The sequence below is a fragment of the Lactuca serriola genome, chromosome 7 (genome assembly GCF_051521515.1).
Source record: "Lactuca serriola cultivar US96UC23 chromosome 7, Lser_US96UC23_V15, whole genome shotgun sequence".
Taxonomy (NCBI): Eukaryota; Viridiplantae; Streptophyta; class Magnoliopsida; order Asterales; family Asteraceae; genus Lactuca; species Lactuca serriola.
This window is the reverse complement of record NC_136414.1, coordinates 96,505,236-96,577,324: the sequence shown is the minus strand read 5'-3', so window position 1 is coordinate 96,577,324 and position 72,089 is coordinate 96,505,236. Positions and strand designations below refer to the sequence as shown.

At 40.0% G+C, this 72,089-nt stretch overlaps 1 protein-coding gene across 2 annotated transcripts; it reads left to right on the top strand.

Moving 5' to 3' along the window:
* The first annotated feature begins 41,605 nt into the window (after nucleotides 1–41,605).
* Nucleotides 41,606–46,140, top strand: LOC145061396 (VAN3-binding protein-like). 2 transcript variants are annotated; one of them, XM_079008849.1, is made up of 7 exons: nucleotides 41,606–42,090; nucleotides 42,165–42,272; nucleotides 43,602–44,025; nucleotides 44,717–44,941; nucleotides 45,032–45,081; nucleotides 45,597–45,654; nucleotides 45,788–46,140. In XM_079008849.1, the coding sequence occupies exons 1-7, from the start codon at nucleotides 41,845–41,847 to the stop codon at nucleotides 45,994–45,996; spliced, it is 1,320 nt and encodes a 439-aa protein (XP_078864975.1). In that variant the 5' UTR covers nucleotides 41,606–41,844; the 3' UTR covers nucleotides 45,997–46,140. The 2 variants fall into 2 exon arrangements, with proteins under 2 accessions (XP_078864975.1, XP_078864974.1); XM_079008848.1 differs by having other exon boundaries at nucleotides 41,611–42,090; nucleotides 42,162–42,272.
* Nucleotides 46,141–72,089: the final 25,949 nt, after the last annotated feature.

Sequence of the window (72,089 nt, the reverse complement as noted above, 5' to 3'; positions counted from 1 at the left end):
CGAGGTGAGTCTTCTCACTATACTTTACCTAGAGTGGTAACTATGTGTGACCGGAAGGTCTTATTTGTTATGCAGAGTATGTGATATGTGTTACTATGTGATATGTATGTGCTATGTTATGTTATGAGTACCATGATATGGAACAGAAGGTCAACAGAGTGTTGACCGGAAGGTCAAGATGATGAGGACCAGAAGGTCATACGGGTAGGGCCGGAAGGTCTACCAGAGTTGGGATGGAAGTCCCTTGAGACACATGGATCGTAAGATCCCATAGAGTTATGGCCATGAGTGGCATATGTGTTGTATGTGGTATTTTGGGGAACTCACTAAACATTTATGCTTACAGTGCTATGTGTTATGTGTTTTAGGTACTAGCGAGGACCGTGGGAAGGCGCCGACATGACCCGTACACACTGGCAGAGGATTTTATTTTATGATCTTGGGATATGTTTTATCATGATGAAAATTGTTGAACATGAGATTTGTGAATAGTAAATGATTTTTATGTTGTTTGAAAAATGAAAAATTGTTTTAAAATTTTACATTGTTACAAGTACTCTAAGTGTACTAGGAGTACAGCGGGCGTACTCCAGATTCATGTAAACCCTATTTTAGGGATTTGGACCCTATTTAAGATCATTTTCTCTTCAACAAACCTTAATACCTTTAGTCTCCACTTATTTTTAAACCCAGAACCGAACCCTTAATGCAATTTGGTGATTTTGAGCTTGGTATGTGTTTGATGGGTGTCTTGAGAAGAAGAAGAAGAGAATCATTTGGAGGTGTGGCTTGAGCTTCTAGATCCAGGAGTATCTTTCTATTTGCAAGCTTCCAAAGGTAAAAAGCTTTGACCTTGATGATCTTTGTGGTTGGATCTATTTTATGGAGTTCTTTGGCATTGTTAAGTCCCTTGATGAAAAAGTGAGCTTTTGATCTACTCCAAAAGTAGTGGATGTTAGATCTAAGCTTCAATAAGGTCCTTTGTTCATAAAAATGGAAACTTTATGAAAGACTTTGGTTCACGTATGTATTAAGCTCTTATTTAGTTCTTTCTTTAAGTGTTGAGTCCCATTAAGTCGTGCTTGAGAGTAAAGTTGGAAACTTTATTGGTTAAGACCTTGGATAGGGACCAGATCTATGTTTTGGACATCTTGACTTAACCCATTAAGAGAAAAATATGGGTTTTGGACTCCTGACTAGTACGCTAGGTGTACGAGGAGGTACGCTCAGCGTAATGCGAGGATTGTGTATCATGCTGTTGTACGTCGTGCTTCGTGGTCGAGTACGCGGGGCGTACGTCTCTAGTACGTTGGGCGTACTTCCCAAAGAGTCGTTTTGGGATTTTGAGGTTTGGGTCATTCTTGGGTTATTGTAGTTTGGTCCTTGTTGGGCTAATAGACTGGCTTCTAGGCTTGCCTTTTGGGCTCATTTGGATTTTAGGCCAATAAAGGATTTTTGGGGCCCAATTTGAAAAATTGGGCCATATTTGGGCCTTGGGTGTTTATATGGAAGTTCGGCCTTTGGATTACTGGTTTGGGCTTGGGCCTTGGGCAAAGCATATGGAAGGGTAAAAAGGACTTTTACCCTAGTTTGGACTTTTAATGTGAGTCGTGACCCAGTTATTAATTTGATGTTATTTTGGGTAATTGATTAGCATGGGTTTGTTAGCGGATCTACAATTAGAGAGTATTTGTGGGTTTCAACTGTCTGAGGTGAATCCTCACACCAATTAGAGTAAGTTAGGAAAATGTGGAACAAGGTGGTGTGAGCTCTACACGAAGCTTATTAAAACAAAAGTACCTAAAATATAAACTTAAAACCGTAAGCACAAAGCTTAGTGAGTTCCCCAAAATACCACACACAACACAATACAATTAAACAACTATGGGTTATCAACAACCCTGGGGACTACCAGTAGTCCCAGTGGGCTAACAGCATGCCCGATGGGCTATCAGCAACCCTGGAGACTATCAGCAGTCTCAGTCACATACAAACAACATAACACAATAATAACAGCTAGACCCAGCTGGTCGTTGCAGATACAACTATTCTACCACACAAGCTCAAACAACCATGCAAGAGTCACAGTGACAACTAGCATCCTACATATATAATTTAGTGAGTCGGTATTGGTGCCTTCTACTCACGAGCACCGGGAGAAGACTCACCTCGCACTGCCGAATCACACAGACGATCCTTGGCTATTAGCTAACAAATCCCCAAACTGTCAATGTCAAAACAATACCCAACTAACAATTGGGCCCCAATCCCCAACCACAATTCCATACTTGGGGTAAAAAGACCATTTTACCCTAATCTAGCTTGGTCCAAGACTAAGGCCCAAACTCACAATCTAAAAGGCCCAAAAGACAAATAATCAACCAAGGCCCAATTATGGCCCAATTTTCCAAATTGGGCCCAAACCCCGTACATGGGCCTTATTCTAAAGCCCACCCATTCTTCCTAGTCCATAACACTTGTACACAGATGACCCATTAATAACTCCAACACAAGCCCAAAAGAAAGCCCAAACTTGAAGCCCAAAATGCAAATTCTCCTTTGACTGAGTGCCCCCCACGTACTCAGTGGGTGCGCTAAGCGTACACACAAGAAACTCAGTATGCCCTGCGGATGAGGAGGTACGCCCAACGTACTGACCTAACCCATAACCAACCTAGAAAACATCTTAATCCCTTAGTCCAAAATGTCCAATGCTCATATCTAGACCCAAAACACGCCTTAATCCATAAAGTTGTGAACTTTGAGCTTTTGCATGGCTAAATGGGTCCCAAATCTAAGTTCTTACTTTCCAACTTCATCAAAAAGGCTAAACCACATGCATGAGTTAATATAAACTATCAAGATCACATTTTTATGCATTAGGGACACCTAAAATGTCCAGATCTAGTATCCACACTTTTGGGGCAAGCTCAGATTCATAAACACAAACCAAAGAGACCAAAAACCACCCCAAACAAGGTCTAACCAAAGAGATGCCAAGATGGGAGCTTTTTACCTTCAATAGATGGCAAAGGATGAGAAACTTCTGGATCTACAAGCCCCACTCTAAAAGATTATCCTTCAACAATCTTCAACCTCCTCAAATGCTCAAGAATACTCCAAAATCACTCACAAAAGGTTGAGAACTCCAAAACGTGGCTGAAGGTTGAATATTAAGGTTTAGGAGGCTTGGAGGCTGGTAAGGGTCAAGACTCACAAAGATAAGATGCTTAAATAAGGGTAAAACCCTAAAAATGAGGGTCTTTAGCTGAAGGGAGTACACCCCGCGTACCCGTTAGTATGCTTGGTGTACTCAAAGAAGATCGAAGATCATTTAACCCATTACGCCCCGCATATTTGGTGAGTACGCCCCGCGTACTCGACCAAGCTCCAATTCCTGTGATCTTCAAATGGCCATAACTCCTTCATCTTAAGTCCGTTTCCAACAAAATTTATATCAATGGAAAGGTGAAGAGAAGCCCTACACTTCTATCACCTCATCTTTGCCTAAGAACTTTCCGAACCAAAAACCCAAAATTCATAAAGGGTCGAGTTGTCAAATTATGATTATGCACTTGGGCTCCGAAACACAAACGAACACCCGAATCACTTAGACTATAACACCCGCATCCAAAAGGGGCCAAATCCTTTCTTTCCTAAGGCCCTAAGCCTTGTGATAACCGATGATCAGGTTACGACCCCGAATAATGAAGTGATTCAAAACTGAGTGTTACAACTCTCCCCTACTTAAATTCGATTTCATCCTCAAAATCATTCCTTATCATTCCCGGCATGCCTAAAAGCCTGAGGGACACAATCACAACCTTGAGCATACAATGGCCTTGCCAAGGCAACTGAAACCAAACAAGCAGAACTTTCCAACCCGAAGAAGACAAATCCATAATCCCATGCATAAACAACCCTACTTTTCCCGAAATCTGAAATCTCGAATTAGTCTGACTCCCCGATAGACTGCCAATACTGTACCACTACCAGGACAAAACCTCGTTGAAGCCCAGACTTAAACAAAATGCTTCCAACCCTTGATTGACTTGATGCTTCTAATCAAAACAAAATCACTGACCATTATTGATGCAGATCACTCATACTTGAGAAAAGGCTTAGATAATCCTTTGAGTAGAAGACTCATCCCTACAACGGTTAGAATCAGACGAGAACTGCGCAACAGGGTCAAATCATTTACTTTGAGATTATTTAACCCAAACCGCAAGTGACCTAACATATTTTTCGAATAACAAGTGACTCCACACCCGAGTTCCAAATCAATAATACCGCCTTGACTTATCTTGATGCCCCCCACGAATAGAACCAACCTAAGACACAATCACAATGACTTGATCTATCATCAAAACCGAATCTATTCCTATTGGGACATGATTTGTGGTTTATACTTTAATTTACATACCTTTTAGAGTTCTCGGTCTAGGACCGAAAACACCATGAATTCAGTGATGTTTGGACCCAAATCATTAAGTGATTTCGGTTGGGCTTTGGGTTGGGCCTTTTTAATTAGGTCTAGCTATATCGTGTTGAGTGTTAGTCATTCTAATTGTTGATTTCAAGATTTGAGAGAGAGAAAGAGAACCGAGAGACATATAGAGTCTTATGTACTAGACTATTGATTAATATAGTGTTCATTGAAGATTCAACATTGTGTTCTTATTTCATATTTACGATTTGTGTCATTCACTTGATTGGGATTCCACACCAATATAGTGATTTGGATTGATACCTAGATCGGGGTTATATAATTGGTATCAGAGCTTGAAAATGACTTAAAGTTGTTTTGGTATCAATCAATTTTCAGAAGTTTTTGGTGTTTTTGGGTTGTTTTAGGAAAAGGATTTTGCTGTTCATTGTGTTCTTCGTTTATTTGGAAATTGAGATCAGAATCATCAATTTTGGTTTAGCCTGGGTGATTTCGGCGGCACACTTGGGTTCTCGGCTAGGTCAAAGTGATTTCGGCGGCTATTAGAGTTCTCGGTCAACAACTAGGTCAAATATCTAGTTTTTCGGTCAGACAGGGTTTCAGATCAGATTTTTCGGTCTGACATTGTGTTCGGTCAACGATCTCGGTCAAACAAAGTTCTCGGTCAATGGGATTTCAGTCAATAATCTTGACTTTTTGGTCAATCCTAGTAGTTTTCGGTTAAATCATATACCTTTCGGGTTACAATGGACTCATACAACACCTATCTTACCACAATACAAAGTGATCTTGATACAGTTATCAGGACAACAAGTCGAATTCCCCGGTTGCTAACTACTGATGGATTTCCGTAGTGGAAATTCAGATTTGAGAAGTACGTTAAGATGAAGGATATCAAAGTGTGGAGAAGCTTCCTGAGAGGTCCAGTCAAGATCACAACCACTGTGGTTGATGAAGCTAAAACCGTGGTTGATAAGCCAATCGAGGACTACACTAATGAGGATTTCGACAAGATTGAAGATGATGAGAAAGCTCTAGCTATTCTTACCATGGCTTTGTCCCCTGACATTGCTCAACGTTTTCAGGAATATAAATCTGATAAGGCTTTGTGGGAAACCTTGATTGAGGTGTATGAAGGGAATGAAGATATGAAGCAAAGCAGACAAGATTTGCCTCTTCAAAGATTCAACATGTTTAATCATGTTCTTGGGGAGGCTCTGGAAGTCCATTTGTAGCGTTTTATTTCTCAAAACACATAAATGAGCACTGCTAGAATTGTGATGTCTCGCTCTAAGATAAATAAGAAGCTGCTCAATTCACTTCCCATGAATTAGGATATGAAGGTGTCTGTGATCAAGAAGACAAAGAACCTAAGCAAACTCTCTCTTGCCAAAGTGATGACTATCATCAAGGCATGTGACAGCAGAGAGAAATTAATCATGTCAATTCCTACTCAACTGCAAGCTTAGGAGCATCCACTAACAGTGCATTTTCAGCTGTACCATCGCATCACGCTTCTCCATATTTTGGTCTACCAATGGATTCTCCCAACTCTTCTGCATCCAGTTCCACCACCAAATCCATCTTCCAGACTCCAGCCGCTGCCAAAGGAGCTGAAGAAAACATGGCTATGATGGTTGGATTCATGAACTGCTACAATGACTTTGTTGCTGGTGAATTAGTCCCTCTAGTTATGATTGGAGAACTCGATCAAATTCACCCTGAGGATGTTAAAGAGATGGATATATCATGGCAAATTGCTATGGCGTCATTCAGGGAGAAGAAGTTCACTTAGCGAACTGGAAAGAATAACTGGGGAGTGAATGTGGATAAGAAAGTGGGCTTCAAAAAGAGTAAGTTGAGGTGTTACAACTGGCACGAGGCATGTCATTTTGCTCGTGAGTGCACCAAGCCAACAGTGGAGAATAATGTCGAGAGGAATTTGGTTCCAGCTGGAAACAATAGAGAAGCGCCTCTGAATAATGAGAATGCTATGGTGGCATAGCAGTTTTCGTGGGAGGATCAGATGCAGGCTCTTAATCTTACCGAAGATGAAAGAGCTAATCTAGCCCATATTGAAGATGGTGAGGATGCAGATTTGGCTGAGGAGAAGATGATGGAGTTGCAGTTCGCTTTCATGGCCTCCACCACTCCTACCACCAAATAGGTTAGTGAATTTTCATGCTCTAAATCTTGCATGGATAAAGTTAATAAATATCGTGAGCGAAATGAGTTATTAGTTAGAGAAGTTTTTTATCTTAAAAATGAAATCTATGAAATTAAGAAAGTAAACAAGCCTCTTAAAGAAAAACTAGATGCTCAAAATAAAGATCTAATTAGGATTAAGGAGAAAAGGGAAAGATCACTCAGATGGGGACCATTACAAATGGTGTGTTGAATTTTGAAAACGTCAACTTCGTTCCTGAATTGAAACATAGTTTGTTGAGTGTCTCTCAAATCTGCGATAGAGACTTCTCAACTCATTTCACCAAGAAGGAGTGCTTAATTCTAAAGCCTGGTATTGTCATACCAAAAGAATGGATCTTGGTGAGATTAGAACGTCAAAACAACGCCTATATCATCGACATGAATCACAACATCCCAGAGAATGTTACCTGCTCGTTCTCAAAGACTTATGAGCAAAATGCTATACTTTGGCATCGTCGCCTCGGTCATGCAAATGCAAAGAATCTAAATCTTCTTTCCAAAAATGATCTTGTTCGAGGGTTGCCTATCAAAGATTTTGTCACCTTCGAGAAGTGTGTGGCATGTGCACAGGGAAAGCATCATCGAAAATCGCACAAGCCCAAACTGGTCAACTCAATCGACACACTTCTTCAATTGCTTCACATGGATCTCTTTGGACCAGTCAATGTTCTTAGCATCAACAAAAGCTCGTACTGTCTGGTTATAATAGATGATTACTCACGTTTTACCTAGGTATTCTTTCTGAAGAATAAGAGTGAGACCGTAGAGCTGATCAAGAGGTTCATCGTCCTGATTAGGAATTAGACCAACGAAAAGGTGAAAGGCATCCGGTGCGACAATGGGACATAATTCAAGAATGCTATTTTGGACCATTTTTGTGTTGAAAAGGGGGTGCAACAACAATACAGTGCTACTCGCACACCACAACAAAACGATGTTGTTGAGAGAAGGAACAGAACCCTAATCGACGCTGCTAGAACGATGCTTTGTGACTCAAAATTACTGATGTTCTTCTGGGTTGAAGCTATCAATACGACATGTTATGTTCAAAATCGGATCGTAATCAACAAACATCACATGAAGACTCCGTATGAAATCCTCTACGGTCACAAACCAACTGTTGCACATTTTCGCACTTTTGGATGCCCATGCACTCTTCTTCATCTCGAAGCCACTGCAAAGTTCAATTAAAAGGCTAACGACTGCTACTTGGTCGGGTATGCTGGACGCACTGCTTATCGGGTCTACAATAAAGTTACCAAGCAGATCGTGGAGTACTTTGATGTCCATTGGCTAGAAGAAAATGAGACAAATGCTCAAGTTGGCCCTGATTGGTTATTTTATTATGCTGAACTATTTAAACCATTTTATGTGTGTTTCTGATCATGTTTCAGGTACCCATTCAAACACGTGTGGATCAAGTAGGGACGATTAAGAAGAAACGGTCATTGTTGAACCTATCAAGCCATTGATATTGCAGGATGAAACTACAAGCTTGAATGATGACACTCCGGATTCCCTACCAGTAGATGATGACACACCTACTGAATCTCCGAAAAGGCTGACGATTCACTGGTTCTGGAAGAAAATGTCACCTCTACTGAAAAATGTCATCTCTGAATCTGCAGAAACTTTTGATTATACTTTTATGGATTTTCTCTTTCTTGAGAGAATTCCTAATTAGTATGTGGCGAGTACTTCATACGACTTCCGATCATCGGATAGAAGTGATTCATCCATAGGCAAGATAAAGAACATCACAAATCTTCCAGTCTCTTCTCAAGTGGTGGATCATGAGATTTCTTCAAGGGTTAAGCACGACCATCCCATCGAAAATGTTATAGGTTCTATGGAGGAAGGAATCAAAACCAAAAGCCAGAGCGGATATGTTAACGAATGTCTATATTCGTGCTTCATATCCAAAATCGAGCCAAAGAATGTTGATATGGCTCTTAATGAACCAAGTTAGGTGGATGCCATGCATGAAGAGCTGAATCAGTTTGAGAAGCTGAAGGTTTGGCAACTGGTAGAACTTCCTGAAGGAAAGAAGTCTCTTGACACAAGATTGGTTTTTCACAACAAGCAAGATGATAACGGAGTGATTGTGCGAAACAAAGCGCGTTTGGTTGTTCGTGGTTTCAGGCAAATAAAATGTCTTGATTACACAGAGGTATATGCTCCTGTGGCTCGACTAGAAGCAATTCGTATCTTCTTAGCATATGCCTTCTACATGGGTTTCACACTATATTAGATGCATGTCAAAACTACCTTCTTGAACAAAGAAGTAAAAGTGGAATTCTACGTTGATCAACCACCAAGTTTTGTCAACTCAAAATTTCCAAATTATGTGTAGAAGTTGGACAAGGCACTTTACGGTCTTCATCAAGCCCCTGGAGCTTGATACGCCACTTTGACCGAGCATTTATTAACTCATGGGGTACACAAGAGGCACGATTGATCAGACGTTGTTCTTCAAAAGAGTGAAGAAATACCTCATTGTTGTTCAGATCTACGTTGATGATATCATTTTTGGGTCAACAAATGATGAACTATGAAAAGATTTTGAAAATGTCATGAAGATGAGGTTTGAGATGAGTTCTCTAGGCGAAATGGCGATGTTTCTAGGATTGCAAGTGCGTCAGGATTCTTTGGGCATTCTACCGCATCAAGGCAAATATGTTGATGACATTTTGGAGAAATTCGGGTTCAAGGATGCTAAAATTGCTTTTACTCCCATAGCTGAATGAACTCTGTTGACATCAGATCTGGATGGAGAATCAGTTGATCAAACTCTATATCGATCCATGATTGGTTCTCTAATGTATCTGAACGCTAGCAGACCATATATACTCTTTGCATTCTGTCAATGCGTGTGCCATCAGGCAAATCCTAAAATTTCTCATTTAGTTGCTGTCAAACGAATTTTTAGGCACCTTAAAAAAGACCTAAATTAGGTCTCTGGTATCCTAAAAATCATGAATTTAATCTTTATGCTTTTTGTGACAACTATGGAGGTTGTGACATTGACAGAAAATCTTGAAGTGTTGGATGTCAATTCTTAGGAGACAAACTGGTCTCATGGTAGTGCAAGAAACAACAAACTGTGTCCATTTCTACAGCTGAGGTTGAATACGTTGTTACATCTGCTTGCTATACTTAGGTCATATGGATGCAATATCAACTGTTGGATTATGGTTTGAACTTTCTTGACATTCCTATTTTCTGTGATAATGATGCTGCTATTTAAATTGTTAAAAATCCAGTTCAACATTCTAAAACCAAACACATAGATATTAAAGTTCATTTTATACGAGATTGTTTTGAGCGTAAACTTGTTCATTTGGAACAAATCTACACTGATAATAATGTGGCAAATTTGTTTACAAAACCTTTTGGAAAAGCTCGTTTTGATGTGCTTGTGAGTTTTCTTAAAATGCTTCGTTTTGAAGACTAAATTTTTTTTTGTACATTTTGTATTTTATTTTTGTTTTTGTTAAATTTGTTCATATTTTTTTCTCCTCTATGCACAAATTTAGGGGGAGAATTAAAACCAAACAAAAATCATAAAATTCAAAAATTCCAAAAATATGTTTATTTTTGTTATTATTTCTTTTTTAGAAAATAAAAAATCCAAAAATAATGTATTTGAGCGTATTTTAATTTTATTTTTATTTTTAGTTATTTTTTTTGTTTTGTGTGTGCTAATTTTATTTTATTTTTATTTTTATTTTTATTTCTGAAATTACTTTGTCTTGAAACGTGGATGAGTAAGGAGAAAAGACTTGTAAAGAAATTGACGGACATTACACTTCACACTACTTTCACAAGGAATTGACGCCTTACGGATCTAAAATGTTTAAGTTTCTTGATCTCGTTGTTACAAATTGCTCTGGATGTCCGAGCTTAGTTGTCTTGGTTAATCGAAGACAGCCGAAAGGCACACACTCACTCTCAATAAGCGAGAGAAGATGGGAACTTTTTATGTTCAAGTCACTTAGGCAATATCTCTCTAAGAACTGTCGTATTCAAGGAATTGAAGGCATGAAACTGTACAAACCGTCAGTTAGGCAGTATCTTTCTAAGAACTGTTGTATTTAAGGAATTGAAAGTTTGAAACTGTACAGATTGTCAAAATTGGTCTTGTCGGTTATCTTTACCTAAGAACTCTCATAACACCATGCCGATTCACCCAACCGGGAAATAGATATCGTTGAACATCCTACCCAAGGTCTTGGCATTCTTTTTGTCTTGCAAAACTGAAAAGACTCAAATGTACTCTCGGATACATTCTCCGCAAATAAGTAATTATCGATTATTGGCACTACGGCGATGCACCTCGCAAGGCATGATTATCGTTGAATGTCCCACCAAAGGGCTTTGACCTCATGTCATGCTAAACTGTGGAATATATCCTAGGATACTTTTTTCACATGATGGTTTTGTGAGTTATTCCTAATTAACTCTCATTGGCACTAGAATGGTACACTCAACAGAGATTCAGAAATCATTGAATGTCTCGCCAAGGGCCAAGTTAACTAGTTAACTTGAAAAATTGTATTGAGATCTTTGATCGAGGATATGAATGGGCTAACATCAAAAATAACCACGAGTAGTTCTCCGATACTCAACAAATCGCAGTGCGTTCCTCCATGCTCACACAGATACTGTGTGTAGTCTCTATCTGAGCCAAAGTTGGGTCCTTGTGTTGGATTAGGTGTCTAAGCCCATAACTATAATTGGTATGTACTTTAATTGATAGTAGCAATGTCCTTTTGGGTTGCCTTCAAACCTCACAATTGAATAGGATAACTGTTGGAGAGAGAATAATGATTTATTAATTTATTACTTGGTTAATAAATTAATTTGAAATCAAGATAAATGATTTATTAATGTATTATGGATATAATATATTAATTAGAAATCATATTGTTTAATTAATATTTAATCAGAAATTAATTTTGCGATTAAAGGAATTAATTGAAACTGCAGGGACTAAAGGTGACAATGTTCAACATTTGAGCATTCAAGCATTCTAGAACCCCCCCCCCCCTTAGAGGTAGGGAACGAAATCTAGAGTGTCCTAGGGTTTACTTGGGCTCTAAGGGTGCCTTGGAAGCCCTAGGGAGGAAGTTAAGGGATTAGGGTTATCCAAGATACACCTGCCTTATCCTAAACCTTCCTTATCACCTATATAAACCCCTATAGGGTTGGATTTCGTCCCATGCACTCCAAGAAAGGCTAAGGGCCGAAATTCTACTCTACTTCTCTCTCTCCATAGTCATCCTTGGTTGCTAGGTTTCTTTGTGAGCCATTAGAGGCGCGACGCTTGTGGCGCTTGCTACCAAAGTTCAAGATCTTCAAGGATTTAATTGTTATTACAATATAACAATAAAGGTATGTATCCTAACCCTAATTATATGTTAATTTCGAAAATTACATGTGCCTCCTAGGGTTTCTAGTTTTTGTGTTCAATGCTTGTATGTCTAATAGTGAAAACATAGATCCTCAAATTAGGGTTGCATGCACACATAGGATTGTTTGCTATGTATAAAACCCATCAGTGGTATCAGAGCTTTTGGTTGTTGTTTTCAATTAGATTTGATACAAAAGTATAAGCTTGACAAATTAGGGTTTATGGAAAATAAACCTTAGGGCTTGGATTTTCGAAATTAGGGTTTCTAAACCCTGGTTTTTGAAAGTTGTTAAGGTTTCTTGAACCCTTTTCCTTTGGCCCCATATTTTCGATTTTAGGGTTGGTAAAACCTAGGGTTTTCGAAAAATACCTCCTCCCCAAGATTAGATTTCAAAATTTTAGGGATTAGGATAATGTTATCTTTGGTAATTGTCTTATTAATTGTTAAATGGATAATTAAAGATTTTGAAATATCCCTTCCCAAATTTTCGAAATCTAGGGGATAAAGGGATTAGGTTAAATTAATTATTTAATTTAATGGATAATCCTTTAAGATTTAATAATTTAAATTAATTGTTTAATTTTGGATAATCATTAAATCAAAGTTTTAATATTTAAGATTTTAAAATTAAAAGGTATTAATTTTTCGAAAATTTTAAATTTGATTAAAAACCCTAGTATTTTGAAATGTTTAAAATACACCCTTATATCCATGAAATATTCTTGTATGATTGAACAATTTTTTTTTTGTAAACTTTAAATTTAATTATCATCGTACAACAAGTGAGATGACAACGGGCAACAAGCTGCGCCGCTAAGCCTTTTTGTATAGCAAAGCTCAATCTTTTAAAGACTACATTAGGACATTAATAAGTATAATGAACAATATAAAGTAACTAAATGCTTTTACAAAATTCCCAAATCTTAGTTACATTAGGAAAAATGTGAATTTGGTGCTAATCCATGAAATTGCACATTGCACCTTGTTGGTCGTTAGTGGAGCATGTGTGGTTAACCGGCACACTAATATGGGACTAATAAAAGGATGACAATGGGTAGCTCGTAGATTATCATAGATCAATGGAGCATGTGTGGTTAACCGACACACTGATTAGGTGATATACGTCTTTGAGAGTACCAAACTAATTTGCATGGTTATTCACACCTTGTTTGTGATCCTCGGCATCCCAGTCACAAACTTGAAGGTCATAATCGAGATTAAACATGTCATTGAAAAGTTCAATGAATCTCAAAAGATCTAGGAGTTTCAATTCATTTAAAACCTAATTTACAATTTTTCGTTTTTCATGGTGGAAATTGGTAAATCGTCATTTACCTACCTTCAAATATTCTGCAACTGGATTACGGCATCCCTCTTCCGAGTTGTAGAATATTGTGCTGGGTCCTAGCCTTAATATTTCATTTGGGTGTTATATTAAGGATTGAATCAACTAACTTGAATTTCTCCCGTTTTGTAGATGTCAAAATCAACAACTATGGTCTTCCCGAATCCTTTGGAAAAAGCTTTCCACGTGAAGATGATGTTCCACGAATGGATCATGGAAACAGAAATCATTCTTCACTTCCTCCACCTCCTCCAATAATTCTCTGTAGCCCACGTGTTCGAAGACTTGAAAAGTTCAAGGTCACTCAAGCCCTATTGGGAAGCAAACACGAAGATGGAAAGTCTATATGTGCTCATGTCTTGGATATGAAGTTGCATATTGACAAGTTAGGGATGTTGGGTGTCGATGTCTCAAGGAAGTTGGCTGTTGACTTGGTTCTTCAATCACTTCTCGAATCATATAGTGATTTCGTTAAAGATTACTATATGATGGACCACGACGTGACCCTCATTGATCTTACCTATTTGCTTATTGCTGCTGAATCAACAATGATTTGGCACACTGGTAAAGCAAATTTGATTGGTAGATCAACCTCCCAAACATCCATGGACAATGAAAATGGCAACATTGGAAGTCCAGAAAAGTCTTCTCTTCCCAATGGAAAGGGATTGGCCATAGTCAAACCGTTTGACCGGATGGTAAAGAGAAAGGCTGAATCTGAGATTGTCCCGTGTGAGGTTCCAAAAGAGTCCATTCATTTCTACTGCCAAGAGAAAGGGCATTGAATGCGAAGCTACCGTATCTACATGTAGGATCGCGAAGATAGGAGAGTCAAGATGTATGACTCTGCTTCATGTAAATCCACTATCTAACTCTGTTAAGTTCCTATTTATAGATTCTTAATACATGATGTGATAAGATTGCATTTTGATGTTTTGTAGGATCGAAGAAAAAAGGGAAACTTAAAGGAAGAGTGAGTTGAGTCTGATCACGAAGAAATGGATTTCGATCGCATGGTTCGTAGATCGGATTTTTGAGCTGCTGTTTGAGAGTTAGGATAAATTGCTTAGAAATGTTTAGTAACATAGTTTTCATTTGTAATTGCATTGTAACGACAAGTTTTTCCGCACTTTTATAAATAAAATTGCTTATTTATCTATATATCCTTGAATTGGCTTTTGTGAAAATTGTTGTTTGTGTGTTTCTATTGTTAGCAATATTGAAAATGGATGTGATTCTTAGTTATGTTATTTGTGGCAGTGTCAGAAACTTACAAATAAGGAAGATTCTCATCACCCAAGTTTCAATTGAACATAAACTTGGAATCATACGAATTGTATTGTATAATGAATGAGAACCTTCATATTTAGGAAATTAAGACTAATTCTTTGTTCACATAAGTATGTGAGTCAAGTGAAGGAATAAAGGATCTAGTACGCATTGTTGTGCACTAGTTCAAGTCTACCACAAAGAACGATAAGAGTATTCGTCATGATTTGCTAAAGATTTAGTAAATATGGTTATGCTTACAAGATTAAGTGTGATTCTGAATCGTTGAAAAGGTTTCAATGTATAGCAGAACGAATAGAAAGAATCAATTATGCAAAAAGATAAAAGTTTCTCCAATCTGAAAAGAAGGGAGAGTACTTAATTATCGTGTTTTATGATTAACCTAGTGATTATGAAACCGTGTCACAATTGATCATCTAAGGATACCTTAGTGCACTAGTATGGCTAAGAATAGGTATGGACAATTATTGAAATGGTTAAATCAAAAGGTAAATCATATTTCGTTCCAAAATCAAGTCTTAGAGTCATACTCCAAGATTGTGACTTGAGTGACATCATTTTAAGAAGGTTTATAGCACTCATCAAATATTGAGTACAAAAGTTTCTTACTCTTGCACATTTGAAATTGGTAAGTTGTGATGTCTTGGATAAGACAAAGACCAAGTAAGACCAATCGTGTGTTATGGGTTTGTCTTGATAGGAACCCACACTAACTCTTGAATATTTTTTTTTGTCAAGGAATGTTTCTTGACAAGAGAATATTATATGTCAAGAGGTCAGTGGGAGTATTAATGATCTTGAAAAGTTTCAAGAACAAATCAAGAATAAACCTAGTTGTTCATCACTAGCACACGACTTGAGGTTTGTAACCTATCATGTTGACATAGTATTGGTTCTATGCCATTCCAATAAATTTGAATATGCATGTGAGTTCTAAGAGTTCTCAATTGATTACATAAAGAAAAGCATCTTGATTGGTGAAAGTTCATTGATCTGTATGGGTGAGTTGCTTGACTACTTGGAAGACATGGTAGGCCCTTGTGCTGCCAGATGGCAAGAAATAAAGATTGAACAAGTTCAGTCCATATGAGTTTGGATTTGTCACAAACCTTGTCTTATGATTATGGTTATGACAAATTCACATGGATAGGAACACATACATCATAAAATCGAAGTGTCATAAGGTTTCTCTCCTTCATGAAAATGATTGTGAGGAAACGCTTTCACTAGGAAGATTTTAAGGAGATAGCGATTGTGTAAATTGCATTCTCAAATCCGATCATGATTACGACATCACTCTTCATGGTTCGAATTGTGAGAATTGGCAATAAGTCTGAACATTTGGAACTTACTGATATAAGTTCTGAAATAGTTTAGACACACATATGAGCTTTCTAATAAAAGGTGTATAAGCTTAGATAAAGTCTTATCGAAGCATCACGTATCAAAATTTTGAACTTTGGTAAGAATGTCAATAATCATTGATTTCTAGAAGTTCATTTGTTTTCTGAATACATGTCAAAGCTAGTGGGAGCATAAGTGTTATGCAGGTAAAGATATAATTATCATGTTAGTGGGAGCATGATTATTATGTTGCAAGTTAGCAATATTAATTATAGAAAAAAAAGTTTCAATTTGCAAAGTTGCAGGGGTTGAAATGTTGTTTTTTCTATAATTAAGGGAGAGGAACTTGTACTTCATTTCAAAATCTAAAAGCTTAGATCAAGAAATCTTAATTAAATTTAGTCAAAGGACATCTATGAATGTTATGTTGAAAAGATTCAACATAAGGGAATTCTATATATAGCAATATTGTAGCAGGAGACTGGTAAAGTATCATGTCTTTATGTAAGATATTATGTATCGTATCCCATACGCTTCGGGTATAGGATCAATTGCATATGCTATAATAGTCGACCGTTTTGTTTATTCCAAATGCCTAGGGCATTAAGAGGGAAAAGGGAATTGGAACCAGATATGACTAAAGTACGTTAAACAACTGTCAAGGACAATCTAAGGTTCACTAAAGATTGGTCACTTATGGGCAGTTAGAAGTATAGTATTAGATGGACCATATTGACATTATTATGATAAGATTCTATTTATTATGTGTTGTCATATTGAAAATATAGAAATGTTTCCATAATGGGAGTTGGATATTAAGAATTTATGTAGATTAGAAACTTTTATGCAAGAAGGATGTTCAAAGGAATGTACTTTGAATGTGAGACTTCATATCTGTGGAGTTGTCTTGTAACAATCTCCAATAAATCACTTTGTAATTTCATTGGCAAAGTCTTTGTGACTTTGGTGCTATGTCATTACAAAAGGATCATTGCATAAAATGTTAGAATCTAACACATATCAAGAATTTGATATTCTTACACCTATAATAAGGATTAGGAATTTTGAAATGAGCATCATTGGAAATGTGTTCAATTGATCTATTTCATAAAGTAAGGACCATAGGTAAACATAGTGTGCATGGTTGGAGCATGGGATGACTATTGTTTCAATTCAAGTATTAAGTTGATTACTCGAAACATTATACAATGAATAATGTGTAATCAATATGGTTATTAAATAAAAGGTGTTTTATTTATACTCACAAGTTTTGAGGCCATATTGGATTCGATTATTCTTGTGTTTCACTTCGCATGTTTTAACTTCCAGAATAACTAGGTTATTCAAAATCCACAGTCAATCATACTTTGGAAGTAGGTAATGAGGTAAGACTGTCATGAACTTGACTGTAGATTGTCTAAAGCATTTAGACATAGCAAAAGTTTGATGCAATGTTCATGAGTGCTCCTGAAATAAGATTTGAGTATTGGATTAAACCCACGCTCACGTGAATCACTTCATGGATTTTATCACGAGTGATTGTGAGATGACAATATCTTATATTCTTGAAATGGATACATATATTTGCAGTTTACGAGTCGGTTGCTCATTGATAATATGTAAACGCACCAGTAACTTGGTGTTATAAAGCATATTGTTGTGTGTGATTTGATGAGTAAATAGAGCAAGCATATGAGTCGAAGTTTATCCGTTCCTTTTACCCAGTGTGAGATAAAAGCGATATATGTGGTCCCCTCGATGATTTAGTGATGACACCCTTAAGCGCTTGGCCAAGCCTGGACTGATTTGATTTGTTCAATTAGCCAGTCGTCATAAATCGGAAATCGGGAAAAAGCTATTGGACAGAGATTGATTATAATCCATGTCTCATGTCCATATGATATCTTGTAGAATGGAGGAATATTTGATCCCTTATCTAAGGACACGTCACAGACTAGGTTAGAGTTCGACAACGACTTTTGGTAGCTAAAATTTGCTAGTTAAAATTTGAAGTTATACTTGCAACTATAGTTATTAGACTTATCCAAGTGGGAGACTGTTGAATTAGGTGTATAAGCCCATAACTATAATTGGTATGTACTTGAATTGATAGTAGCAATGTACTTTTGGGTTGCCTTCAAACCTTGCAATTGAATAGGATAACTGTTGGAGAGAGAATAATGATTTATTAATTTATTACTTAGTTAATAAATTAATTTGAAATCAAGATAAATGATTTATTAATGTATTATGGATATAATATATTAATTAGAAATCATATTTTTTAATTAATATTTAATCAGAAATTAATTTGGAATTAATTTTGGGATTAAAGGATTTAATTGAAACTGTAGGGACTAAAGGTGACAATGTTCAAAAATTGAACATTGAAGCATTCTAGAACTCCCTTTAGAGGTAAGGAACGAAATCTAGAGTGTCCTAGGGTTTCCTTGGGCTCTAGGGGTGCCTTGGAAGCCTTAGGGAGGAAGTTAAGGGATTATTGTTATCTAAGATACACATGCCTTATCCTAAACCTTCCCTATCACATATATAAACCCCTATAGGGTTGGATTTCATCCCATGCACTCCAAGAAAGGCTAAGGGCCGAAATTCTACTCTACTTCTCTCTCTCCATAGTAATCCTTGGTTGCTAGGTTTGTTAGTGAGCCATTAGAGGTGCGATGCTTGTGGCGCTTGCTACCAAAGTTCAAGATCTTCAAGGATTTGATTGTTATTACAATATAACAATAAAGGTATGTATCCTAACCCTAACTATATGTTAATTTCGAAAATTACATGTGCCTCCTAGGGTTTTTAGTTTTTGTGTTCAATGCTACTATGGCGAATAGTGAAAACATAGATTCTTAAATTAGGATTGCATGCACAAATAGGATTGTTTGCTATGTATAAAACACATCACCTTGAATAATTGTGGTGAGAAGGGATATTATGACTCTGTGATTCACAGGGACTTTTATTCATGGTTACTTTTCAAGACGCATTTGTGATCGATGAAGAATATTCATTTGAAGGAACAAGAAGTGAAGATTAGTCTTCAACACACAACCTTTCAACCCCAGAAGCAAGGTGAAGTTGTATATGAAGTTATGTGATGAATTTCATTGAAACCTCGTCAATCAATTTGCTGCTATTTATGAACCTACTGAAGTGATCCACAAGAATCAGTCTCTCTGTAATTATCTCTGAAGTATTTCAAAGCTGAAAGTGCGGATTTTCGAGAACCTATACAAGAAGCCTCTATACCCAATGTGCGTTCAAAGTCAAATTTTAAAGGAATTCTAACTATTCAAGATGAAGTCATTCATGTATAAATTCATATGTTCATCTTGAAGTCATGAAGAAATCAAAGATAAAAGCTGAAGTCATAAAATAAAGAGAAGATTGAAAAGAAAAGAAAGCTATAAACCAAGGGGGAGATTGTTGGGACATGATTTGTGGTTTATACTTTCTCTACATAGCTTTTAGAGTTCTCAGTCTAGGACCAAAAACACCATGAATTCGGTGGTGTTTGAACCGAAATCATTGAGTGATTTCGGTTGGGCTTTGGGTTGGGCCTTTGTAATTAGGTCTAGGTATATATATATATATATATATATATATATATATATATATATTGTATTGATTCAGTCGTGTTGAGAGTTAGTTATTCTAATTGTTGATTTTGAGATTTGAGAGAGACAACGAGAACCAAGAGACATATAGAGTCTTATGTACTAGACTATTGATTAATATAGTGTGCATTGAAGATTCAACAATGCCCCGCGTACTCAGTGGGTACGCTAAGCATACACACAAGAAACTCAGTACGCCCCACGTACGAGGAGGTACGCCCCACGTACTGACCCAACCCATAACCAACATGGAAAACATCTTAATCCCTTAAGCCAAGACGTCCAATGCTCAAATTTAGACCCAAAAACGCATTAATCCATAAAGGTGTGAACTTTGAGCTTTTGCATGGCTCAATGGGTCCCAAATCTAAGTTCTTACTTTCCAACTTCATCTAAAAGGCTAAACCACATGCATGAGTTAATATCAACTATCAAGATCACATTTTTATGCATTAGGGACACCTAAAACGTCCAAATCTAGTGTCCAAACTTTTGGGGCAAGCTCAAACTCATAAACACAAACCAAAGGGACCAAAAACCACCCCAAACAAGGTCTAACCAAAGAGATGCCAATATGGGAGCTTTTTACCTTCAACAAATGGCAAAGGATGAGAAACTTCTAGATCTATAAGCCCCACTCCAAAAGATGATCCTTCAACAATCTTCAACCTCCTTAAATGCTCAAGAATATTCCAAAATCACACACACAAGCTTGAGAACTCCAAAATGGTGGCTAAAGGTCGAATATTAGGGTTTAGGAGGCTTGGAGGCTGATAAGGGTCAAGACTCACAAAGATAAGATGCTTAAATAGGGGTAAAACCCTAAAAATGAGGGTTTTTAGCTGAAGGGAGTACACCCCGCGTACCCCTTTTTACACTTGGTGTACTCGAAGAAGACCCATAATTATTTAACCAATTATGCCCCGCGTACTCGACCAAGCTCCAATTTTTGCGATCTTCAAATGGCCATAACTCCTTCATCTTAAGTCCGTTTCCAACAAACTTTATATCCACAGAAAGGTGACGAGAAGTCCTATACTTCCATCAACTCACCTTCGCCTAAGAACTTTCTGAACCAAAAACCCAAAATGCGTAAAGGGCCGAGTAGTCAAATTATGATTATACCCTTAGGCTCCGAAACACAAACGAACACCCGAATCACGTAGACTATAGCACCCACATCCAAATAGGGCCAAATCCTTTCTTCCCCAAGGCCCTAAGCCTTGTGATAACTGATGATCAGGTCACGGCCCCGAATAATGAAGCGATTCGAAACTGAGTGTTACAAGATGATTGTCGAGCACACACTACCTCGTTCCTCATTTTCTTGACTTACTCTGATCTGATATGATGATTGATACATTTGTTTCATTTGGATTTTTATGATGATGTTTATGGAATACTGTTTTTTACTAATTCAAAAATGAAATTTTTGGTTCTTATTTTTGGGATGTTACATGTATTGATCTCATAAAAGGTCAAATGATGAAAAAAAGGAACCATACTCACATGAATGCCATCAAAACTCTGTCAAACCTTAGATCCATTAAATACAACCTTCAAGGGACCATGAAGACCCATAAAGTTTCCAATTTTATTGAATCCTCCCATCCAAACTTCTACAATATGAAGAAAAAGTAACAATAAGCCTAAATCTACAAGCTAACATCATAAAGTTTGGATCTTGAATACTTACAATTCTCTAAAAATGGCTCAAACTCAAACTGCAAGCTTGTTAAGAGGTTTTCAACTCCACAAGGGTCTTCGTTTTCCTTCCAAGGACACCAAAACTCCAAGAATAAGCTCACAAAAGAAGAGGAGGCTACTAGGGTTTAATCAAAGCTCTAAAGGGTGATGGAGGCTGGAAATGAAACCCTAAATCCGATATTAGGGGCTTAAATTTGAGGAAAACCCTAAAAGATCATGGGCTTGGGTTGCAGCCCTTGTCATGTCGTGACCAAGCACATGTCACGTCGTGACTAGCCTCTAGATATGCGTTCTCATTCTTGACTTGTCACATTATGACCTCATTATGGTCACGTCGTGATTCATGTTATCCCTAAAAACCATGCCTTTGATTCCTTAACGCCCTACAATGATCCATTTTGGAAAGCGGTTGTTATAATCCCCACATTGTCCTAACCAAACATTCTATTATAGCCCCCTCTGAATCCCCTCGAGGGATCTTCCAAACCAATTAGTTCTTGCCCGAGCCATCGCCACACCGGATGCCCGAAATTACGACTAAAATCCTAAAGATTTCAAAACTAGGCGTGTTTGCCAGATTTGAGTGAACACTCCACGAAGGTCAGAATCATGTTTGTTATAGAACCAGGACAACGCTTTATATGGACACTTTCCAAAAGCCGGTTAAATCATAAGCGAGAAATATTTGACCTAACAGGGAAAAAAGATCATCACATCACAACTAACTGAATCGAGAAGAGCTGACTCCTTCAACCATAACTTAAAACTCCATGAACATGTATGTCTTCTAGGCAGACAATGCCTCCATCATACATCCACCTCGCTGACCAAAATGCAAAGGTATGACCCCAAAAGAAACCTCCCCGACCTTACGCCGTCTCGATGATAATGGTAGATAGGAATCCACTACTAACTGTAGAAACTAACAACCTCGCTTAGTGGCATCATAGCGAAAGATAACAAGTGGGGGCTAAACTAATCCACACATACCCTTGGTTCAAAACCATGCATCTAGACATGGTGATAATCAAACTAACACAACAACGTTTCAGATCATCCTGTCCCAAAATCATATATCATGATTGGGGTCCTCAATTGTAAACCCAACTTATTGACAAGTCGTAACTAATCAACTGCAACCATGGGAAATATCAAAACTCGTTTCACTCAGGCTCCCAGAACAATATAGGTGCACAATCATCTTCCAAAACTCCCAAGAGACTTATAACCACCCATATCACTGGCCTCCTGAAATTCCAATCAGTATACCACTATCCCTATGTTAATCTAAACATCTACGGGTTATCAGCAGCCCTGGGACTATCAACAGTCTTAAGGACTATCAACAGTCCTGGAGTTACCAGCAACTAAAAAATATACTCTTAACAACCATCAGCTACTAAGACTCGGCTAGTCTAGCATGCACACCATTATGACATACATAAAATAGGGAGAGAACTTATACAAAACCTCATCATGAAATGAACATGAGTTTAATAGAAAGAATCCCAGTAATGAGCTGCCAATATATCACCATGACTTTCCCAGCAAGTCAACACCCTACAACTGCCCGACTCAACCTTACTATCACTAAGACACTAGTGACAACACTAAACTACTCAACCTCTCACCAATGCCATGCGGTTAACAAACCAACACACCGGTCTCTGCTACACAACTGCCAACCCCACTCACAAAAGTGAAATCCATGATGGCTCACGACATGCCATGTCGCCATCCAACGATTGGGATGAGAAGCTCACAACTCCTCACCGTTCAAGCCATAATACAACCATAAGCATGAAGACTATCGACCAGCATCCACAAGCCTAAAGGCACACTATCATTGTCCTACTGACTAATAGGAACCCAATTAACATCCCACTCTGCACTTGCCCAACTACATGAGCCATACCATTCTGGAACATGCACTTTTCCATAGTCCAACCGCCACTGACACATTGTCAGACGAAACATGACTGCACACAATCAGGAAACAAAATAGACAGCCAAGGCCCACTCCAACTTGTAAACCCAACATGACACACTCCCTAGGAGAGAACACAACGCTCCTCAGACCAACTGTGTTACTTCTTATTTGTGACCTTACCCAGAAGGTGACGTACCCACGAATCGAATGAAACAACGAACCTCAACCATTATCAGATACATTCTTCTAGCAACCATATCAAGATCCCATACCTTGATTAAGCTAGACAGATCCCACCAATGCACAAAAGACCAATAAAACTTTCAATTCAAATATCAACCCAATTGATGCGACCTGTAAAAATCAAACTTTTTGTAACCACGATGATACCTAAAAATCTGGATAACGTTGCTCCGATATATGATCTTCCAAAAACTAAGGCCACCTGTCATCTCAAACACACTAGGAACAACAATTCCATAACCAAGAAATTAAGAGAATACATACACAAGGACCAAGACACAAACTTTACTAAATTTTACTGAGGGTTGATGCATCAAACGCACTTCAGCTAATACCTCCTGAAACCTTAAAAATATCCTCAACAAACTCCGAGGCCGATCAAAAATTTCCCATCTCATCCCAAGGTAACTAACTCATATCATGGGCAAACCATGATTCCTATACCCGGTTATGACAATTAGGAAATTCTCGTCATCAACCGTCACTAGAGATTAGCATCAACAAATAATAGTCATAGAGTTTTTCATATTTCAAGAAAAGTATGATCATATATACTATGATTTATAAGAAAGAAAAACATTAATAGGATAAAAAATGAGTGACCAAAAAGTTATACCACTTTTAATATTTGTCCCTGTACTTGGAAAGTGCACAACAAAGTGGTCCCAAGGATGTAAACATTATAGAAATCTGAATCCGATTGAAGGAATTATGATTTATAAAAAAAGTGAAAATTAACCGCGTTAATATCACTATTAGCGTCAAAATAGTATAAAGAAATCGGTTGAGTTTTGAGCAACGTCACTAAAAGGAAAATCGTAGTACTCCGAGAGATAAGAACTTTAAAAGGAAAAAAGATAAAAAAAAAAACAGAGTTTGTATAAAGAAGATACGATTTTAGAAAAAATGTAACACTCAAAATCAGAAAGGCCAAGAAAGGAAAGAAAACCCAAAGTCAAAAGGTCAACTCGTCGAGTCCAGGGAGGAACTCGACGAGTCGGAGCGGGATCCGGGGGATCGATTAAGTAACCGACTCGGCGAGTCCGGTTTGAAGAGGGAAACCCTAAATCCGAGACTTTGTGCACTATTTAAGCATCTCATTCTCTCTCTTAGGGTTCCTTATATCCTCTCTTATCCAGAATACGAAACCCTAAGCCTCCATTGTTGCACATTCAAGATTTCTTGCAATTTTGGGTGATTTGAAGGAAGAAGGAAGAAGGGAACCATTGGGGATTCAAGGATTGGCAGTAGATCCAGAGTTTGTGGGATTTTCCAGAGCATTTGAAGGTAATGAAGCGCTACCTTCACTCTTTTGCATATAGATCAACCTTTAACATGAGATTTGGGGGTTTTTAAGGAAAGTTTAAGAACCATTTCGAGTTGGAAGCCCATATCTGAAGTTGCTACTTCATATCTAAGTGTATCTTGGCCTAGAGAATCATAAAGCATCAGTCTATGGGTTGATTGTAAGGCCTCTTTGTATTAAACCCTAGTTTATAGTGTTTTGAGCCTAGATCACCTTAGCTACATGTAAAGTTTGCCACTTTACGTGTGGAATGGGATTTAGAAGAGTGGATCTACAGTTTGGAGTCCATGCATGACTCAAAAGCCTCTGAATATATGAAGGACTGAATAGACTTGGCGAGTAGTATGAAGATGGAGATGAACTCGACGAGTTGGATGAACAACTCAGCGAGTCTGTTGAAGATTGCCTAGGACTTGGTGAGTTTGTTCTTGGACTCGACGAGTCTGTTCTTGGACTCGGCAAGTCAAGTCATGAAACCCCAAACCCTTCGAGTTAAGACTCGGATCAGTGAGTTGAGTGGGGACTTAGTGAGTTGGTCAGGACAGGACTCGGAAATCGATAGACTCGGCGAGTCAGGGGCTGACTCGGCGAGTCGAGTCGTGAATGAAAGGATTATGAGCGTATGAACTTGGCGAGTCAGTAGGCAGACTCGACGAGTAGGGTTGACCTGGAAGGTTGACTTTGACCAGGACTTTGACTTTGGCCATAGTGGACTTAGTTGACTTTCGGAGGACAGTTAGACTAAGTGTTATATTGATATTGGTAGATCGGGGAGCTAGTGGAGCAGTAGTTCAGAGAGAGTTGTCAAACAGTGGCCAGAGGGATTACCAGCAAGTTCAGCAGTACCAGGTGAGTTTCCCTTTGTGTGAATGGGTCTACGGCCACGATGTCGGCCCATGTAGTTACGAGTAGGAAGACCTGGGGGTTAGCCCTAAGCACTATATGCTAGTATGATATTTGGGACCAAGGTCCATTGATAGCGGGCGGGTGCCCTGGGAATGGTTTGCATGATAGAGTATACTTGTTGTCTGTGTGATACTGGTATGAGTTTGGTAGGGAGGTGAGTACGGGCGAGGTCCCATATCTCACCAACAACAGAGTGTGGACGGGGTTCCATATCTCATTAGTAGCAGAGCTAGGGCGAGGCCTAAGTTAGGATAAGAGTGAGTGTGGGTCGAGCCCGTATCTCACTATCAGTAGGAGCGTGGACGGGGTTCCATGACTCATCAATAGCAGGACAGGGGCGAGGCCCAAGATAGGCGAGGCCTTAGAACATGTTTCAGTAGTATTGTTAGCTTATGTGTTGTGATATGTTTATGTGTTAGCATACGTTAGCGGACAAGGCCCAGTAACAGGCGAGGCCTAAGTGAAACAGATATGTATCCAAGTGAGGCTCGAAGCCAGGCGGGGCCTGTTGTAGCGGGCGAGGCCCAAGGTAGAGGGCGTGGCCCGAGGTAGAGTGCGAGGCCCAATACTTGCGGTTTGCGATTATGTGTTTGGTATGTGGTAGGTTAGGGAACTCACTAAGCTTCATGCTTACGGTTTTCAGTTTTGGTTTCAAGTACTTCCGGTAGCGAAGGGAAGAGCTCGGGGTGATCGCATGGCACACACCAAAGGTTAGACAGCCTGGGAATGTTTTACTCTGATAATGAAAATATGTTTTGGAATTAATACTCTAATTATGTTATGGATTGATAAATGTGTTTTAAGTAATGTTTTATAAAAATGAAATTTTTAGTCTTGAAATTTGGGACGTTACAAGTTGGTATCAGAGCCTTGGTTTGAGGGATTCAGACATACTCTCGGGTGTGTCTGAACTCAAACTAAGGGATTGGTATAAGAGTTTTCAAAATACAATTTTGTAAAAAGAGTTTTGAGAAAAGAAAATAGTTTTAGAAAAGCAAAAGAATTCAGAGAGAAAAGAATTTTGATAAGAGAAAAGGGTGTGGTGCATGCAATCAGCCGAACAACATAGTAGAACAGCATGCTAGATTAGGACAAAGGATCTAGGGAGGATGCCTTATGTGCTTGTTATATGTGCTTTTGAGTTGCCTGATATTACTGGCTAGACAGTAGTAGGGTAGCCTGTTTAGGTTATGCCTGAGTTATGAGCTTATGTTACATGCTAGTACAGATTTTTGTTATGAGATTATGATTGCTTGAGTATGTTATGGTTAGATTTTCCCTTGTTTGAATGTTGTTTGCTTTGTGCATTGTGGGATTCTGAGTGATGGGAGTTAGCCATTAGGTGAATACGTCACATCACATGTGATCAGGGTTGAATAATCTCAGATTGCTGGATTTGGCCTTATTGCGCAGCTCTTGTTTGAGTCTAACCGTTGTAGGGACGAGTCTTTTACTCGAAGGATTATCTGAGCCTCGTCACATGTCATGGTATTCAGGTGGTAGCTAATTGGCATCACAAGGAGGCCTTCAGCGGCTGAGGAATGCTTTGGTTGGAGTCAGAGGTTTCCCTAGGGTAAGCCTAGGATGAGATAGTGTTGGGAGCAGTAGTAGTAGAGAAAGGGACCTGGTGGAGTCGAAGCAGTTCTTGAGGAAAGTACGGATAGATGTGGAAGGTAGTATGGGCCCGTATTACTGAAAGCAGAGGATCCGTACTCGATTCGGGAAAGGCCGAGATGAGACCGGGGAACTTGTAGTGTGTGTATGATCCCTCAACAGTAATGAGTATTCTGATAGTTATGTGTTATGTTTGTCAGCATGGTGACATTGTGAGAGAGACCAGTGGGCGGATCAGGCGCCGGAGAGGGATCAGGCTCGGGTTCAGGGACCGAGCACCTCGAGGAGCATATGAGAGAGTTTATATCAGCAGAGGTTACGCGCAACATACTAGACCAGACTCCTGTGATCTTTGGCATGGTCAAGGAGGGTATACTGGAAATTTTGGATGAAAGGCTGGGAGCCTTCCGTACAGAGATGATGGCTTTCATGGGAGCTCGTACTTTGACATTCCGAGAGTTTAGAGCTTGCGGAGCGCCGAATTATCATGGGGCTAGGGACCCCATTGCTAGCAGCAGGTGGTTGGCTGATGTTGCTAATGCTTTTCGTACGAGTCGGTGTCCCGAGGGGGACAAGGTCAGACTCGCCTCCTGTCTTCTGAAGGACAGAGCGAGGGATTGGTGGGAAGAGATTGGTCATCCTTTGGGGGATGATGCCACGTTGGACGCGATGACATGGAGTGATTTTTCAGCCAGGTTCAGGGTTTAGTTCCCACCGACTATTGAGGTGCAGCAATTGGTACGAGAGTTTCAGGATTTGACACAGACCACTGAGACTATGTGTCACACCCCAAAACCAAGAACGGTGGAAACGTTCTGGGGCGGAGGACGTCATGTAAAGTATCACAACACAGTAAATGTAAATAAGCAAACAACATCATCCATTGCATTAAATATATAATTTAATACAAGTGTGTTCTGTACAGTTATAGACACCAAAATAATGTAAAACAAAATAATATGAGATGAGTCTTGGATGCGCTTCATCTTCTCAAAAGCTGGCCTCGGTACCTGTCTACTGATGACCTGAAAATACAAGTTATTTTGAAAGAGTTTATCAGCATTAAGCTGGTGAGTTCATAAGTGTTTTAGTGTCGGTGTTTGTTATCTAAAACGTTTGAACGTGTCTCAAGTATAAGTTTGTAAAATGTATGTAAGTGTTTGTAAAAGTTTGAATCTCTCAGAAAATCCTATATTTTCTATTAAAGTAGCCTTCTACCAAGGCTTAACTGTTTTGTATGCTCGTTTGTTGTAAAAGTGTGTAATTTCCCAAGTGTAACTATCATTTAACAAAATATAGTTTGTACATTAATGTTTAAGTGAGGTTATCACTAAAAATGTGTAATGGGTAAATCATTGTAGTACTGTAGTTTTGTATTATAGGAACTACTGCTGTACTAACTACCTTAAACCGGATTTATATTAAGGCATTATGTGATAAATTGCACCATACTATCGACTAGTAACAACGACATAATGAATGGTCGTAATAAAGAAAATGACGTTTGGCACCTGCAGACCTGCAGGTCCGGCTGTAGCTAGCAGCAAGGTGTAGGATTGTCAATCCAGCATAGATCTATACGCAAACTCACGCTCCCCCTTCAAGAGACTCTGGCCACAACTAGAGTCATGACAGTTAAGTCATGCTCCGATTTAAATCACAGTAATTTAAGTATTCTAGTATATGTAATGTAATGTTTCTCGTTCTCGTATAGTTGTATATGTTCTCCTCCTAGTATAGTTGTATATGTTCTCATAGTATAGTTGTATGTGTTCTCGTAATATAGTTGTATGTGTTCTCGTAGTATAGTTGTATATGTTCTCATAGTATAGTTGTATGTGTTCTCATAGTATAGTTGTATGTGTTCTCGTAGTATAGTTGTATATGTTCTCATAGTATAGTTGTATATGTATGATCCTGTGTTACCCCGATGGTAACTTACTAATGATGTGTCTAGTACGTATGAATATTGAAGTACTTTTATGTCTATATATGTATATTTGATATATAATTAATATTGAAACGACCTTCGGATGGTCACCCGAAATCCCACCAGACCACATCCAAATCGAGGAAAAGGAAATAGGGCGGATTGCCTTCCTAAGCCCTTTAAACATTATTTATACATCTATACATATATGGGCATGCAATTTATAAGAAGTAAAAGCATAAATAAGATTTTATAAGACATTTGAACCATAAATATTATTTCAAGAAAAGATCGACTTGATGTCAATCTATAAAACAATTTGAAGGCATAAGTTTGATAAAACAGTTTATGTAATTGGAACATTTGGTTGAATCACAGTTGTAAATAAGTTTGAAAGGTATAAGAGTTTGTAAAACATTTCAAAGTAAAGCAGTTTGATAAACAGTTTGAACAGTGATAAAATCATTGGTTTCCTAGTTATTAATCACATGTGATTAAATGCAATCACATGTGATTGAAGCAATAACTATAAGTGTTTGACTTGTATCCCCCCATAAAGTATTTAAAACATTTAAAATCATTTCAATGGTTGATTAAAGGGGTATGCACTCACTTGTGGTGAGCTGTTTGAATTGCAGTGTCGGATACCGTGCTAGGTGGCAAATGGAGACTTGTTTACACGCACGAGCCTAGTTATCATATAATAAGCATATATATAACTAATTAGCCAAATAATAACTTAATAAAATAATTTGGGACACTTAGGAACATAAAAACACTTTGTATAAATGTTATAGGTCCTAAGGGTTGCATCTAAGTCGATACGGGACAAGGCGAAAGGGGTTTAATGCACCAAAGACCTTGTATAAGAGTTCACCACCCAACAAACCCCACCTTTGGAGTTTACGGCCGTGAACCCATGAGTTTACGGCCGTGAACTCCTCACTTGGTGATTTTGGGTGTTTTGAAGTGCTATATTAATCCTAGAATAAGCCTAACATTGTTGGAATAATTCTTGAAGTAGTTTAAGGCCCTAGAATGCTCCATAGAGGAGTTTACGGCCTAAAGACCATTTCCCCTAGAGTTTACGGCCGTAAACTCCTATGGGATGTTGGTTTTAATTCTTTTAAGTCACTTGCACATGTAGTATAGCTTCTATGTTTTTATCTAAGGCTAAAAGGGACATTAGGCACACATTTGTGCCTTTACTTGGAGTTTACGGCCCAAGTGATGTTCCTTGGCCGTAAACTCCCTTTAAGGGATGATTTTGGTGTAATTTACTCCCCATTCAAGTTACAAGTATCAAAGGGTAATAGTCTTAAAGCCTTAGGGGTGATTTAGGGCACTTATAGCCCTTAAAAAGGGGTTTACGACCCAAGAGATATCCTTGGCCGTAAACTCCTAAAACCTTATGATTTTGAAGTGTTTTGGTGTCCAAATTAGCTACTAGCATTAGAGGGTAAATGCCTTAAGCCTTAGGGGTGATTTAGGGCTCACTTTGGCCCTTGGAAATGGTGTTTACGGTCCAAGAACTCTTGGGCCGTAAACTCCAAAAGCCTTATGATCTTGGATGATTTCTAGCCTCTAATGTTTATACATTATGTCCTTAACTAGTTGTCTAACAAGGAAACGGGACTAGGTAGCCTTAAAGCTCTATTTTGGAGTTTACTCCCCAAGAACGTTCTTGGGCGGTAAACTCCCAGATCTTGCATTTTAGACATGTAATTTATGTTATAAAGCATATAACAAGTATTAAAACACATCTTAGAAAGTAGACTCACAATCTGGGATGAAAACCCGAAGATCCGTCAGAGAGAAAATGGCTTTTCTCTACTTGGAATTGTGAATAATGAATTAATTAAATTCAGAAATCTATTTATAGTCCTGAAATATTTTGGCAGAAAATATTTTTATTTAGGAAATTTGACTATGACATTATGAAACTTGGAATGTTCAAGTTTCACAAATCAAGGAGCATCCACTCTCCTGATATCTCCTTAAACGTAAACCCTAATGTACACAAACTTGTTCGGAAAAGTCTGAAAATTACTGAAACTGGACTGGCTTCTATTGAATAGATATTGTTCGTACAAATGGAAATTTCGGGTTGTCACACTATGGTGGAGATCACCGCCAAGTTCAAGGAGAGGGCTCTTCTTGTACTGCAGTATGTCACGGATGAGGAGATGAAGAAGACCCGATATCACTAGATGTTGAGGGCTGACATCAGGGAGTTCATGAGCAGGTCCGGCTGTAAGACACTGGAAGATATGATTTATCGGGCTCGAGAGAGGGAGATCGATTTGGAACAGATCCGGAAGAGGAAGTCGGATGAGGTTCAGGTAGCCACAGGTTCGGGCAAAATGCCCAAGGGGTCAGATTCGAGACCGAGGGATTACCAGAGCCGCGGCCGATGCGGGAGGTGCGACAGGACGCATGAGGGTGCGTGTAGGAGTGGTAGTGGTGGAGATTCGGGCTGCTTCAAGTGCGGCCGGGCTGGTCATCTTAGCAGGGATTGTACTGCTACCACCACACAGGGATCAGATCTGATATGTTTTCACTGCAGTGGCCACAAGAGGGCCCAGTGTCCCAGTTTTCTTTCAGCAGGACAGGTGATGGCACCTGCCCCTGCAACTTTGAGGATCACAGACGGCCGTCAGGGCCGAGCAGAGGCGCCTGCGGTAGGAGGCGGGGCTTTTCAGATGACTACCATGGAGGCGCGAGCAACGCCGGACATAGCAGGTATGCAACCTTCGTTTCCTATTTTCTTTATGCATGATTATGTTGTTATGGTTTTGCATCGTTATTGGTATGAGTAAATTTAGAATTGTGCGGCTTGCTTGTGATTTAGTCATATGCCATCTGCATACCTTGGACATTAAAATGATAGTTAAGGATCGTGCCCGATGGGAGCAGGTTACTCAGGATGCAGTAACTATAGCATGCTCATATGGGACTCGGTAGTGTTCTGCTAGATCCAGAAAGGTGTTATTGAGTGATGGGTCAGTTAGATCCCTAGCCATGGCAAGCTCGGTTCTCCAGCAGATTGATGGTGGTATAGCAGAAAAGATCAGGAATTCTTCTCAATCATTGAGCAGTGGGGTAGGCAGGATCAAAGTGGGGGAGAACCCTCTGAGAGTACATGGGTAAGAGCACGTAGATCCAGAATGAGTACACGACCTCTAAGAAGGAAAAGAAATAGCACAGTGATTGATGTATTGAGGAGTTCAGTGTTGGGAGTTGAGAGACTTCCCAACAGTTAGTTCATGTAATTGAGATGGGTAGTATCGGGTTTGGAATTCAGGTTGGAGGATCGCCTGTAGGACTCGAGAGAGTTGGAATGAGGATTTTGAGAAGGGTTAACATGGGATGCTTTCGTGTTAGTAGTCAGTGGCAGAGACAGCATGTAGAGCATGGTAGAGCGGCGGCAGAGCCGCAGCTTTCTCCAGCAACAGTTAGAGGTGGAAAGTGTTGTAAAACTACGGGGTAGCCGTAGCATTCACCAGCAGTCAGTGAGTATTGAAGGTGTTGTAAGACTACGAGTAAGCCGTAGAATTCCCTAGTAGCTTAGTTAGCGGAGTGTGGGCGGAGGCCCGTATCTCCTAGTTAGCAGAGTTGGGGCGAGGCCCTTACCTCCTAGTGATCTAGGTAGGAATCAGGGATGGGTAGTAGATGAGAATAGTATGGAGCTAGCCTGCATAGCCCTAGAGAGGTGAGACCTTGGGAGAGGCCGCTCCAGGATGTAGTTGGGTGAGACCCGTGGGCGAGGCTCGTATGTTGGGAGCAGTATAGGTGAGACCTAGGGGCAGGGTTGCTTAGTAGTGTAGTTGGGTGAGACCCGTGGGCGAGGCCCGTATGTGAGTAGCAGTATAGGTGGGACATGAGAGCAGGGTTGTTCAATAGTATAGTCGAGTGAGACCCGTGGGCGAGGCCCGTGAGTTTTAATAGCACAGGTGGGACCTGGTAAGGACCTTAGGGTCAAGTTAGAGGATTGAGGATCTCAGGGCTGGTAGCGCCAGAGTGGCAGAGTAGAGGGGGCAGTATTAGATAGCCTAAGTTTCTTCGGAAGTCGCTGGGAGCGACTAGGAGTTTGTGTTGGGGCTAGCGACCGGTGGGAGCCGGTAATCCAGATATTGATAGATCAGTAGGGACTAGGGTGGTCTCGGTTCGTCCGGAAGGCGGATAAGGGACAGCAGAAATTTTCAGTCAGTTGGCCATAGCGAACTTCGAGGACAAAGTTTAGTTTAAGTGGGGGAGAGGTGTAACACTCAAAATCAGAAAGGCCAAGAAAGGAAAGAAAACCCTAAGTTAAAATGTCAACTCGTCGAGTCCAGGGAGGAACTCGACGAGTCGGAGCGGGATCCGGGGGATCGATTAAGTAACCGACTCGGCGAGTCGGCAAAGAGGACTCGGTGAGTCCGGTCTGAAGAGGGAAACCCTAAATCCGGGACTTTGTGCACTATTTAAGCATCTCATTCTCTCCCTTAGGGTTCCTTATAGCCTCTCTTATCCAGAATACAAAACCCTAAGCCTCCATTGTTGCACATTCAAGCTTTCTTGCCATTTTGGGTGATTTGAAGGAAGAATGAAGAAGGGAACCATTGGGGATTCAAGGATTGGTAGTAGATCCAGAGTTTGTAGGATTTTCGAGAGCATTTGAAGGTAATGAGTCACCACCTTCACTCTTTTGCATATAGATCAACCTTTAACATGAGATTTGGGGCTTGTAGGGCAAGTTTAAGAACCATTTCGAGTTAGAAGCCTAGATCTGAAGTTGCTACTTCATATCTAAGTGTATCTTGGCCTAGAGAATCATAAAGCATCAGTCTATGGGTTGATTGTAAAGCCTCTTTGTCTTAAACCCAAGTTTATAGTGTTTTGAGCCTAGATCTCCTTAGCTACACGTAAAGTTTGCCACTTTACGTGAGGAATGGGCTTTAGTAGAGTGGATCTACAGTTTGGAGTCCATGAATGACTCAAGAGCCTCTGAATATATAAAGGACTGAATAGACTCGGCGAGTCCTTTAAGTGGACTCGGTGAGTAGTATGAAGATGGAGATGAACTCGACGAGTTGGATGAACAACTCAGCGAGTCTGTTGAAGATTGCCTTGGACTCGGCGAGTCTGTTCTTGGACTCGGTGAGTCAAGTCACGAAACCCCAAACCCTTTGAGTTAAGACTCGGATCAGTGAGTTGAGTGGGGACTCAGTGAGTTGGTCAGGACAAGACTCGGAAATTGGTAGAGTCGGTGAGTCAGGGGCTGACTCGGCGAGTCGAGTCGCGAATGAAAGGATTCTGAGCGTATGAACTCGGCGAGTCAGTAGGCAGACTCGGCGAGTAGGGTTGACCTGGAAGGTTGATTTTAACAAGGACTTTGACTTTGGCCAGAGTGGACTTAGTTGACTTTCGGAGGAAAGTTAGACTAAGTGTTATATTGATATTGGTAGCTCGGGGAGCTAGTGGAGCAGCATTTCAGAAAGAGTTGTCAGACAGCGGCCAGAGGGATTACCAGCAAGTTTAGCAGTACTAGGTGAGTTTCCATTTGTGTGAATGGGTCTACGGCCACAATGCCGACCCATGTAGTTACGAGTAGGAAGGCTCGGGGGTTAGCCCTAGGCACTATATGCTAGTATGATATTTGGGACCAAGGTCCATTGATAGCGGGCGGGTGCCTCGGGAATGGTTTGCATGATAGAGTATACTTGTTGTCTGTGTGATACTGGTATGAGCCTGGTAGGGAGGTGAGTACAGGCGAGGTCCCGTATCTCACCAACAGCAGAGTGTGGACGGGGTTCCATATCTCATTAGTAGCAGAGCAGGGGCGAGGCCCAAGTTAGGAAAAGAGTGAGTGTGGGCCGGGCCCGTATCTCACTATCAGTAGGAGCGTGGACGGGGTTCCATGACTCATCAGGCGCAAGACAGGGGCGAGGCCTTAGAATAGGATTCAGTAGTATTGTTAGCTTATGTGTTGTGATATGTTTACGTGTTAGTATACGTTAGCGGGTGAGGCCCAGTGACAGGCGAGGCCTAAGTGAAACAGATCTGTATCCGAGCGAGGCTCAAAGCTAGGCGGGGCCTGTTGTAGCAGGTGAGGCTCGAGGTAGAGGGCGATGCCCAGTACTTGCGGTTTGCGATTATGTGTTTGGTATGTGGTAGGTTGGGGAACTCACTAAGCTTCGTGCGTACGGTTTTCAGTTTTGGTTTCAGGTACTTCCGGTCGCGGAGGGAAGAGCTCAGGGTGATCGCATGGCACACACCATAGATTAGACAGCCTGTGAATGTTTTACTCTGATAATGAAAATATGTTTTGGAATTAATACTATGATTATGTTATGGATTGATAAATGTGTTTTAAGTAATGTTTTATAAAAATGAAATTTTTAGTCTTGAAATTTGGGATGTTACAAAAATATAAAATACGGGTTAAAAATAAAAGTTAAAATTTGGCAACGCAGCCTTAAGGGAAGTTGTACTACTAGTTGAGAGCTACACAAATATATAAAGAGGGTAAGAACAAGATTTATATAAGGAAGATATGAATTTTTATAAAAGATTTAGACTTGCACGCCAAGTGCACGCCATACTCGACGTGCATGTCTGACACCCAGATTCGTCGAGATTGGAGAGACGTGAACCATCAGAAGTGTGACACGTGGCAAACTCTGGATGGAGCCATGAGTAGAGTGCACGAAGTGCGCTGCACACATAAGCACTATAAATAGAGGTGCTCACCTTCTGAATTCTTCACACCCAAAAATCTCTCTCCGTCTCTCTCTCTCTCTCTCCCCTCTCCTTCTCTCTCTCGATCTCGAAAAGCCTCCCAATGGTGTAACACTTCAGATGGAGCAGCAATGACATCCCCAATCTCGCTACTAAGGTGAGGTCACAACCACATTTCACTATTTTAAAGGTTTTATAGGGGAGACTACATGCTTATCAAACTACTTTATCAAAACATATTTATATCTATAAATATCAATAGTTATATAAGTCATTAAACCTTTGGATAATATAGCCATAGATACTATACCTAGTTGTAAGCTATGCTATTATGCCTAAGAGTTATGATGTCCGATAGTCTAGGTAGTGATAATACCTAGATGTTATGATGCCCAATTCCCTAGGATAACATAGTACATAGAAGTAATGTTGGTCAACTATAAGGATATGTAATATACCTAATCATTACTCTACCCAATTATCCTATTTTAGATTAACCATAATTAGGGTGTATATATATATATATATATATATATATACACACACACACACACACAAGATAATTATGAGGTCTATAAGTTTCAATTATCAAAAATAAAGTAAACGATTTTATATTGTGATGGTTATAGGAAATCACTAAGAAAGAAAGATAAAAGATAAAATACCTAAGTTTAACGCGTTAGTGAGCTGTTATTTTTCATCCTTAGTCTGATAAAATTTGGCTACCCCGAACCTATAGTCGTTAATCTTGCGAGAGCCAAAAAGATATGTATAGATTTATACAGGTTTTGACACACCCATCTGCGATTTCTAGCTACAATCCCGACATGATAACTCTCTTTATTGTTCAAGCACTATTCGACATCTGATGAAGCGTCGTGCGGGGAGATTATTAGTCTATAACGCTGATTATAGGGGCTCATGGTAATACATTACAATCACCTTAGAGATCGGACTACCTAGAGGGACGCCGTCAAATAGTAACTAAAATATGTCATGATTAATAGAATATCCTAAAATATAAAGTTCATAAGATAGGATTGGTAAAGATGATAAGATAGGATCGATAAAATATCCTACAAATATAATAAGATAGGAATGGTAAAATATCCTATAAAAATAATAAGATAGGATCGGTAAAATATCCTACAAAGATAGTAAGATAGAAATTGTAAAATATCCCATAAAAATAGTAGGATAGGATTAGCAGAATATTCTAATCGGAAGACTTATAAGTTACAAGATACAAGAAATTTTGGAAGAGATAATATAGTAAAGTATAGGAAATAAGGAATATAATCAAATGATCATAATCATTGTAAAATTCGTAAAAGTTTTCAAAAAGAGTTTATTATATGTTTATCTAAAAACCTGTGAATTCACCAACATCAAGTTGACATTTTCAAAACCGCATGTATTCCTAGGATGGAATAAGGATCAATGCAAGGAAGGACAGTTAGCTTGAAGATAGATCTATAAAAAGGTAGTTATGGTTTGTGCTCTGTGATTTGGATAATTTAGGTAATCACCGTCACCACTCGACATTTCCGCCAATGGTTGGGGGAGGTGTGACAAAATAGTATGAGAGCTACTTGCTATAGCGAATTAGTATTTCTTCAGGAATTACGACTATAGCTTAGGACATATATTTCGATTAGGTTTTCCCTCAAACCTATAGATAAAAGTATTACTATTAATTACCCTACTGATAGACTGCTTACGAGAGAGGTGAATAGTTTGAACGTTCACCTGGGTTGCTGGATTTCAGAACGACTATATGCTAAAATAATCCGGCCCTTCTCACTTCTCATCTGGTCAATCCATATTTGATTGTCTAAAAGTACGAAACAATAGTAGTCGCCAATTCCTGAATAAGTATACAAATCAAGAATGATATATATATATATATATATATATATATATATATATATATATATATTATCTAAGCTGGTTCTGTATGTAAAAGTTGAGTCACTCCTAAATTTAGCCTGATCACCTATGTTTAGTCTTGACTAAACCAAGACATTAACTAAATTTGGGCTCGATAAATGTTAAAATAGAAACCATACATATACAACACAAATCAAAAGCATACATAAGTGTATCAAAATATCCCACAAAATAAGAAGAAATAAGTATCAAAATATAACCCAAACACATCAACCCTCCCACCTACTCACTGCTCTCAAACTCATCCTCCTTGTCCTTCGAGCTCTCCTCGTTATCGTCATCAGTATCCCCAGGGTATGTGCCTGAGGTGCTAACACCATCATGACCAACACCCCTCAGCTGAGCAGGAGGTGGAACAACAGCACATGCCTGAGGAAAATGTGGATGATCCAACCCAAGGTGCTGCCTCACCCTAGCAATTGAAGCCATAATCTAACAATGCTCCTCCTGTATTGCATTCAAATGCCACATTACATCGCGTAGAGTCAGCTGCGGTTGATCAAGCTTGACATGCCTAGGTCTCTGATGCCTCTCAAAGACAGGCTCAGGGATATGCTCCGGCTCCATATCATCATACGAAACCCTCCACTGCCACCCAACGTCTCGAACCAACGCCCACATCTTCCCTAGAGTGGTAGTACCCATGTATCTAATAGGAATAGGAACCATCCCGCTAGTGTCAATCTCATAAGATAGGGCCAATCGAGTGACCCAATGACCACCACAAATCCTGCTTGAAGGCATGGAACCTAGAGCCATACAAGATAAATAATTGCTAATTTCAAGTCTTTTACAATAGACAAATAATGGAAATTTGGAACAAACTAAATTAATAATAGGACTGAGAGTTGAGACTTACTTGTTTCATTATATTAGGGGAGGAGGGAGGGGGGGGGGGTCGTTGAAGAGGATGTCGCCGGAAAGGAGATTGTCAAAAAAGAAAGTCATCGACAATAAAAAGTTAGGGTCGATAGTGAGGTGGGGCTAGGGCACAAGACCGACGCACACACTTTTTTCCTCTAATGTGCGATGCGTCTGTTTCCTTGATTCCTTCATCCAATTTTAGCAAACAAAAAGATATGGATTGAGCATTTTTTTATTTAATTAATTTGAGATTAAATATGAGCATAAAATTTTGGACTATTAACATACATTTGAGTTATATTGTGTTATTTATAAGTTAGGAGTAGTCCAATTATTTTAGGGTAGCCCATAATTTTTTAAGGGGTAGCACCGTAACTAAAAAAAGAATTCAAAAAAAAGTATATATTATTGGACGAAATTTGAGGGGTGACCCAGGATACCTCGGACTCCTATGTAGCTCTGCCTATGTGTGGAACGTTCCTACATTCTAGAATACACTTTTTAGAGTCCATATGTCATATCTTGCCAACCACTGACTACTTTGGATCAGACTTTACTACTCCAAGATTGTGCATTCCGAACAATGTAGTTATTTTGCAAATTTCAAAAAAAAAATAGTTAGTTTTATTAAAAGTTTTATTTATATGAATAAGTTTAGTATATATTTTCCTTATATGATATAAATATAATTATTATACACTTGTAGGGTTACATATGACTACTAGACTATTAGCAACATGGTTCTAAAAGGTATGCTATGATGTGCGCCAAGACGCACGTCAAGTCGTACCATGGCGCGAGACGTAATGTAGCATTTACGAAAATGTCAAAGGAGAGTTTGTTAAGCGTGACGCCTAAATAACATGTTAAGGCCCGTCTTATCGCGTTATGATGCAATTTTTATTTCAAGGCGCAAGGTTTTTTTTTTTTTTTTTTTTTTTTTTTTTTTTTTTTTTTTTTTTTTAATGATCGAGCCTAAAATAATTGATTTTTTTGTTAACTTTTTTATATTAAATTATAGTATAGCATTTTAAAAAACTTGATATATTTGATGTAATTCTATAATTATATGATTTATTTTAATATATATAAAAGAAAAAATTGCAAAAAATGGTCCCTGTGATATGCATTTTTTTGGGGGTTTGGTCCAAACCACGAGTTTTTTGGATTCGTGGTTCTTTTGGACTAGTTTCATTGTAAAACTGGTCCCCGATAAACTTGAAAAGATGACTTTTCCCTTTTAATTGGTTTTGTCCATTTACTTAAATATTTTTTCTTTTATTTAAATATGAATGTTAAATCAAATCAAGAAGAGGCCCACACACACACACACACACACTCTCTCTCTCTCTCTCTCTCTCTCTCTCTCTCTTTCTGTCTCTCTCTAGTATAGGAAGGTGTTTCTTTCTTCCTAAACAGACGGTAGGATACAACTGATAAAAAAGGGCCACTTTATCTACACCAATTCACAGTCCAAGCCTCTTGACGTTGAAACACCACCACCGTTACATTAATGCTCCGCCATAGAACCACTGGTAACTGTCATGATCACTACCGTTGGCCACCATTTGGCAACCAACAACCCTAACCTCCTTTCCTATTCAGATAATCAACCACTACCACCATTTCTGTTGCAAGGAAGGCCGGAAACCACCATCCACCACCTTCATCGGCGAGAAAACCATCCACAACCACCACCACTATTGATTCCGACAACCACCGAGTTCCCCCTCCTCCCCCACTCATGTCTCTATCCAATTAAAACAGAAGTGAAGCGACAGAAGGTCGTTAGAGCAGCCCCCTCTTGCATGCCACCGCAAATCACTGCCATTCGCTGCTGTTGCCGCCGACAGCCTCAAGCCACCGCCGTCCGCTGCTGCTGCCGTTGCCGGTAAGCCATCCATCCCCCCATTCCGTGTAGATTGGTCGTTTCCCCTTGATATGTTTCATCAATTGAATCGAGGGACGAATATCTCGATTTTTTTTATTGTGTGTTGAAGACGGGTTTGTAAATCACGAGTTGGAGAATGGTGGTGCAGGTAAGGAAGAAACAGAGAGAATGTTCGAGAATTGTGGTGCAGGTAAAGAAAAAGAAGAAGGGGTGGGGAAGTGGTTTTTCAGAGAGAGAGAGAGAGAGAGAGAGAGAGAGAGAGAGAGAGAGAGAGAGAGAGAGAGAGAGAGAGAGAGAGAGAGAGAGAGAGAGAGAGAGAGAGAGAGAGAGATTTGATTTAACATTTATATTTAAATAAAAGAAAAAAATAATTAAGTAAATGGAAAAAACAAATTAAAAGGGCAAAGTCGTCTTTTCAAGTTTATCGGGGAGCAGTTTTACAATGAAACTAGCCCAAAAGGACCATAAATCCAAAACATTCATGGTTTTGAACCAAAACCCCAAAAAATACATACACATAAACCATTTTTGCAATTTTGTCTATATAAAATTTTTACACTTTGAAAAACCTCATAACTCACCGTAACTTAGAAAGTCACACACCATTTACAACATTTATGGGTCATAAATGATTTTTGTTTTTTTAATGTATTATTGATAAAATGACAATATCTATCTATATTAATAATAAAAAGAGAATATATATTTTTTCTGCAATCCAGGGAAATGTAAACTTTTAGGACAACAAATCAATTGCTTTAACAGTGTTTAGTTTGTAAATTTGTAAATCAATCTTACAGATATCGATACACTATTGAAGTGTGTGTAAAACAGTGAACCAAATTGTGAAAAGGCTAATAAAAAAGGTAGTGCAGCAAGCATTTAATGGAAACCAAGGTTTCTGGCTAACACTAACACGCGTGGAGAAGCCATTCTCATCATACTCTTCTTACTCACACACACTACAAAAAGCACCGTCGTACGTGTGAAGACACGAAGCTTTTACAGAAAACCACCGTCGCATCCCTTATTTCTTCATCATTACTTCATTCTTTTGTTCCCCTCCCCACACACTCTTTCACTCTTCCCAATCCCAACCAATGGACTCTTTAGGCCACGCTATTTTCCGGCCACCGGAGACCCCAAATGAGCCTATGGAGTTCCTCTCTCGCTCCTGGAGCATCTCCGCCTTACAAGTTTCCAAAGCTCTTGCTCCTCCGCACACCACCGGAGCTCCTCCTGATGAAATCACCGCTGCCGATTTCGAGGATATTGTCGCTAACCCTTTTGCGTTTGCGTCGTCTGAAACCTCACAACTCATCATGGAACGTATATTGGCACAATCTGTAAGTTTAATTTTCAAAAATTCATTGTAGTTTTTGACGAATGTTTTGAGCTGAAACCGGTGATTCAACAGCAGGAGGTATCTCCCCGGACCTCCGGCAGACTCTCGCACAGTAGTGGCCCTCTCAATGGCTCCCTTACTGACAGTCCTCCTGTTTCCCCTTCTGAAATGGACGACATCAAGGTTCTCTCTCTCTCTCTCTCTCTCTCTCTGTTTGGAGCTATTATCTGCCGCCGGTTGACTGTGTTGATGATCATTGGATAACTAATTTTCCGGCAGGGAGCCTGACATGGTTATCGGTGATTTGATACCTGTTGTTCTTTTAAAAAACACAACACCCAGTAGAGAACTATGTTGCAGCTTTTTCTACATCCTATAAATTTTATAGTATAATAATCACTACACGCCAAAATAAGAATTCAAAACAAAAAGCTTCCAAGTTTAGTTTTAGGAATTTAAACCTAATGATGTTCATAACTTCGATTTGATTTTGATAAGGATATGATTTTCTTGTTTCTTGTATTTCATGATCTTATTCAAAATATTCAAAAGTGATCGTAAATATGTATTCTGTCCCTACCACAAACATTACACCACTTTCTTTTTCGATTTCCCATGATAATTAATTACTACGGTTTAGACTTTTACACACTGGTTTTTTTTTTCTTTACTTGATGTATAAAAAAGATTTTATCTAGACAAGACTTAATTCAAAAAAAAAAAAGTAAACAGGGCCTAAAATAGAAACTGTTACCTCGATATCTTACAAGAAAGCAAGTTATTAATCAGAATCGTATAGATATTTCTAATGCTCTATGATATGACTCAAGGGTAATATGGTAATTACATTAGTTTTTAATAGTATTGATGTTTAAGTATTTTGGTTGATTTGATCCTAAGTAATGACTCAAGGGTATCATGGTAATTGCATTAATAATGTTGATTGTTAAGTTTCATGGTTGATTTGATCCTAAGTAATGGCTCTTAATGGGCAAAGGGACCAACTTCGATAGTTCCCTTAAAAAATGGGTACATTAATGTAGAAGCAGAAAGTAGGTACGAATCTCCAATTATGCATTGGCATTAATATTGTATAATTATACAACATAATATGGTCCACAAGCTAAAAATAGAACAAGTACAACGTATTTTCTTGACCCACTTTCAGCATACATAACAGGCTATGTTTGCTGTAAAATGTATAGTAATTTTAGTAACACTTATGGTAACAATATCAATCCACTAATTGACAGTAATAGTTGTTAAAGTAGTAATAGTAACAATAATAACACTAAGGAAGCTTATTTGTACACAATAATTTTTTCTCCATACGTAACAATTTGTGTTTTAAAATATTGTATTGTACAACTCTATAAAACATATATTATTGTGTATGGAGAAAAGATTGTTGTGTAACAAGATGAATATATTGATATGGTTACAAGAAGCTGAAAAAAGTGCAAAATTTTATTGGCTTAATTGGGGATTGCTAATGGTGTTTTTTTGTAGCAGTATTGTCGGTTGAAGAATCCGGTGAACAACCAGTATAGAGGTGGAGCCGCTAGTGTTGCAACCACCGGTGGTGGTGGAGGGAAAACGGTGGGGAGGTGGTTCAAGGATAGAAGAGAGAAAAAGAAAGAGGAGACTAGAGCTCATAATGCACAGTTACATGCAACGGTTTCGGTTGCTGGAGTGGCGGCTGTTGTTGCAGCAATTGCCGCCGCCACTGCCGCCTCATCTGGCCATAGAAAGGATGACGAGATGGTGAAAACCGACTTGGCGGTAGCATCCGCCGCCACCCTAGTGGCCGCACAGTGTGTGGAAGCGGCGGAGGCTATGGGCGCTGAACGCGACCATTTAGCCTCCGTTGTTAGCTCTGCGGTTAACGTCCGGTCACCTGGTGATATCATGACGTTAACCGCAGCAGCTGCTACTGGTAAGTTGAAATTCTTGTTAGATGTTTCTCAAATGTGACCTCATTTTAAAATAAATAAATAAATTGATAAATAAATAACCCACAACTTTTACTTGAAAAAAGGGTGAATTACATTTTGCTTCCATTAGGTTTGCTGATTTTTATGGATATGGTCCACAAGTTTCATTTTTAACCTTTTTCGCCATGAAACGTAATTTTGTCATGATATTAGTCCCTGAAGTGGACGGTATTTAGAAGCTACCATGACAGCCTAGCATGTGCATTGCGCATGAGGGTAAAAATGTCTTTTTCCCATTATCTCTCTTCTATTATGATATCATATTAACAATATATTATTATTAGAGAACATTACATTTTTTTGTCCATTTCAAAGTCTGTCATGTGGAACATGAACAGGAAAAAGACATTCATACCCTCATGTAACAACACACATGCCTCAATTTGATGTTAAATTTTAGATGGTGTCCACTTCATGGTCTAAAACCATGACATAAATCCTTTAAGGGACCAAAAACATTAAAATTCAAACTATTGGACCATATCTATAAACACCAACAAACCACAACGATGTAAAATACAAATTACCATTTTAAAAAAAATAAATGACCCTATTCTTGCATTAGCAACCAAATTGAAGCTTTGTGACGGAATTACCCCTCATGGTAACTATTTGTAAATTTTTACATTATAGCACTTCGTGGTGCGGCAACATTAAAAGCACGGGCAGTAAAGGATGCACGTAATATCCCGGCCGTGCCCCGAGGGGACAAAGGGTCGGTTCATAGTATTGGTACGGGAAGCAGTTCAAATGGCAGTACTTTTAGCGACGATTTTGTACCCGAAGAGAATTTCCTCGGGATATGTAGCCGAGAACTACTTGCAAGAGGTTGTGAGCTCCTAAAACGCACCCGTAAAGGTTCATTTTTAATCAACCCAATCTTTCAACATTTTTTAATCAATGCGTACTTAATGTTTTAACATTAATTTTTGTTTTGAATTATTGCAGGCGATCTTCATTGGAAAATCGTCTCGGTTTATGTCAACAAAATGGACCAGGTTAGTTTTTATATGTTAGGTCTCTTAAATGTTACTAAACACGTTTTCCAAGGCTATTTTTTATTATAAGGATGTCTATACAAACAAGAGATCGAGAGCGAGTCCCTGTCCCACCTTTTTCCAGTGGAACAAAATTTGACTCGCTCTCGATCATAAATAAATTTTGTTCCATTGGAAAAAGGTGGGACAGGGACTCGCTCTCGATCTCTTGTCAGACATCCTTATAATAAAAAATAGCCCTAGTCCTAGTGACATGACATGACATGACAATCAAGTGTGGTATGGGACTGAAATTGGCCGGGATAAAAATCATAAATTTTGTTTATAGTTTTTTATTCACTCAAAAAACGTTCTTACCCCTCATTATTATTATTATTGATGAAAGTATGTTAAATCGGGGACAATATGGTAATTTTAACATTGGTTGCTATACGGACAACATCAAAATTATTAAGACTGAAAAAGGTAAAACATGAAACACTTACAAAGTGTCTATTTTTGTGCATATGGATCAGGTGATTCTGAAGATGAAGAGCAGACATGTTGCTGGGACCATTACAAAAAAGAAGAAGAGTAAGTTTGGTAACCCCACCGCCACCCCAACCCCAACCTAAACGCTAGTGGTTTGGTGGGTCTTTTGGGGATTTGTGAAAGCATTAAAGATTAAAGTCACAAACTCTCATATTCTTTTGTTACTTTTTCACAGATGTTGTGTTGGAGGTTTTGAAAGATATGCCGCCATGGCCTGGGCGGCACCTGGTGGAAGGCGGCCATGACCGCCGCTACTTTGGGCTGAAGACGGTGACTCGTGGGGTGGTTGAATTTGAATGTAAGAATGAAAGGGAATATGATATCTTGACTCAAGGTGTTTGTAGGCTGCTTACAGTTGCTGCTGAAAGAAATAATAGACTTTGAAATTAGCTATTATTGATATGTAATATAAATGTCCTTTTTGGGTACAATTTGGAATTATGGTTTATGTTTGAGTGATTGGTATGGTTTTGTTGCATATATAAAAAAAAGGGGCAAAATGCATGAAATAGAGATGTATTTTATTTATTTTGTATTATAGTGTTCTATTTTCATTTTTATTTTCTGTTACTTCGTTGAAAATTAATTCTTTTTGCTTATTAAGGTTTAGTTTGAAAAATATACCTAATTATAGTGTTGTATTTGCACCTTTTTATTTATTTATTAGGATATTACATATTTGAAAAAAATAATCTAAAGGACTATGGTGGTGAAAATGATTTTCTATTTGAAGATATTATTATAATCGGTTATTAATTTCAAATTATAATGGTGTGGTAGCAAGAAATCAAAATGGGATGTTATAATTACGAATCACTAAAAATGTCTTATTAATTTTTGTATTTAATAATTTGTTTAAATCGGATAAAACTATTATATTCCAACAAAAATTTGAGAAAATCAAATGTGTTAAATCTTAAACCCTAAATCCTAAATATAGTATGAAAGTGGAAAACCATGTGATGAAAAGAAAAGGATTCGACAGTCAAAAAGGAAAAGAAGTAAAGAAAGATCGGTTCTTTGTTGGTTTATGTGTATTGTGTTATTGGACTTCTTGGTTTTGCTTTTTGGAATTTATGTTACCTTTAAATCTTATTTAATTGTTGGGGTACAATCTCTTTTGAAAGATAGTGGATATGTCGTTAAAAAAGTTATATTAGCTCTAATATAGTTTTTTATATATAAATGTCTAATTTAGTTAGGAAAATTTTAAATTACGGAAAAAGGGTGATGTCTGTGGACGGATCATCTTTATCCGTTTGATCCATATGTTAAACATATAATCTGTAACATAACTTCTAAGAGATAACTTACTAGACAAAAATACGAATACAACCCTAAAGTATGGGAAATTTTGAAAAATGTGCACCAACACCCCATCCTCTTCAAACTCAAGTGGGGGAATCATCTGACTTGATTTTGATTACCAAAAAAAAAAAAAAAAAAAAAAAAAAAAAAAAAAAAAAACTGAAAATGCGAGCCTTCATGAAAATAACTATAGGTTGATCCGTGACTGAGATAGGCATGAGAGACTTGCCAACCACATGTTGATAGACAAAGTTACAATTGATCTCGATGTGTTTTGTACGCTCATGAAAAATGTTGTTATGCACAATATGTATAGCGTGGTGGTTGTCGCTCGAGAGTAACATGGGAAGAGAGAAACCCCCATGCCTGCAAGGAGCCTTCGTAACCAAACTAACTCTTGTGTTGTCAACAGGCGCTTGATATTCGTCCTCAGTGATGGATTGAAATTTAAGGGCTATTTCTTATTTCACAATGAAATGAGAGAGTCACCAAAAAGAAACAATACCCATATAATAGATCGTTTGTCAGTCGTACCATCATCCTAATGCATATGAGTAACCCTATTAGACTAGAAATGATGCAGATGAAAAATAAAGACTATCAAACTTTGTGCAATTAAGGTACACGAGAATCCTTAGAGCAACAACATTGTCGATAGAATGAATGTCAACTTGTTTCAAACTTCTCATTGTTTTATGGTTGTATCATTTAATCTTTATATTTGTTTTGTTTGTTTAGGGTGTATTTTGTCAATTATCAAATGTGTATTTGTGAAGAACGGTTGCAGGAGCGTAGTTCTTGTCAAGATCTGAGATTGTTGGATTGCGGCTCACTTTCTTTGTAACTTCTAAGGACACGCAGATTTTATCCGCTTAGGTTTGGGTTATATTTGATCCGATTCTTGATCCGTTGTATATAATGTTCGTGTGTGCGTGTGTGAAGACTCATAACACACTATATAATCACACACTCACCTCGTGTTCTCTGTGTCGATTAGGGTTTCTCCAATTAGGGTTTCAGTTTCTTCTTGAGTTTGTAATTCTTTGTGTTCTTGTAGATTAGGGTGGGAGTAGGATAGATTGAGTGTTTGTAGTGAGGATATTTTGTATTAATTGTTTGAGCATGATTTTAGTGCGTTTTTTGTGTTGTAAGTTGATGAAAACCATCTTATTCTTATTTCAATACAAGAGAATTGTTGATGTTGTACATGATCTAGATTTGTTTATAGTATCAGTGCAAGGTTCGCCTTGTTTTTGAGTTTATTGTTACGCGTCAAAATCTAGGGTTTTGGGGTTTAGGTCTATGGTTTCCTAAGTCATTTTTGGTTCTTTAGATCTTCTTTCTCTTGTTAATAGAAGGATCATTGATCGTTGTTCTTGGCAGTATCATCTTCAGTAGTTTATCAAAACAATGTTTAGTTCTAAATGAGAGTTTAGTTGTAAACGTTTAGGTTAACTGACGTTACCTAATGGCCGACACTAAGTTATTTAGTCAACGCTAAAATCGTGCAAATGTGTTCTATAACCGGAGGTGGTTCCAATCATTTTAATGCCTTGTGTGTGTTCAGTGTTAAATCTACCTCGATCTAACGAATCTACTTAGCTTCTTTGCAGAGTTTTGTTGTGGAATCACTGTAAGTTTTTCGCTCAACTGTTCTTTGTTTTGGTTAAATCCTTGTGTTGTTTTCATCTGTGCTTCTTTTTATTTTTGTTTTTTCTTCATTGTTTTTTAGGGTTCGGAATTAGATTGTGTCTAAGTTGTATGCGTTTGTAATGTTTAGTGTTTTTTCTTAGATTCTAGAATGGGTTGTTGTAATTCCGATTTCGGAATTTGTATTAAATCTTAGGTTTGCAGTTCTGAACTGTCGACTTAGGATTCCTTTCTAGTGCTTCTTTGATGCCTATATGTAGGAGAATTAGTTACCAGAGAGGTAAAGAGTTTTTGACATAAAATAGTTCTGCACTGTATTGTAAATAATTGTTCTCTCATATCTCTAATGCAAACAAATCTTATTTACCTTGTTGTGTTCATCTAAATCATTTACATCTTCATATGACATTTTCATTCTAGAATCTATCGTTCCTACAAATTATATCAAGTGGTATTAGAGCAGGAGGTTTTATAAGCAATTTTGAGATCCAAAATCATTATAATTTCTTCGTTTTTTTTTACTTTGAGTTTTTTCCATCGATTCCGCATTTTTCAATCGTTAATTGCATTTTGATAAAAAAAATACTAAGTTCAAATCGTTCGGTTTTTGGTTTGGAACTTGTTTTTAGCTTACAGATCTGATTCTAATGTGTTTCTATTAAAATTTTGTTTGAAAATGTGTAAAGAATATTCTCACTCGATTTCATTCAACCTTAATGGTGCTACTAGTTCCACAAATAGAATTTCAATTCTCTTTCCAAAAGACTATGAAGTCTAGGAACTTCATTTTGAAGACTATGTTCTTGGCATTGAAACTTATGGCTCAAACATCCGACATGCAATTGATGTAGGATCTTACAAAGTTGCAAAAAAATCAAGAAGTTGTTAAAACTCAAAAGAGATTTGATGAACTAGTAGAAGAAAAAGTCATTGTTTATGAAGAAAAAGAATTGTTGTTATGCAACCTAAAAGAATTCAAAATTCTAAGGTTTGATCTTCCTCTAGATACCTTCCGTTAGGTAAGTTCTTGTGATATTGCTCATCTAATTTGGACTAGATTGAAAGAATTATACTCTAGTGATGATAAATTACTTCATTCGACTCAAACCACTCTTTTATCTGAATTTGGTTCATTTGAACAAAAATCAGATGAATCTATTGAACAAAATCTTACTCGTTTTAACCATTTGCATAGTAGAATGATGAAGCACAGGTTAGAAAGGAAAGTAATTGAACAGAAGGTCGCTTTTCTAAATGGGTTGAGGTCTGAGTGGAAACACATTATTTCAACTGTCAAAGCTTATGAACATTTCAAGGACTATTCACTTGCCAAACTGGTTGGGATTCTCAAATCTCTTGAGAAGGAAGTTTTGAAAGAAGCCAACAATGTTCCAAATGCATGTCCATTAGCTTTTATTGCTAAATCTGAAGGATCAAAAGGAAAATCATCCAAAATAACTCAAGAAGATTATGATTTTGACAGTTCGGATGAGGAACTCACAAGCGAAGTCAAAGCACTCACGGTCAGCAATCCCAAAAAGTTTATCAAGAAAAACTACTCAAATTCAAAGGAAACAAGTTTAACAAAGGAAACAATGGTGATGGAACCTTTACAAAGCAAAACTCTATTTCAGAAAAACAAAGAGGTGAAGGTTATAAGAAGTTTCAGAAAGAAGAAGAAAAAGTTAAGAAGAAGTTGCTTGGTGACTTTGGTTACAAATGCAACTATTGTCATGACAAAAATCATTTTCCTAAAGAGTGTATGTTGAGAAAGATGCAAGAGAAGAAGGAAAATAAAAAAGATGAAGATTACTACAATAAGAAAATAGAAGAGTTACGAAAATCCAAAAGTATTGGAAAGGCACTGATAATTGAAGAAGATGATAGTGATGTAAGAGTTGAAGTGTGACTGATTCTAAAGATAATGAAGTTTGGAGGTCGACTCATGGAAAAGGATTTGTTGTGAAAGAAGATAAGAGTTTTGTTGGTGGAAAGTATCTGATGGTCGGAAGCATAGATTCCGACAACCAGAAATATTTCACTGATGAGGGTGCAAAATTGGAAGTCTGTTTCTCAGCAAAAAGTGTCAGAGAGCATGCAGGAGAATGTGAGAAACTAATCAATAAGGTACACTCTATTATTAAATCTCTTAATATTCATGTTAATTGTTTTGATTCCGAACTGACTGAATTGCGTAATACAACTTCTAATTTTAGTGAATGCCTTAAGCAATCTCGTATTAAGAATTCTGATCTCTTTCATAGTTTTTGTAGGGAAACTTTCAAAAGCAAAGAGAGAAGGATGAAAATGGAATCCCATAGAATAGAAATCACTAGACATTAAGATGATATTATTATTTTAAGAAAGACGATATGCTAATGACTAAGCAACGAAATCTTTTTTGTTTAATAGCAAAACATTTTTACAATAATATTACTCAACTCTATCTTAACTGTGAAACCGATGATAAACTGCATAAATGATTCTTCCATTCCTTGAATTTAAAGAAGATGAAATTGATGCTGATTATTATAATTGTGAATCTGTGATATAATCTGATGAATCTTTGCATGGTTCGTATAGAATTGGTCTTGAAAAAGTTGAGGAATTCATTAAATCAAAAGGAAATAAATTGATGATGAATAACATTCTAACTGAAGAGGACAAACAACAAGTCAAACAAAATTCAAATGAGAAATATAACTTGTTATGACAAAAGTTGAAATCGTAAGAAAATCATTCTAATGAGAATACTTCTGATTTTGCAGACCAAAATGAAATTTGATTCTTGAAGATTCCGTTGAATTTGAAAACCATGTTGTGAATAAAGGATTTCAAAATTTGACGATAAAAGCAACTATTTTTACAAAAGTTCTGAAGACTCCTAATCAAGTTTTTTGTTAAAAAGGGTCTTAACAAGAATGGTACATCGGAATTGACATCAATTGTTGATAACAATAATGCAAAGAGTTGCAAATATCATTTTTGGTTTGCAACAATTGACAATGGTGATGACACAAAATGCCTTTCTGAAAAGACTTCTTGGAATGTCAAAGCAAAATATGTTTCAGAACCTTTGAACAAGGTGAATGTTTCATATGAGGTTGGTGAAACAAGTGGCACAAAACATCTACCGATTTGTGTTACAAAGAAACAGGTTGAAAAATAATTCAAAAGGAAAAAAAATAATAAAAATTCAGTTGAGGAAATCAAAGAAAAGAAAAGAGCAATGAATGCTAGATATAAGAAAATTTTGATTGCAAGAAAACATTTTTGGAAGAAAAAAGGAAAATGTGGTTAATGATAAAAGTGTTAATCATGTTTCTAATAAATCAAATAAAAAGGTTGCTAATTCATGAAGATATTTTAATCAAAATGTTCATTCAACTCCTTATCCAAAAGCAAAATCAAAATTTGTTGTAGTTTCAAAGAAAAAGGTTTTGGATCAAGATGCTAATATGAAAGCATATGAAGCCAAATTGAAACAAGAAGAAGAAAATGTTTGGACAAAATGGCACAACAAAGAATAGTAAATTCTAATCGAAAAAGTTAGTTTGTTGAAATTAATCATTGTAATAATAAATATCAAGTTTTCAAAAAGGAAAAAGGAGTGAATAATGTTGTGATTAAGAAATCATTTTGGATCGACAAAATAAAGATTTTTCCTGTCTTGGACTCAAAAGCAAAGTTCTCACTAGGACCCAAAATGGTCTGGGTTCTTAAATTGCCTTAATATTACAGGTAATTCATGACGAGCAATTCGATTTATAATGATACATTGATAGTGGTTGTTCTCGTCATATGACTGGAGGGAAATCGAAGTTAAGAGAGTATCAAAGTTTGAAAGATGGTGGAAAAGTGAAATATGGAAACAATACAACTGGTTGTAGGTTGTGGTCTCAAAGTGTAATATCCCAAGTACAGAAGCAAGAAGTTGAAGGGTGCTATATGAAAATAAAGAAGGGACTCGGCGATTAGGTCTCTTGACTCGCCGAGTCGAAGCGAGTACTGGGCACGTGATTAAGTGGCCTGACTCGCCGAGTCGGCGGCTGGACTCGACGAGTTAGTGATGGATGAGGAAAAGCCCTAATCTTCGGGTTTGCACCATATTTAAAGGACTTAATGTCCTCCCCTCAGCCCCCTTAGCCTCCTTTGAGATCCAGAAACCCTAACTCGTTTGTGAGAAGCCTTGGAAGCAAATTGGAGTGAGTTGTGAAGAGATCTTGAAGATCAAGAAGCTTGGATCAAGGAGACTTGAGGAGATCCAGATTATTCTTTAGTGGGAGCATATATTGGAGGTAATAATCTGTTGCTTGGGCTCTTTTATATCTAGATCTTTTATCATTTGAGATTTGGGGCATTTTTGGTATGATTGAGAACTATTTCGAGTTAGAGGCTTAGATCTGAGGTTGCTACTTCAGATCTAGGCTTGTGATGGTCCAAAATATCATAAAGCTTCTGTCTAAGAGTTATTGGTGAAGCCCATTTGTCTTAAACCCAATCCCTAATATGTTTTGGGCCTATATCTCCTTGGTTTCACGTAAAGTTTGCAACTTTATGTGAGGGTTAGACTGTAGAAGAGTGGATCTATGGATTGGAGCCCCTGCATGGCTCGAAAAGCCACTGTATAGGTTAAGAACTGGAGAGACTCGACGAGTCACATGGGTGTACTCGACGAGTTGTATGAACATACGCATGGACTCGGCGAGTTGGAAGAACAACTGGGCGAGTCAGTTGAAGATTACCTTGGACTCGGCGAGTCTGGTCGCAGAACCCAACCTCTTTTGGTTAAAGCTTTGGATTGGTGAGTCGGTTGGCGACTTAGTGAGTTGGACAGGATGGAATTCCGAGATCATTGGACTCGACGAGTCTTGGGGCGACTCAGCGAGTTGAGTCGTGTTATGGGAGTTTCTGAGCATAAGGACTCGACGAGTCGACGGGTTGACTCGGCGAGTAGAATCAACCAGGAAAGTTGACTTTGATTGAGGAACTTGACTTTGACCAAGAGTTGACCAGTTTGACTTCCAAGGGTATTTTGGTAATTTTGGTATTTATGGAATTGGTTCTTTGGTAGTGTTCTGTGGTGAAGTTCGTGTCGGTGGTCGGAGTAGCTCGGTCTTATCTCTTCAGTCGGCAATTGCAGGTGAGTTATCCTTACTATATCAATAGGGTCTAAGGGACCAAGACCGGCCCTTTTAGTTGTCATCATGGTTACAGTATGCTACATGTGGTTATGATATGTTAGATCGGTATCCGGATAGACAATATGTTGTCATGCTCTTATGATCTGTTAGGATTGGTATGTTAGTGACCTGGTTAGGTGGGTGTTTTGGTTATGAGAAATTACTATGATCGATGATCCGTGAGATAGTTATATCTGATATTTATACATGTACTGTTTGATATGCTTATTGATCTGTTTAGATCGACGTCCTGGTAATTAGGACAGTATTATGTTAGTGACCTGGTTTAGGTCGGTATCCTGGTATATAGGATGATGCTATGTTAGTGGCCGGTTAGGTCGGTATCCTGGTTAGGATGTCGCTATGCTTTATGATCTGCTAGATCGATTTGTTTGTCTATGGACTGTCATGTGATTACCTGTTATATGTGTACATGGTTATTTGCTTGATGTTTGGGTTGAGGCGGTCCTGCTTTGTGCTGAAGGCCAACATACCCTACGAGCAGTCCGGATAGATTGTAGGCCCGTATGGCGGTCCAGTCATACCGAAGGCTCGGGATAGATCCAGGTGGATTGAAGGCTCGGTGCGGGCGGACCAATCACACTGTAGACTCGATGTACATGGCTAGACTCGGAGGGTGGACCAGGTGGACTGAAGGCCTGATGCGGGCGGACCAGTCACACAGTAGACCCGACGTGCATGGTTGTTCTATTTGCGATATGTTATGAGTATGTTTGTGTGTGGTTGGTATTTTGGGGGTAACTCATTAAGCTTTCGGGCTTACAGTTCGGTGTTTTGTTTCAGGTACTTCAGGAGATCGTGGCAAGGCGAAGGCGTGATCGTACCGCTCCTCATGTTTTATGATTTATGTGATATGGTCCTAGGGAAATACTCTGATGTTTAAACTATTTTGAAAACAAATGTATGAACTTAATGGTTTTTGAATGAATTAAAATGTTTTAACTTGGCTCGAATTTTATGGGTGTTACAAGTTGGTATCAGAGCCCTGGTTTGAGTGAATTGGAGGAACATTCGTGTGACTCCAGTCTCAAATTAAGGGAAGGTTTTCAAAATGAATTCTAAAATGGTTTTCAAAATAAGCAAAAGAGGATGTGAAGTGTACGATCAGCCGGAGCCAGTAAGTAGACCCCAAAATATCATACTGTTATTTGATATTGTGATATGTTAGAATAGCATGCTAGTACTAGGCTAGGGATCTTCAGGAATTGCATGATAAAATTGCCTGATTTCATTATGCTTATTAGCCTAGGGTTTTCCTTATATGAGATTGACATCCTTATTGTAGTTGTTTAGTGTAGGCATCACGGCTGTGCATAATCAAGATATTATAGCCTGAGAATGTTTGATTTGACCTTAGGGTAGAATTGGATATTCGAAAGTCTATCGGGTCCAGCGTTATGTGTGGCTAGTATACACTAATGCTGCAGGGTTGGTAGAAGTTTCATGGATTGGGTGGGTAGTGAGAGGTCGGGAGGCCAGTTATGAGATGTTTAGCATTCCTCTAGGATTGAGGATTTAAGTGCTCGCTATATTTATGTATTTAGTTAGGGCGTTGTGATGACACTTGAGACAAATATGGGTAGGTGTGGAAGGTAGTATGGGCCCGTACTACTGAAAGCACAGGACCCATACGCGTAGCAAGGAAGTCACAACCCATAGGGTTGGGTTTTGGAGTTGTTTCCCTGTCATTATAAAGGTTATTAGAGATCTTTTGGTGTATTGCCAGAATGGTGGTCACGAGACGTCTTGTGACCGGATCCAGGTTGGGATCGGGAGCTGGCAGCCAAGATAGGCCAGCATTGTCAGAGGATAATGTCAGGGAGATCCTCTGGGAGGAGACGATCGAGATTGTTCGGGGATAAATTGCAAAGATGATTGGGTCTTTCAAGACCGCTATGGTTAAATATCTTGTTGAGCGTCATGCAGGCATTGCTGAGACGGTTGCCGTGGCAGCTTTGGCAACTGTAACGACGACAGGGAGAGGATGTCACACCCCTAAACCAAGGATGGCGAAAATGTCCGGGGTGGCGGACTTCATGTATAGTATCACAACAACGAGTATAATAGTGCTCAAAGTAAATACAACCATCATAAATATAATTGAAAGAGTTACACCAAAGTATATGTTTACATGTTTCAAAATCAATTACATTATGATGACAAAATAAATTGTTTGACGATTTAACATCCCATCCTCAAAGCGCTGACGTTTTCCTGTTTCATTGATTTCCTGAGAATACAAGTAGTTTTGAAAAAGTGTCAACAATTAAGTTGGTGAGTTCATAAGAGTTTTGTTTGAGGAAGAAACCGTTTTCCTTGTAAAAGCGATAGAGTTTGATTTCCAGAAAATCCAATATTTTCTTAGTTAAGTGTGAAAAGAATATTCCTATATTATGTGATAATGAACCCTAGAAAGAGTCGTAGATTTCTTCTATAATCGTCCAGCGTATATAAGTTATATAAGATTTAAGTTAAATAAACCGTTGAATATAGTGGGTCTGCCCTAGGTCCACAACCCAACGAGGAACAGGAGATGAGGCGGGCCCACCAATTCTAAGTTGATCGAGACTAGATTCTTATACAACTCTAGCATATACGCTTAGCAACTATAGCTGAAGTCTAACAATTCTAGATGAAATATAGTTTTAATATCATAAAAACTATTTTATGTGAACCTGGTACTTTGTATTTGTACCCCTTTTTGTATGAAAACCTGATACTTTGTATTTGTACCCCTTTTTGTATAAAACCGGTACTTTGTATTTGTACCCCTTTTCGTATGAAAACTTGGTATTTTATATTTGTACCTCTTTTTGTATAAAACCGGTACTTTGTATTTGTACCCCTTTTTGTATAAAACTGGCACTTTGTATTTGTACCCCTTTTCGTATGAAAACCTGATACTTTGTATTTGTACCCCTTTTTGTATAAAACCAGTACTTTGTATTTGTACCCCTTTTCGTATGAAAACCTAAAACCGGTACTTTGTATTTGTACCCCTTTTTGGTATGAAACCGGTACTTTGTATTTGTACCATTTTTCGTATGAAAACCTTTTGTAATGTAAATGAACATAAATTATACCTATTATAGTTTATCAAAATGTTTGAAATGTATATGCAACCTAACTATACCTATTATAGTTTAGCATGTTTGTTTGTGGTGTATAAGAACCCTTTTCTATGTAAGTCGAATGTATAGCAAAATATAACTATGTTTATCTTGCTTTGTTTTGTACTAATGGTAATGATGGAGGATTCTTACAATTCAGTGAGTATTTTCTGTTATATAATTATAACACAACAAGAAACACATGTAAAATATGAAGTCATCAAAGATTTAACACTTTGCTCAACATGTTACAAAGTGTGTTGAAAGTTATAAGCTGTTAACTAGTTTTTAACCTTTCTGCACTGTTTTAGAAAGATCATATAAAAATCATACGAAGTCGAAAACTGAATCCGTAAATTCTGAGAGTTCCTAAAATGTGTCTAGTTTACTCATAATTTTCATCATAATTTTTATTGACCTCCAACTTGTGTGAAAAAGTCCATAATCGCAGACTGGTCCGGATTGGTGTTTGAAATGATAGGCAGTTTTGCAAAAATCACCATAAATTGTAGAAAAATCGTGTGGAGATGTGAAAGTAGTCATTTTAAAGCTAAGAGTTGGAATTACTTGCACCTAAAACAGTTTTGAAAACTAAAATGTTTAAGTTGTCCAAAACAGTCCGTGAATGGGGTCCAACTTTTCTGATGAAAGCTGTTAGAAAAGTTTAGTTATGTTCTTGGTGTTTTAACTTGTATTCCCCCCCCCCCCCCCTCCTTAAAACTTAAGAAAAACATGAAAATACAGGGGTATGAACTCACCTTATGTGATTTCAGTAGATGAATGTTGGGGAAAGGAAGTTTTCAACTCAAGAAAACTTGAAGATGCCTTGAGATTTTCGAGAATCTAACATCAAAGTGATGGAGTTTGTGTAAGCAATCAATGATTTGAGTATAATGAAGTGCAATACTCACAAGGAGGATGAATTATACTTACCAAGAGTATAATAAAGCTAGATTATCAGCCTTGGATCTCGAATTTTAGAGAGAGAAAATGAGAGAAAATGAAGTTTGTTTCTTGATGGAAGAATGAGAGGAAATGAAAGAAATGTGAGGAGAGAGGAGGGTTTTCTAACCCTTGACCAAGTGGGTGGCTGAAAAATGGTGGGAAAAGTACCATTAAATGACTAGGTATGGGCTGATGGTGAATAGTGACATAGAGTGGGTATGAGAGTGGTTGTTTGTGTCATAGCATAAAGAAAAGTCAACACTCAATCTTTGTACTTCACCCACTCTTCACGGATAAGGTTTTATCCCCAAAAACGTGGGTAATTAGTAGATATGGGTCCCTAAATGTTAAAATAAAGTTTCGGGTGAAAATCCCGCGTTAAAACGATGAAAAACGAAGCCAAAACGAAGTCGGAATCGAAACCGGGAAGAAATGGGCTTCCCTGCGAGACCTCTCGGTCCTAGGCCGAGGTTCGGTCCCTTCTGCTGCTGGGCCGAAGGCAAAATGGAGCGAAAGGGTAGGAGGCGAAATGGACCGAAGGTACCTTCGGTTCCTTGTGCGAGGTTCGGTTCATCATGCGAGGCTCGGTCTGAAAGGGAAGGTTCGGGTTCGGTCTGCTGAGCTTCGGTCCAAAGGGGGGTCGCTTCTGACAAGTTCGCTTCTGACAAGTTCGCTTTCTAAGAGGGTTCGGGTCCTTAAGAGGGTTCGACTCCTTAAGAGGGGTTTCGGGTCCTTACGTCTATTTTATCCGTTTTTATCCCGTTTTAAGCGGTTTTTGATCTGATTAAGGGTCGGGATGGCCCGAAAGACTACAAAAAGTTTAAGGAACTTTTGAGAGAGATTTGGGTGAGATTTCACATTCTTGGAGAGATTTCTCATACAAAGAGAGATTTGGGAGAGATTTGACATACGTGGAGAGATTTATGAGAGATTTCACATACTTGGAGAGATTTCTCATACAAAGAGAGATTTGGGAGAGATTTGACATACGTGGAGAGATTTAGGAGAGATTTCACATACTTGGAGAGATTTATCATATGGAGAGAGATTTGGGAGAGATTTCACATTCTTGGAGAGATTTCTCATACAAAGAGAGATTTGGGAGAGATTTGACATACATGGAGAGATTTAGGAGAGATTTCACATACTTGGAGAGATTTCTCATATGGAGAGAGATTTGGGAGAGATTCCTCATTCTTGGAGAGATTTGGGAGAGATTCCCGATAAAGAGAGATAGAGTGAAAACGATTGAGAGTGGTTTCGTGTGTGACATTTGTGAGTGTCCGGCTTCGCAACGTAAGGTCCGTAAGCCCCATTAAACCATGTTTAAGGATCTTACACACTCCCAATGAGTATGCAACATTGTTTTATCGGTTTGGTTCGTTACTTACCACAGTTTCAGGTTAAGGAAATCTAGATGTACGAAATTTTCAGTTTATGATCTTTCATTAGAATAGCGAGTTGTTTAGTAATTACATAACGTAAACCCTAGCATACAAGGGTTAACTGAGTTGACCGGTTTGACTTGTTGACTTTAGTTGACTTTGACTCGACCGGAAATTAACGGTTGTCACAGAGGAGCTGGACGAACTTTCCAGGACCAGGACTTGTTATTGGTGCATAATCTGATGAGCAGAGGGATACAGTTATCTTGGAGCAGGAAGATGACCTGTACTCGTTATATTTCCGCGGGTTGAGCGGGAGAGTATAGCTTGTGGGTTTATAGCTTTGAGGCTCGGGGGTTTGCTCGAGGCCGGGTTATGGGTCGTGGGAACTCCGGAAAGGAGTGTTGATTATGTTCAGCTGGGGTTTTGCAGATGGAAGTGAAATGGTTGATTGATGAATTGGATCGTCATTTTGTAGGGCAAGGATTGCACCCTTTTAGTTTCCGAGCTCGAAGGAGTGAGCAGGCTTGTGACCCCAGGATCAGGTGTATTCCAGCTCGGGGTCAGTTGGTTACAGGAATATGCAACATTATTTCAGCGTCGGTGAGCTCAGGACGGTCGGCATGGCATAAGTGTTTGTGAGGTCCGGTTTTCCCTGGATCTCTTGTATCAGATGGAAAGGATTGATTGTGAGATCTATTGCATTTTTGGGACTATAGACTATGTCTTGGGAGTGGTTTGTAGCCCGGTTTAGGGAAGAGGGTGTTTCAGCTGTTGCCGTTCAGCTGTAGGCGTTTGAGCTGGTGAGTGAGGTAGGGTGTGAACCCTGAAGAGAATGATTTATAAAGCCCGAAAGCGGGAAGCTTGTTTGGAACACCTTTGGAAAAGGGGTTTTATGTGGGAGGCCTGCGGATGGGGTCCCATAAAAAGGGTTATTCATCATTATCAGGATTCAGTGGTTAGCAACCGTTAGTGATTGACGGACTAAAAGCGCCAAGAGAAGTAACTCGTTGCCGAGGTATTAGTTGGAGCATATATATGGTGGTCTTCTGGAAGTGAGTGTGGAGTCATTCACGCATTAGTTATTGTCGGTTTCATCAGGATTTAGGAGGTGATCATATGGTTTTTATAAGTGTCTGATGAGTCGGGTCTAGCTAGCAATGGAACAATAGTGGGAAAGAATTGGTTGTCATCGAATAAATCATTGGGAAGTTAGGATGATTGAGAATCCTCCAATTTTCATGTATTATGAAGGCTTAGTTGAATCTAAGTGGGGGAATGTTACCCCGAGATGCTGAAGTGGGAAAGGTTTTGAAACCGGGATAAGTTTCACAACCCGACAGGGAGAACAAAGGCCTTATTGGCTGCTTAGTTCAAGGGTTGTGTTGTTTGGGGGTTCGGAAAAACTTTCCAGCATAAGAACACGTCTTTTGGATGCTTGATTGCAGAAGTTGGGGAACCAGGTTGGGGTCCTAGTCAAGAATCGAGTTCAGTTCGAGTTTCGGTCGAGGGTGTGCTCGAGTCTGAGGGTTTTGGATTGATAGATTGAGGGTTTTGTTAGATGCCAGGGCTCAGCAGTGCATTTAGCACAGGAGTGCGGTTTATTTAGCATGTACGGTAGACACGCGTGCCATGGAACAGACCTCGGATTTCCGGGAAGGTGGACGATCGACTGAAGGCCTGGTAGGGCGGTCCAGTCATGCTGAAGACTCTTTTATGTTTGTAGATCTATGTTCGGGTATTGAGTAGGCTGCTATGCTTTAGCACTAAATAGGTCTGTTCCACGTATTGAGCATGCTGCTAGAGTAGGCCGAGGACTCCGATGTATCTTGGTTGATTGGAAGTTGTTATTAGTGGTCAGACAGAGTTCAAAGGATCTTGGTGATCTCATCAGCTCGGAGTGTCTTTGAGGTTTCATCTTCTTGGATCGGGTAATACTCCAGTTGGGGACAGAGAGTGGATCTGAATGGGTGTTTTAATTAAAATGTTGGAACCATTAGTGTTTTAGCCGAGAATGTGGTAATAGACATGTAGGGCAGGGAACATACCATGATTTTCAGAGAAAGTGATTGATTGTTGTGAGGCATAGGGTTAGGCTAGAATCTGAGTATATGGAATGGAGCTGGAGTTCGGAACCCCAAGAGGGCGAGAACAGTATGCATGGGAGAGATTCCTAGAAAGGAATTGTTCAGGGTGATGTACGAAAATTTTGAGCGGTCCGGATAGACTGAATGCCGGTGGGCGTATCAGTTAGGCCGAAGGCTCGAAGAACGGTCCAGACAGGCTGAAGGCCCAAAAAGGGCGATCCAGACATGCTGAAGGTTCTGAGGGTGGTCCAGATAGTCTGAAGGCCTGGTAAGGCGGTCCAGTCATGCTGAAGACCCTGTGTGTGTTAGTCAATCGGTATGTGGAGAATGAGTGAATATGTCTCCATGCGATAGCAATCGATAAGGTTTGGCCCCAAGTATTGATTCGGATGATGAAGTTAGACAAAGGCTGTGTGTGGGCCTTATTAGTTGTGATCAGATTCAGAGCATATGGGAGTTAGAGAGTAGTAGTTTCTCTACATGGGTAGTGTAGAGTGGAGTTTTAGCGCTATGACACTTGTTGGTGTGGTAAGGGTTGTCGAGTAGACTTCCTTGAAGAATGGATGAGAAATGTATGTAGCTCCGGGAAGGAGTGTTGGTCATCTGAAAGGAAAGAAGTAGTGTAAATGGATGAGCAAAAGTATTTCAGTTATTGATAGTGATCACTGAGATTGTACCAGTTATGTGGAAGCACATACGGGTGGGATGTCCGTGGAGGTTGTGGAATGGTTAGCGCTGATGTTGAATCAGAAGAGCTTAGAAGTGATGCAAGGGTAAATCCTTGGGTTCCAATTTATGGTTGTGGTCATGAGTTATGTATGTGGTGGTGCTCCATCCTAGGGATGGCTAGACCCGTTGTTGGCGTGCCTAGTTTCTAGCCCGAGGTTGATTGGGCCAGGTACGATGTGTATACACGTTATAGATGGGTATTCATGAGAGTTTCTCAGAAGCTGTGGAATGTCTATCATGTCAGCGCGGTAAGTGATTTGATCCAGGGAGGAAACCAGATGAGTTTCCATCAGTACATTTTGAAAGAAGTAGCACCAGTCGGGCAAGGGATAACAAGTTAACACTAGGTTAGGACCCGGTGGTTTATAATGGTATCCAGTTTTCGCAAGCGGCGAATGAATGCGTAAGATGGGAATATGGTAGTGTCATCAGGTGGTACTTAGTTGATAAATGTTATCATCAAAGAAAAGAAGCCGGTGGCCGGCTCGAAGCAATTGTCAAGACCTTTCAGGGGAAGGGATGGATAATATAGGGATTCGATAGTAGAGTTTGAAGGAATCTGGGCCGGTGTGAGATCAGTGGATGCATTGTAGGAGTGTCATCTGGAATTGTGTGTTGCAGCAGGCTTTGAGGACGAAGCCTAATTTAAGTGAGGGGGGGGGGGGAATTGTAACATCCCAAGTACAGAAGCAAGAAGTTGAAGGGTGCTATATGAAAATAAAGGAAGGGACTCGGCGAGTAGGTCTCTTGACTCGCCGAGTCGAAGCGACTACAGGGCACGTGATTAAGTGGTCTGACTCGCCGAGTCGGCGGCTGGACTCGACGAGTCAGTGCTTAATGAGGAAAAGCCCTAATCTTCGGGTTTGCACCCTATTTAAAGGACTTAATGTCCTCCCCTCAGCCCTCTTAGCCCCCTTTGAGATCTAGAAACCCTAACTCGTTTGTGAGAAGCCTTGGAAGCAAATTGGAGTGAGTTGTGAAGAGATCTTGAAGATCAAGAAGCTTGGATCAAGGAGACGTGAGGAGATCCAGATTATTTTTTAGTGGGAGCATATATTGGAGGTAATAATCTGTTGTTTGGGCTCTTTTGTATCTAGATCTTTTATCATTTGAGATTTGGGGCATTTTTGGTATGATTGAGAACTATTTCGAGTTAGAGTCTTAGATCTGAGATTGCTACTTTAGATCTAGGCTTGTGATGGTCCAAAATGTCATAAAGCTTCTGTCTAAGAGTTATTGGTGAAGCCCATTTGTCTTAAACCCAAGCCCTAGTATGTTTTGGTCCTATATCTCCTTGGTTTCATGTAAAGTTTGCAACTTTATGTGAGGGTTAGACTGTAGAAGAGTGGATCTATGGATTGGAGCCCCTGCATGGCTCGAAAAGCCACTGCATAGGTTAAGAATTGGAGAGACTCGGTGAGTCACATGTGTGTACTCGACGAGTTGTATGAACATAAGCATGGACTCGGCGAGTTGGCAGAACAACTCGACGAGTCAGTTGTAGATTGCCTTGGACTCGGCGAGTCTGGTCGCAGAACCCAACCTCTTTTGGTTAAAGCTTTGGATTGGTGAGTCGGTTGGCGAATTAGTGAGTTGGACAGGATGGAATTCCGAGATCGTTGGACTCGACGAGTCTTGGGGCGACTCGGCGAGTTGAGTCGTGTTATGGGAGTTTCTAAGTATAGGGACTCGATGAGTCGATGGGTTGACTCGGCGAGTAGAATCAACCAGGAAGGTTGACTTTGACTAAGGACCTTGACTTTGACCAAGAGTTGACCAGTTTGACTTCCAAGGGTATTTTGGTATTTATGGAATTGGTTCTTTGGTAGTGTTCTGTGGTGAAGTTCTTGTTGGTGGTCAGAGCAGCTCGGTCTTATCTCTTCAGTCGAAAATTATATGTGAGTTATCCTTATTATATCAATAGGGTCTAAGGGACCAAGGTCGGCCCTTTTAGTTGTCATCATGGTTACAGTATGCTACATGTGGTTATGATATGTTAGACCGGTATCCGAATAGACAGTATGTTGTCATGCTCTTATGATCCATTAGGATTGGTATGTTAGTGACCTGATTAGGTCGGTGTTTTGGTTATGAGAGATTACTATGATCGATGATCCGTGAGATAGTTATATATGATATCTGTACATGTACTGTTTGATATGTTTATTGATCTGTTTAGATTGACGTCCTGGTAATTAGGACAGTATTATGTTAGTGACCTGGTTTAGGTCGGTATCCTGGTATATAGGATGATGTTATGTTAGTGGCCGGTTAGGTTGGTATCTTGGTTAGGATGTTGCTATGCTTTATGATCTGCTAGATCGATTTGTTTGTCTATGGACTGTTATGTGATTACCTGTTATATGTGTACATGGTTATTTGATTGATGTTTGGGTTGAGGTGGTCCTGCTTTGTGCTGAAGGCCAACATACCCTACGAGCGGTCCGGATAGATTCTAGGGTCGTATGGCGGTCCAGTCATACCGAAGGCTCGGGATAGATCCAGGTGGATTGAAGGCTCGGTGCGGACGGACCAATCACACTGTAGACTCGATGTACATGGCTAGACTCGGAGGGTGGACCAGGTGGACTGAAGGCCTGATGCGGGCGGACCAGTCACACAGTAGACCCGACGTGCATGGTTGTTCTATTTGCGATATGTTATGAGTATGTTTGTGTGTGGTTGGTATTTTGGGGGTAACTCATTAAGCTTTCGGGCTTACAGTTCGGTGTTTTGTTTTAGGTACTTCAGGAGATCGTGGCAAGGCGAAGGCGTGATCGTACCGCTCCTCATGTTTTATGAATTATGTGATATGGTCCGAGGGAAATACTTTGATGTTTAAACTATATTGAAAACAAATGTATGAACTTAACTGTTTTTGAATGAATTAAAATGTTTTAATTTGGCTCGAATTTTATGGGTGTTACACAAACTATCATTTGATGAGGATGGATCAGAAATTATTGATAAAGCTTCAGAGAAGGTGATTCTAAAATCAAAACAAAAAGTAGAAATAACATTTGTGTGTAGCCTACCAAATGGGAGAACAAAGTAGAAAAAGTCATTCATCAATAATAAATACTAAAACTGTTGACCCACTTGAATTATTTCATATTGATTTATGTGGTCTCTCATCAATTGAAAGTATTGGTGGTAACAAATATATCTTGCTTATTGTTGATGATTTTTCATGTTTTACATGGTTTTCTTTTTTTAAATAGAAATATAAAACTACAAAATGGAAGATTGATTTTGTGAAGTAGGTAGAGTTACAATTGCGAAAACCAGTTTGAAAGATCAGGAGAGATAATGGATCGGAAATCAAAAATCAAGTATTTGAAGAATTCTTGAAAAAAAGGCATTTGTCATAACTTTTCATCTCCATATACTCCACTGCAGAATGCTGTAGTTGAAAGGAGAAATTGTTCCATATGTGAAGCTGTGAGAACGATGTCATCCTTTTCCAATCTTCCTTTATATTTTTGGGCCGAAGCGATTAGAGCTGCATGTTTTAATCAAAATTGTTTATTTATTGTAACATCCCAAAATACGAGCCAAAAATTTCATTTTTAAAACATGTAATTAGCAAAATTAAGAATAAAGCGTTCAACGTTCATATCATTTCACAAGATATTGTCTGTCTGGAAAACAGTTTTGTAAAACATAAAAGTGTCAGAGTACAAATCCCCAGGAAGATCTCATAATGCGGAATGCAAGCAGGTGTGTGATGTACCCCTACCGTGCCGGCTCCTTCCCCTTCGAAGAAGAGGTACCTGAAACCAAAACTGAAAACTGTAAGCACGAAGCTTAGTGAGTTCCCCCACTGTACCCCATACCATATAATTACATAACATACATATACTGCCGGGCATATCTGGGTGCCCGACCTACCCCTTTGGTCCTTACGACCGAATACTGCCGGGCATATCTGGGTACCCGACCTACCCCTTTGGTCCTTACGACTGGATACTGCCGGACATATATGGGTGCCCGACCTACCCCTTCGGTCCTTACGACCGAATACTGCCGGACATATCTGGGTGCCCGACCTACCCCTTCGGTGCTTACGACCGGATACTGTCGGGCATATCTGAGTGCCCGACCTACCCCTTCGGTCCTTACGACCGAATACTGCCGGGCATATCTGGGTGCCCGACCTACCCCTTTGGTCCTTACGACCGGATACTATCGGGCATATCTGGGTGCCCGACCTACCCCTTCGGTCCTTACGACCGAATACTGCCGGACATATCTGGGTGCCCGACCTACCCCTTCGGTCCTTACGACCGAATACTGCCGGACATATCTGGGTGCCCGACCTACCCCTTTGGTCCTTACGACCGGATACTGCCGGGCATATCTGGGTGTCCGACCTACCCCTTCGGTCCTTACAACCGGATACTGGGGACTATTTCACCCCTACTGCTACCACATAACACATATCACATAGCATCATATCATACTAGCACATAAACATAAACATAACACAGGTAGTAGCAACCCCAGATGAATATCACAGAGACAATCATCTATCAGACAACTCCTACTGGTGGGCCGGCATTGTGGCCGTAGACCCACCGTTACTGGAAGGTAAATCACCTCAAAGTAGCTGCTGATCTGCGTGGGAACTAACTGTCTGCTGCTGCTGCCGCTCCGAAAATCATCCGGTTATAATTCCCACAAAACCCTTAGTCAAATACTACTAACCGACCTCAGGGTAAAATGACCATTTACCCCTTACCAATCAAGAGTCAAGTCAAAGTCAACTGCCAGTTGGCCCGACTCACCGAGTTGACTTGTCAACTCGCCGAGTCCCTATCCGTTTGTCCGACCATAAACCCGTCTCTAGTCGTCGGGTTAAGCATTGACTCGACGAGTTCTCCTTCTAAACTAAAGGCCAATAGTCCTTCATCCTACTCGCCGAGTTGTATGAACAACTCGCCGAGTTCTTCTTCATCCGAAGAACACTCTATGCTGAGACTCGTCGGGCTGTATGAACAACTCGCCGAGTCTGTTCTTGAGGCAAGAAGATTGCCTTGAACTCGCCGAGTCATGGCATTGACTCGTCGAGTTACTTCATGAGTGAGTCTGGCTTCCGACCCACTGAGTCACACCCCCATGACTCACTGCTCCAACGCGCAACATGAAAAAGGGAAAACTCGGGGACTCGCGACTCGACTTGCAGAGTCAGATGAACGACTCACCGAGTCTGCCACATGCAAATACTATACATGCGATTCTGCTTGAATCCAGCTCATTCCATTCATAGATTTGGGTTTCTAGGGCCTGATTAACACGTAAAGTTTCCAACTTTACGTGTAAATAAACACCCATGAGGGTTTTAAGGCTCAAAATGCACCAAAAGAGTAGATCTAGGGCTTTCATGCAATATGGCTCCATAAAGGCAGTAGATCCAAGCTCCTGGAGCTCAATCATGCCTAGATCTAAAGGCTAAACAACTTATTACGAACCCTAAAACACAAACAAGCTTGGGGAAAGGCTCAAGAAGGACTTTCATGGAGCTACAAGGGACATTAAGCATGAAAACAGAGGGAAACTGAGATATACCTCAAGGAAATCACTGAGATAACCCAAATATGCTTGGCCTCCTTCTTCTCTTCTTGATCTACTCTCCTTCCCTCTCTAAATCTTCAAGAAAACACACCAAAATGCTTCAATCTCACAAGGAACAAGGCTTGAACGAAGTATAGGGCTCTGAGGATGAAGGGGGCGAGCTTAGGGGCGGATAAAAGGGTTTAAATAGGGTACAAACCCTTGAAATTTAGAGTTTCATCAGACAGCAGGGACTCGCCGAGTCGCCAACTTAAACGTGTTCCGGATCCCGTCTCTACTCGGCGAGTCGGACCTACAACTCGCTGAGTCCAAGGCTAAAAAAATGAAAAACACTAAGATAAATTTTACGTACCAGGAACCAGGTGCTACAAATCTCCCCCACTTATTTTAGACTTCGTCCTTGAAGTCTGCTGCTCAGTCCTGAAACAGCTTGGGGTAATTCTCCATCATTTCTTCCACCGGCTCCCAAGTCCATTCCGAACCCTTTCGGTGCTGCCATTGCACCTTCACTAATTCCACCCTCTTGTTCCTTAGATCCTTCGACTTCCGGTCGAGGATTGTGACTGGGCGCTCAATGTAATTCTGGCTGTCATCAACCTGTATATCCTCTAACGGCACCACCGCTGAATCATCCACGAGACACTTCCGCAGCTGGGAGACATGGAAGGTGTTGTGGATCTGACTGAGCTCGGCTGGCAGATCCAGCCTATATGCCACCTTGCCCACCCAGGCTACAACCCTGAATGGACCAATGTATCTCGGGCCCAACTTGCCCCGCTTCCTGAATCGAATGACGCCTTTCCAAGGCGACACTTTCAGGAGAACCATATCCCCGACCTGGAATTCCGGGTCTGATCGATGCTTGTCGGCGTAACTTTTCATTCGACTCTGCGTAGTCTGAAGCATGTTTCGAACCTGCTGGATCCTTTTGGTCCTCTTGAGCACCACTTCGGTGCTCCCCATGACCCTCTGGCCAACTTCACCCCAACATATCGGGGTCCTGCACCTCCGTCCATACAACATCTCGAATGGGGGACGGTCAATACTCGCGTGGTAGCTGTTGTTGTACGAGAACTCAGCCAAGGGAAGATAGGTATCCCAGCTACCACTGAAGTCTAGCTCGCATGCCCTCAACATATCCTCCAAAGTCTGGATGGTCCGCTCACTCTGACCATCCGTCTGCGGGTGAAAGGCGGTGCTAAAATGCAGACGAGTGCCCAACTCATCATGAAACCTCTTCCAAAACCTGGAAGTGAACCACACATCTCAATCTGATATAACTGACACGGGCACCCCGTGCCGCGCCACTATTTCCCTGATATAGATATCGGCCAACTTTTCGGCCGAGATACTCTCTGGAATCGGAATAAATGGGCGCTCTTGGTCAAACGATCCACGATGACCCAAATCGAATCTACTCCTCGCGCAGTCCGAGGAAGCTTTGTGATAAAATCCATCGTAATATCCTCCCATTTCCACAACGGGATATCCAACGGCTGCATCTTGTCGTGCGGTCTCTGATGCTCGGCCTTGACTTTCCTGCAGGTCAAACACCGCTCGACGTACCACACCACATCCCACTTCATTCAGAGCCCCCAATAGTCTAGGCGAAGATCCCGATACATCTTTGTCACCCCTGGATGAATAGAGAATCGGGATTTGTGCGCCTCCTCCATCAAGATCTGGCGCACGCCTCCGTGATACGGCACCCACACCCTACGGTGTAGTGTCAATAACCCTCGGCTATCATAATCGAAGGAGGTGACTTCACCCACTATACACTCACTCTTCTGATGTTCCTCCTTCATAGCCTCCTGCTGAGCTTCCCGAATCTGCTCTAACAGGGGAGTCACCACAGTCATCCTCATGCAAATATCCCTGATCGGCGCCGCCTTGCGGCTAAGCGCATCGGCCACCACATTGGCCTTCCCCGGGTGATAAAGGATCTCGCAATCATAATCCTTCACCATGTCCAGCCACCGGCGCTGCCTCATGTTCAGATTCGGCTGATCCATGAGGTACCTCAAACTCTTGTGGTCCGTGAAATGGTACATCGAACCCCGTAGAGGTAATGTTGCCATATCTTGAGGGCGAAGACCACCGCCCCCAACTCTAAATCATGCGTTGGGTAGTTCGCCTCGTGAGGCTTCAGCTGTCTCGAGGCATAAGCAATGACATGTCCCCTCTGCATCAATACTAAGCCTAAGCCCGAGATAGACGCAGCACACTACACCAAAAAATCCTCTATGCCCTCGGGCAGGGCTAAGATTCGCACCTCGCACAATCTCTGCCTCAGAATCTCGAACGCTGCCTGCTGCTTAGGCCCCCATCGAAAGACCACGACCTTCCTAGTCAATCGTGTCAGGGGTACGGCTATCTTGGAAAAATCCTGAATGAATCTCCGATAATATCCTGCTAATCCTAGGAAACTCCGAATCTTGGATGGAGACTTCGGAACCTCCCATCTCTTCACGGCCTCCACCTTGGCCGGGTCTACTGAAACCCGTTATGGTTGACGAGGTGCCCAAGAAACTGCACCTCGCGCAACCAAAACTCACATTTGGAGAACTTGGCGTACAAGCTCTCCCTCCTCAAGGTCTCCAAAACCTCTCTCAGGTGCTCCTCGTGCTCCTCCTGCGTCTTGGAATAAACCAAGATGTCATCAATGAAAACTATCACTGACCGATCCAACATCGGTCTACACACGCGGTTCATGAGGTCCATGAATGCGGCAGGAGCATTGGTGAGCCCAAACGGCATCACCACAAACTCATAATGGCCATAGCGCGTCCAAAATGCGGTCTTCTGTACATCCTCGTCTCTGACCCTCATCTGATGATAACCTAAACGCAAATCGATCTTGGAGAACCAAGATGCTCCCTGCAACTGGTCAAAGAGGTCATCAATCCTTGGGAGTGGGTAACGGTTCTTCACCGTTACCTTATTCAGCTCCCGGTAATGTATACACATCCGATGCGACCCGTCCTTCTTCTTCACAAACAGGATCGGGGCTCCCCAGGGTAAACTACTCGGTCGAATAAATCCCTTGTCTAGCAGCTCCTGCAGCTGTGTAGACTACTCCTGCATCTCGGGAGGAGCCAACTGATAGGGTGCCTTGGCTATCGGAGCCGCACCAGGAACTAGGTCGATCCTGAACTCTACCTGACGCTCTGGAGGTATTCCAGGAAGCTCCTCCAGGAAAACATCAGTGTAGTCTCGCACCACTGGAACCTCGCGCACCATCGCTTTACCCGTCTCCCGGGTATCCAGAACATACGTGACATATCCCGCGCAACCCTGCTGAAGGTAGCGCCTAGCTCTCGCCGCTGAGCATACTGCAGGTCCACGCTGCGGCCTCTCGCCGTGGATCACCAACTCTCCCCCACTTGGGGTCCTGATCCGCACTAGATGTTGTGCGCAATCTATTACCGCCCCATTAGGGCTCAACCAATCAATACCTATAATCACCTTGTTCCCCCGCAACGGAATGGGAACCAAGTCCACCAAATAGCGCTCCTCAAATAACCTCAGAACACAATCCCTGAACACTGCTGATGCTCGTACCGATCGATCATCGGTAATTTCTACCTCTAAAGGGCAATCCAACATGCCCGAGGACTCAGTAAACCTCTTGCTAAGCGCAAGGGAAACAAATAACCGAGTGGCACCTGAGTCAAACAGCACTTGAACTGGGATACCGTTCACATGGAACGATCCCATCACCACATCAGGTGCGGCGCGTGACTCCTCTGCAGTCAGCTGAAATGCCTGACTCCTCACCACTGGAGCCTCTGCCTTGCCCTGCCGGCCATCTGTAATCCGCAGGGTAGCTGGAGCTGGCGCCTTAATCGGCGCTGATGCTGTCAACCGGGGGCAATTGGCCTTCTTGTGCCCCTCTGGTTTCAATGGAAACACAGAAACTCAGACGTCTGCATCGCAGGTGCAGGGGCGGTACAATCCCGGCTGAAGTGCCCTGGCTTGCCGCACTTGTAGCAGCCTGACGATCCTATCTTGCACGCTCCCTCGTGCGCCCTGCCGCATTTCTTATAGCGGTCCCGCCCCTGTTGGCCTTTCGGCCCCGCACCCAATCCCTTGGGCTTCTTTCCCGAAGCCCCCGTAACATGCCCATCTTCCGCCTTCCTCTTCCGGATGTGCTCCAGATCTATCTCCCTCTCCCTTGCCCTGGCAATCATAGATTCCAGGGTAGGGCAAGCTGAAAAACTGACATGCTCCCGAATATCAGCTCGTAGCATGTCATGATAGCGGGTCCTCCTCATATCCTCATCACCCGCGTACTGGGGCACCAACAACGCCCTCTCCCAGAACTTGGCGGTGATCTCCACCACAGTCTCCGTCGTCTGCCTCATATCCAAGAACTCCCTGGCCAGCTGCTGAAGCTCGACAGCTGGCCCTAACTCTGCCCTGAACTCGGTCGCGAAGTCCGACCAAGTCATAGCCTCAACAGCCGAGGCTCCCAATGAGTCA

What these genes read in the sequence shown, in the direction of transcription:
- LOC145061396 (XM_079008848.1), top strand. Translation starts at nt 41,845, where the DNA reads ATGGACTCTTTAGGCCACGCTATTTTCCGGCCACCGGAGACCCCAAAT. An exon ending in CTGAAATGGACGACATCAAG is followed by an intron (nt 42,273 to 43,601) that starts GTTCTCTCTCTC and finishes TTTTTGTAGCAG; the next exon opens with TATTGTCGGTTGAAGAATCC. An exon ending in ATGTCAACAAAATGGACCAG is followed by an intron (nt 45,082 to 45,596) that starts GTTAGTTTTTAT and finishes CATATGGATCAG; the next exon opens with GTGATTCTGAAGATGAAGAG.